Here is a 72,089-nt window from a genome sequence, read left to right on the forward strand (position 1 = left end):
CCACTCTATAGAGCATGAAAGGCATCATGAGATGGAGTGAGAATTCCTAGCATAGTTTGATAGTTTCCTCAAGGATCCCTTTATACATCATGGAGAGAGGGAAGGCTATATTTTAGGGGGGGAAGAGCAATATTCTAAAAGAGATCGACCTAGAGAGACATCAGCCACATAGCCATGATCAAAAGACGGAGGGATCGGGCAGGATGTACTTGCACGTGCAATGGGGCTCGAATCATTGAACATACTTGTAGAAGAGAAATGGTCACTTTGTGAGGGGGAAGCTCAGGTTGGTTACACACAGGCCCAGACAGCCAATTTGGCATGCAAAAGGAAGGGGTGTTTGCTTGACGTGTGGATAGGAGATTGGGCCCAACTTTTTCACACGATGGATAGTTTTGGATGGGGGATATCCCCCGCCCAAGGATAAAGTGCATGTCAAATTCACTAGATAACAACCACCTACATTTAAAAAAGTGAGCGATGGTTGACAGGAATTGAATCCTTGACCGGTTAGGTGGAAGTTTGAAGCCCTTACTAGTGGGCCAACCATAATTTAATGTCTTATTTGGCCGCACCCAGTGTGTAAGCAAAACACTAGACTGTATTCAGGGCGAGCAACACTTTTGGCCCAATGTGTAGGCCTCAAGGGAGATGCTGGGATTGGGGAGGAGAGTGCATGGTGAGAGGCCATGCGGTGGGGAATAGGGTTCCTACTGCCATATGGCAAGATCTGCCACCCAAACAGATAGTTGAGTGGTCACAAGGCTAGCCTTTATTTTCTTGATTTCCCTGGAGCCTCCTTTCCCACGACTCACCCTTATTACATTTTTCATTTATTCTAGGCTGTCAAAAAAAAACTAACAGCATTTTAGCCTCAATGATTTAAAGGCATTTTAGCCTCAAGGATTGAGGTGAAAATAGCTTCTTCTAGGGAACCTAGTGGCCCACCCACTTTAGTTTGGTCCTTTATTAGAGCACACTTTATTTGGTTTATTTGGTGTCAAAGAAATGATGTTAATTCCAAAGGTAACTTTGTTCAAATATCTGAGGCCTAGAATCTAAATTTCTTGTGTAGGATGGCGCTAGAGATCAAGAATTTATGATCAATCGGAGAGCTAGACAAGGAAGAGGAAGATGCTGCATGACCTTAAAGATGTAGAAAACAAACCTAAAATGGATGCTACTAACAAGGAATAGGGGTTGTCCAAAAAGCTTATCACTATCAAGGATGCTACCGCCCAAGTCCATGCTAATGGATCCTCGTTTAAGCCATTCGATCTTCATAGGTCAGTTCGCCAAGGTTATCTACTAGCCCCATTGCTATTTGCTATTGTCATTTACCCCCTACTTCACAAGTTAGATTGGTTGGTTTGAATGGGGACTCTCAAGCCATTGAAGCTACCTATGAATGATTATATTGTATCACTTTTTTTTGCCGATGATAATTCAAATATGGTTCTTGCAGAACAAGCGCAGATAGACACTCTAATGGAGGTATTCCACGACTTCTCTTACCTATCAGGATCCCTCATTAGTTGCCAGAAAACTGAGCCATTATATGTCGGGCCGGAAGATCCCCCGAATCGGCTTGGTGTTTATGGATTCAAGATATTAAAAAAAGGGGAGGTTTTCAAATATTTGGGCTGCCCCTTAGGTTTGGGGTTCACACAAGCCCAACGATTTCAATGAATTGCGAGCAAGTTTCAAACCAAACTACATAAGTGGTCTCATGAAGTCTATACGTTTGGAGGGAAGTTGATGATCATCAACTCAATGCTAGTTTCCATTATGTATTTATTGCAACCATACTAGCATTTTCAGCAACATGCTGGAACCAATTGGAGAGAGTGCTAAGATCGTTTCTGTGGATAACGGGTGAAACACAATAGCGGCATGCTATATCATGGGATCTCCTTACTACTAGCAAGAAGGAAGGTGAACTAGGCATTGAATCATTGAAGGATAAAGCTTGTCGATTGTCCATGAGACCACCCAGTAGAATATACTTTAAACAACCATGGACCATCATAGCAAGAGTTATGATCGAGTCATCTAGAGTTCCAGCTGGTATATGGGAAGACATGAGCTGGGAGCAATTTGTCTTTGCAACTGACCTAGAAATAAAGATAAGGGAATCAGAGAATCTGCAAATGCTAGTAGGAAGTTGGAAAAGCGTAATACGTGAGCTTAAATGGAGGGGTTGCCCTGATGGAAGGGGAGATCCAAGTCCATGCTACAGTCCCTCTGGTTTTCAGATGCTGCCTATCAAGATGAATTTACACCTATTTTAAACAATCCTAAGCTAGCAAAGAGTGTGCATGGAAAAGGGCTTAGAATGTGGCTGGATATATGGGAACAGAGAGAGCTCTGCTTCTTGTCACTGGAGGAGTGCAAGCACATATTTTAGTTGAATGAGAATGAAAAGAACCAGCTGGGGTTAGTTCTAATGAACAAGAGAGAAGAGTGGCCGACGACCTTCAGAACTAGACCAATGGCCCTAATGAAGTGCTATCAAACTGAGAAGGGGAAGTTGCTTTGTGAGACAGTCAAAATGTTAGATATGATCAATGCCCCACCCTCATTAGGTGCTACCAATGATCCATGGTGCTCAAAGTTGTAAGGCCCCCATTATGAGGAGAAGCCAAATGTGAGCCCGGACATTGGTTGAGTCCTGACTTGTATATCAGATGAGGTCTATGTGACCGAATGGCAAAAAGGTGACTGTTGTGGGTCTAATCTTTGGGTTAGACAGAGTGGTTAAGCTGGTAGCAACTCGAGGCACATTGCATTGAGTTGCGTGGTAAGGGAGTTAAAAGGGGCCCCTATTGTGGGGTCCGAGGGCTGCGGAAGCGGCCCCTGGCTGGAGCGGCCCCCCTAGCGGGGGTCCGGGGGCAGCGCCCCTGGCCCGATGGTAAAGGGAATATTCCCTGGCCGACTAGTGGAGGCTCATATGGTAGGTCGGTCAGCAGGCCGACCTAACGACCTTCGCGGGCTATAAAAGCTAAACCCCTTCGCAGCCATCTTACACTCATCTTTCACCCAATCAGAGTTGTTGTTCCAGCTAGCCTTAAGCTCTTCACCTATCTTCTGTCTAGATCGCCATCTAAGCTTCACACAGTGGAAGCGCACGGGTGGACAGAGCCATCTTTGTATCAGTTGTTTGGAGTTAAAGAATTTTACTGATTCTCCTCTTATCTGTTGTGTACTCTCTATCTCTTTCTCAGATTCTGTTCGCTGTGCCGTGTAATATTTTACATGGTATCAGAGCCCAGGGGGCTCTAGAGATCGGAGAGCGTGCAAGAGGCAAAGGCTTCAACAGCAAAGAGAAACGATGTCGACTCCGGGAAGCAGTTCTGGCGCATCAGGAAGTGGTGCAGGAGGTGGTGCTGCTGTACCGGCTATTCAAACACTGAGGATTCGTCCACCAACCTTCAGCGAAGGCAAGTTAGATGGTACAAACTACACCTTGTGGAAGTTCAAAATTACAACTATCCTTGATTCTTATGAGCTTCTGGAGACTGTGCTGGGGACTGACGCAGAACCACAGCCTATCCCCGACCCATCAAATCCTAGTGTGATGATTCCTCCGAATGCAGATCTTCTATGAGCTTGGAAACGAAGGAATGCAGATGCATTGTGTGCCTTAGTTACAAGCTGTTCTGACAGTGTTTTGACTCTGATTCAGCATACAACCAAAGCGTCAGAGGCTTGGAATGTACTAAGGAGTCATTATGAAACACGAAACCAAACAAGGATTCAAAACTTGGAGAATCAACTAGCAGCGGAGAAGTTTGCTGAAGGAGAGACGGTTGAAGCATTCATCACTCGGATTAAGAATCTGCGCGACCAGATGGCTGGCGCTGGGATACAAAAGACTAGCGAAGAGCTAGCTCGGAGGTGTCTTCGGATTTGTCCACAAAAGTTTGATGGACTAGTAACTGCCCTTAATACTCAGGTGAGACCTCAAGCTTTGACTTTTGAGGAGTTTTGTGCATTATTAATGGAGGAGGAGTTGAGGCTGAAAGCCCGAGAAGGAAGCAACAATGGAGATGCTACATTCTCTGCCAATGCAAAAGGCAAAGGTGTTTCCTCCACCAAAAATGATGGTGACAAAAAGAAAAAGGGCGGCAAGAAGAAGTTTCAAGGAGAGTGCTTCTACTGTAAGAAGAAAGGACATGCAATTGCAGATTGTCGTGTCAAGAAGGCAGATGAAAAGAATGGTACCCTTAAAACTAAAGGGAAAGAGACAGCCAATACGGCTGAAGCAGAGTTGGAATTATTCATGGCGACCATTGAGGAAGTGTGCTCCTCGGCGCAAGAAGAATCTACCACTGACTCTTGGGTGTTGGATAGTGGGGCCTCCCGTCACATGACCAACAAGAAAGGTCTATACAGTTCTATGCAGCCTCTACAAGAATCCATCACTGTGACGGTTGGAAATGATGCTAAATGCCCTGCTGCGGGCACAAGTACTATTTCTTTTGTTGCTACAAATGGTGAAGTCAAAAAGCTTTCAAATGTGTTGTATGTTCCCGAAATTAGGAGAAATCTCTTATCAGTTGCTGCCATAACTGATCTTGGTCATGAAGTGAGGTTCAAGAAGACAGGTGTAGAAATTATTGATAGTGCTGGCACAATTGTTGGCAAAGGAGAAAGAAGGAACAACCTGTATGAGCTAAGTGCTCTTACAGCCACCGCTGGAGTGGGCACAAGTAAGCTTTGGCATGAAAGGTTTGGACACATCGGATTTGCAGTATTGAAGGAGATGCAAAAGCAAGGTATGGTTGCTCACCTACCTACAATAACTGAATTGAAGGAACCATGTGAAGCTTGTATGATGGGCAAGCAACAGAGAAAGGCATTTCCACAAGAAAGCAAGAATAGAGCACATGCTCCTCTAGAGTTGGTGCATGCTGACTTGTGTGGTAAGATGCCTACACAGGCCTTGGGGGGATCTTCTTATTTTATGTTGATTGTCGACGACTACAGTAGGAAGATGTGGGTGTACTTTCTTCGTGATAAGGCTCAAGCTTTTGGTAAGTTTAAAGAATGGCTAATACTTGTTGAGAATGAAACAGGGAAAAGTGTGAAGAAATTTAGAACAGATGGTGGTGGTGAGTTCAACTCAAAGGAGTTTGAAGGCTTTTGCAAGAGCAAAGGGATCAAGCGTCAATTGACGACGCCTCACACACCTCAGCAGAATGGTGTTGTGGAACGCAGGAATCGTACCATTGTGGAGATGGCAAGATGCATGCTAAAGGGCAAGGGATTGCCTAACCATTTTTGGACTGAAGCTGTTAATACTGCAGTCTACATTCTAAATCGGAGCTACACAAAGGCTCTCAAGGGAAAAACACCTCATGATGCTTACACTGGTAAGAAACCATCTGTTTCACATTTCAGAATTTTTGGATGTGAATGTTATGCACATGTTCCAGATGAGAAGAGAAACAAGTTACAACCAAAAAGCAGAAAATGTATCTTCTTGGGTTATAGTGATGAGCAGAAGGCTTACAAGTTATATGACCAAGAGGCAAAGAAGATCATCGCGAGCCGTGATGTGGTGTTCAAGGAAGAGCCGCATACAGTGGAGGAGGAGAAGGCAAGGTCTTCCACTTTATCATCAAGCGAAGAAGTAGTCCACTATGAACATGTCCCGAGAGCTATCCCTATCCTTAAGGAGGAGGAAGCATCATCTTCAGATGATGAGGAAAAAGTTCACCAACCTGACATCACCCCACCGGAAAAGCCATTGCCGCGCTGGGTGAAGCAGCTCTATGACCACAATAATCCTATGCCTGCGTCTGTTGAGGAGAAGGCAGACGGACCAAGGAGGTCTCAGAGAATAGAGGAGCAAAGGAGGGCTTCTGCTCACATAGTCAACATGGCCTTGATGGTTGAGATTATGAGAGAAGTAAAGGAGCCAACTGACTTAGAAGAAGCACTTGCAGATCCATCATGGAAGGCTGCTATGCAGGCGGAGTATGACAGCATAATGAAGAATGACACTTGGGAGCTAGTGGATCGGCCAGCAAAGCGGAAGATTATTGGCACCAAGTGGATCTGGAAGGTAAAGTACAAGGCTGATGGTACCTTAGAAAAGTACAAAGCTAGACTGGTTGCCCAAGGATTTTCACAAGTTGAAGGGTTTGATTTTCAAGAGTCATTTGCCCCAACTGTCAGAATGACCACTATTCGCACGGTACTTGCAGTGGCTGCCCACAAGAAGTGGCCAGTGTACCAAATGGATGTTAAGTCAGCGTTCTTAAATGGTGACCTCAAGGAGGAGGTGTACGTGGCTCAGCCACCAGGGTTTGAGGCCCCCCATTCTGAGAACAAAGTGTGTAATCTGAAGAAGGCATTGTATGGGCTGAAACAAGCCCCCAGAGCATGGTACTAGCGGATAGATAGGTTCTTTTTAAACCTAAACTTCAAAAGATGTGCCTCAGATGCTAACTTGTATGTTTACAGGGATGGTAAAAAGTCTGTAGTGATTGTTCTATATGTGGACGACCTTCTTATTACAGGTGACTATGAAGATATGATCAACCAAACTCGAAAGGCTTTGAGTTCTGAGTTTGAAATGACAGACTTGGGCTTGCTGCACTACTGTTTGGGGATTGAAGTCTGGCAAGAGCCAGGAAAGATCTTCATCTCTCAGAAGAAGTATGCATGGGAGATCTTGAAGGCATTTGGCATGACCGAGTGCAAGGAGATAGCTACACCTATGGAGGTGAATGTAAAGTTATCCGTTGAGGATACATCAGCACTAGCAGACATTGGGAGGTATAGGAGGTTGGTCGGCAGTCTGATCTACTTGTGTAACACCAGACCAGATATCAGTTTTGCTGTTGGTGTTTTGAGCAGGTTCTCAAACAAACCTCATGAGAGTCATTGGAAGGCTGGGATGCGGGTGCTCAGATACTTGAAGAAAACTCTTGACTATGGTATCACATACAGTTTCGGAACCTCTCTTGTGGGAAACTGTGACTCAGATTGGGCAGGAGACATTGATTCCAGGAAGTCAGTTTCTGGTTATTGTTTCTCTTTGGGTTCAGGAATTTTCTCTTGGATTAGTAAGAAGCAACCAACAGTGGCATTGTCTTCTACCGAAGCAGAGTACAAGGCAGCTTGTTTTGCTGCATGTGAGGCCGTATGGTTGAGAAGGATTCTATGGCATATGGGAGTGCAGGATGAAGAACCAACTGTGCTGAGATGTGACAATCAGAGTTGCATCGCCATTGCCAAAAATCCAGTGTTTCATGCACGCACCAAACATATAGAGATCCAGTATCACTATGTGCGTGATTTGATGGAGGATGGGATAGTGGAATTGGTCTACTGTCCAACAGAGGAGAATGGAGCAGATATCTTCACCAAAGCACTTACGAAGGATCTGCTTCAAGTTCATCTTCAGAGACTCGGCATTGGGCCGAGGAGATAGTTCACCTATGGGTGGACATTGAGGGGGGGTGTTAGATATGATCAATGCCCCACCCTCATTAGGTGCTACAATGATCCATGGTGCTCAAAGTTGTAAGGCCCCCATTATGAGGAGAAGCCAAATGTGAGCCCGGACATTGGTTGAGTCCTGACTTGTATATCAGATGAGGTCTATGTGACCGAATGGCAAAAAGGTGACTGTTGTGGGTCTAATCTTTGGGTTAGACAGAGTGGTCAAGCTGGTAGCAACTCGAGGCACATTGCATTGAGTTGCGTGGTAAGGGAGTTAAAAGGGGCCCCTATTGTGGGGTCCGAGGGCTGCGGAAGCGGCCCCTGGCTGGAGCGGCCCCCCTGGCGGGGGTCCGGGGGCAGCGCCCCCGGCCCGATGGTAAAGGGAATATTCCCTGGAATATTCCCTGGCCGACTAGTGGAGGCTCATATGGTAGGTCGGTCAGCAGGCCGACCTAACGACCTTCGCGGGCTATAAAAGCTAAACCCCTTCGCAGCCATCTTACACTCATCTTTCACCCAGTCAGAGTTGTTGTTCCAGCTAGCCTTAAGCTCTTCACCTATCTTCTGTCTAGATCGCCATCTAAGCTTCATTTAGTGGAACCGCACGGGTGGACAGAGCCATCTTTGTATCAGTTGTTTGGAGTTAAAGAATTTTACTGATTCTCCTCTTATCTGTTGTGTACTCTCTATCTCTTTCTCAGATTCTGTTCGCTGCGTCGTGTAATATTTTACACAAAAGAGATTACTTCAATCATTATAATGTGAAACATGTGTTAAAGGTGTAGGAATGCTGGAAGAAGTATTACCCTAGAACAAAGCTAAGGAGATGGGAAAGAAGGGTAAGGGCTCGAAAGCTTAATCTAGTGCTTTGGAAAGTCCTAATGAATGAGTTTCCTACCCGGAACAGGACAACTAAGTTTGCCAAGGTTTCACCTATGTGTGTGATATGCAAAAAGGAGGAGGAATCTGCTCAACCTCTATTTTGGGACTGCATCGATGTCAAGTGGCTATGGAAGGCCTTAAGTAGATGGGTGGAGAGGGCACGATTGCAGGACTACATGCTAACATTGATGCAAGGGGAGCCCTTTTCGGTAACTTTGGGCCTCTTCAAGAAGCCAAAGCGCCTCTCTGGAATGTCATCAGGGCTACAGCCATTAGGAGCATTTGGAACCATAGGAACAAGAAGTTATTTGGAAGGGTCTCTTTCTTTTGTCCCTCTTAGTTTGCAACAATGTGAGTGTGATGTATTGATTGCATTGAAAGGTCTAGGAAAGAAGGCCTCTATTTATAGAGCCTGTTTCAAAGCTCTTAAGTGTTGTAACTGAGACTTCTCAATCAGACCCGTCTCCCCCTTTATTTGGAAGATGTAAACATTTTTTTGTTAATTCAATATAACACTGCATTATTTTTTAAAAAGGATGCTGCTAGGCGCCACTAATTCACCCCTCTCGTTCTTCTACATGAATTGCATCGGAAAGGGAAGGCCTTCTCTATCATCGCGTGTCCCTATAGCTACCGTATACCGGGTCTATGGTGTATACCTACTGCGTGTGCAAAATAAAGGAAAAGGCTTTTCACCAGTTTTTTCCTAATTTTAAAATGAAAATAATGAGGCCTTCCAAGGGAAAACTGGCATGGCCCTGCCAGCGTGAGGTGTGAAGGGCGAAAGTCTTTAAAAATGTTTCTTGTGAACAGAACTCTGATGAGCCTCTCTCTCTCTCTCTCTCTCTCTCTCGTGATTCGCGAATGAAACTTATATTAGTGAATGGAAAAGGTATAATCCCACCTGGAGAGCGTGCGACCCGGCACGAGAAGCCACTGACAGGGAAAAGAGCGGTGCATTTAATGCCCAGCAGGGCTGCAAATTTTCCAAAATCCAGAAAACAAACACCAATTTCCTTCCCCTTTTCATTTTTTTTGTTTTGCGGTGATCGCGATAATTGGAGGGCAGGGGCAATGACTCATGAGCATGCTTTGCATGAAAAGTTGCATGCACCCAAAGATTTTGTCAGACGCGCCCGATGTGAATATACTTTAAATTTGTGATTTTTCGGACATGTGCAGGGGAATAGAAGATAAAATAATGGGAGGGATGGCGTCCGTAAGTGAGATGAGGGAGGGGAGCGGGGGGGCCCCCACCGCCTGCTCGTATGAGCACGCGCCTTTAACGTCGAAAGCACACATCTGGCGAGCCCTTTGACTGATCGCTCGAGGCCTTTTGTGCGCGGGCCCCACCAATCATCATGCCTAAATTTTAAATCTGTCTATTATTGCTTTTTTTCATTTATTCAGGACCGTCAAAAAAAAAAAATTACCTTTCTTTTTAGGCTGGTTTCTTAGAGTGCTTGCACACAGCACCGGTCACCTGCCCCCCCCCATGCCACATAGAACTCTGCCTGCTGGACGCCACATTACCTTCCATAGAGTGTCATTAGCCCCATGGTTGTAGCCACAGACCTTTGCATTCATGGGGTACGCAATTCGCACATCTCTACTAGCTAACAAGAGACTCTTCACATGCAAACAGAGCCTAAGCATACACCCCCCACTCTCACTAGCTCAAAGGGCACAATTAAGCAAACTTTTCCAAAAGCGCTATAGTTTGCTATTCAAAGCTTCATTTCTACAAACACACTAAAATGCAAACTATGCCCATGTGCAAAGCCCCTCTAAGATAAACACTTTTTGGAAATAGGCATGGGATAACAAGTTGGGCAATCACATTCATATACTCTTAACTTCTCAAGGAGTGTAAAACGTGAGGTGAGTATTTTTTTTTAACGATGACATTAGAAATCCATGGCAAGTGTACACTTTTCAATGTGCAAGGGGCCTTATACAAGAAGAAGTGTCCAATCACCAAGCCATGGTCATCGTGATAGGGCCCCACCAAGAGACCTAACCACCTTGTCACACCATACACAAGTGGGGCAGTGGGTGCAAGTTAAATCCACATGCCTATGACCATCTCATGACCCTTGCCTTCTGTCATATTATGTTGATTAAGAATGTAGGTTTATATTTTGCAATCATAGCAATTATGTTACACTATAGAGCAGTAATATAGCACCACTTTTTAGTAAATCGCACAATGGCACCAAAGCAAGAATCTAGGTATATGCCTTGTGCTTGACATTTGAGGTGTGCACATGCCTGACTACAGTGAGTCCCACCTTGTTCTTGGCCCTTTACCATGTGTCATTGAAATTCTTTTTCACCCTTACTATCATTCAACAAAGACTTAAGGTTGCCTACAGTTATATTTTTAATAGCCCCAAGGATATGTACTAATGCAACCCCAAAATAAAGGCCATCCAACATCACCTAGATCATTGTGACCATTGTTTTTTTCCTTTTTGGCCTAGCAAGCTTTGCCATTGCACGCTTTGCTCTTTGTCTCCTTATGCGAGAATAACTTGTTCATTCGTCCTCTAATTGCAAAGAATACATGTGTTTGCTATGCAAGTTTTGCCCTATATATTTATGCATTTGCATATCAACCTTCTTATGGTGCTTATGATTCATCCCCTTGTTTAAAATGGATGCTCCTCTCTTAGCATGGAACAATCAACACCATTCTTGTTCCTGGCTTGTTTGGAGGACCAAATGGAGCCCCTTTAGATGAGTCGAAATGATTGATCCACGTGTACCTGCCATTTCTACGATTGATGCAAGTAACGGCTATAGCAAGGTGTTTGTATATCAACTGCTTATGCGATTAGACATGTGCTTATAAATTTCATCTAGTTTCAGAAATGTTATGGAGAAAATTTTATCAACAAAGAATTCTTCAAGTTCAATGTGAGAGCAATGTTCACATGATAGCACATTTTCAACGCAATGAGGTAAAAAAGCTCACAAGTTTCTTTTTCTCTCCATAGAGGTTAAGATGACCAACAAGTGCTCTAGTTGAGACATTAGCACAATGTGGAAATCTCAAATACTTTTCACGTATTGTTGCTCATTCGCAGCTTGTCATGTGGCTTTGCGATTAGTGCATGCTTAGGCTCTTGTGTGGCTTATTAAAGTTTCAATATGTAAATATTTGGAAAATTTTAAGAATTTGGTGCAAGTTGCTTGCACAACAATGTGCACCAATAATTTGTACGTTTGAAAAGTTGAGCATCTCTTACGTGTGGGAACACACCCTTATAGAATGGTTCACATCAAAACTGCCATGCTTCTTTCTTCAACTTTTGATACACCCAAGCTTCACCTTACATGATTTGAACACATCATTCCTCTCCAAGGGGACAAAGCTCTCTCATGATGAGAAATGACCTCGAAATTTGTTTTCAAGGGCCATGGCCCATCAGCCACCAAACTTTACACTCAAGGGGGATTTTAACATAAAGGGACCAATGTTTTTAAAGGTACAATCATTCTTAGCCTACACTTTGTATTGTACGTGTCATTTGCATATCATAGAACTTTCATAAACATTGTCTTCTTATAGAAGGATTACATATAATCATTGATTGCACATCTTTGTTTATTGCTCAAGTGAGCATGATGCATTTTTATTGGTCCATTAGTGGTAAAATGGCAACTTCTTGTGGGGGCCTAGTTGGGCTATACTCTACTTTCACCATTCACACTTAATGTACAATTTGCACAAGCTCCAAGAGCTCAAAGTTTATTACACCTTTAATAGATATGATATTTTGTGTTCATAACATCCACCATTCCCAATAATGCTCCCAATAATGCACATGCACATTGCATGTCTTTGTCTACTAAAGCGAGTAAACCTTGGAGCTAGCATCATGTTAGTTAAATCAATCATTTATTTATGGTTGTGAGATTTTGATCTAATGTGTAACTAGCCTTGGAATCTTTAGGAGAAAAAGTTTTAAAACTTAATAACCTCAAATTTAGGTGTGTGATAGTAGAACAATATCCTATCCATGTGTAATGGCCATCAAAGCATGAATACAAGAGTGAGATAAGCAACAAAGGTGAAAATAATGAGAAGCAAGAGCCATTACATTTTATGGAAGATTTAGCACACATTAACATTGGGGTGCATGCATGAGTTTTCAAAAATTTGTAGATTTCTTGCTCACTTCTATATGAGATTGTTAAGATGATTTATTGTGACATTTAACATAGAGTATTCTGTCCATATATATAGCTTGCATGCTGAGAGGCAAACCTTTAGTGAGGACTTTTGTGCACTTTCAACCCTTCGATTTCCAAAACAATCAAGATCTAGGAATTCAGTGTGCACCTTCTACAAGTGTGTGAACAATACATTTTGTTGTTAAGATTTTTTCTAGCTTGTATAAGCATGAAGAGCACGTCACATTTAAGCATGGATAACCATCCTAGAGAAGTGTATCAAATGAGAAAAAATTGTTTAGATTAGACTCTAAAAGGGGTGCCTAGTCAATGGACTAGATTGTAGGAGAAGACTCATTGTATTAGTTAGAAGGAAGTTATTATAAGGATCAAGATCCTCATTATAATTCCAAAAGCCTCATTAGAATATTCTCTCCCATTTCTTCATAAATGTAACCTAGCAAGTAATGGGTAGGTTAATTGGAAGGTGGGTAATGAGCGTAGTCAATGCAACCTTAACCATCCATGTGTCCTTGTGATGGCCTCATGATAGTGCACTTATCAAAGAACCTCTACATAGATCTGGACACAACTTGCTAGATTCATGGTGTGGATTTGAGATTTTAATTATTGTTTCTCGGTATTCTTGCAAGTGATTATTTCATCTCAAGTACAAATTGAGTAATCCAAGGGTTGCACTCTTATAAATCCATAAGCATCCAATCCAACCCTCATTTTTTAAATATTCAAACAAGCTAGGCTTAAGATTTTATAAGAAATAGTAAACCTTGATGCTATCAAGTTCCACTAAATTTCCATTACATTAAATGGGACAGGGGTCTTAGGATGCAATGTAAAGTGATAACTGTGCATCCAAAAGCCAAACAACATCAATCCACTACTCATACATCAATTTGGAGTGTGGACACCACTCATGCACGCTATACATATACTATACAATAGCGATGTAACAAGAAGGAAGTTTAAAGAGATGTTTGGTACATAATCTTAGGGATGTACTACATTGGGACTTTACTAGACTTTCAAGCAAGTAAAGTGAGGTTGGATTCTTAAAGGAAATGGAGATTGAGGCATGTGCCATATGAGGCTAACTTTACTCGCAAGGCTTCGGCAAAGGCAAGTAGATAAAAGAAGTGGCCCTACTCTAAGGGCAAGCATATGTACTTTGGTTTTTGATGATGATGCACAATTGATATTGAAATTATGTGTATGAGGCATCCCAAAGGCAAAGGCAAGTAGATACAAGAAGTGGCCCTACTCTAAGGGCAAGCATATGTACTTTGGTTTTTGATTATGATGCACAATTGATATTGAAATTATGTGTATGAGGCATCCCAAAGGCAGAGAGAAGTGCATGAAAAAGGATGCAAGTATGGTGTGTGTGTGTGGGGGGGGGGGGGGGGTGGTAGTAGACCCAACGATATGTACTTGTGCTAGACGTTCTTGAATAGGAGCAAGGTAGCCTGGGGTGACACCCTCTTTAGTCCTCAATAGTTTCTTTGAATTAAAGCCACTTTTTTTTTTCTTACTAGTAGTAGGACCCTCACAAGAAGGGAAGGTGGGTTTTTTATTTTTTTATTTTTTAAGTAGGAGGAGGATATGACTCGAAGGAGGGGGGGGGAAGGGAAGGAAGAATATACCATCGTGGAAACAGACTTTTGGAAGGAGGCTTTACTTTATATAATAATATAGAGGGGATTAAAATATTGGAAGGGTCTTTTGCATGATGAGACTTGTGTATGGCACGCCTGCCTTTGCAAGCTTGCAAATGTTGGCTGTCACCGCCACAAAATGACGAAAGACGAGGGGGGTGGGGGGGAAAACAAAACAAAAAGAACAAGGCACGCCGAGAGAGAGAGAGAGAGAGAGAGAGAGAGAGAGAGAGGAGATATGCGCTGGCCCCGTACAAACATAACGGAGACTATCCCCATCTACCCCGTTCTCTCTTCATCACGTGAGCATATCACGCATGTATGCATATCTATACCCGTATATATCCATGTATACTTTATATATACTGGCAATCAGTCCACACACATATGTATGTATGTATGTATGGATGTATGTATGTGTGTATTTATATGCGTGGCAATTGACCCCCATCCCTTCATAAAAGGATGGATTCATCCACTTCTCTTTAGTGGCACCACCCCCATTTTCTTCTTTGGAACGTTTCATAACTTATGTATAAGTCCAAAAGAGAGATTTACACAATATTAAGGTCAAAAAAGAGAGATTTCTCAAAATATCAAGGAAGAGATTTACACAATACCAATGTCAAAAGGCAAAGATCTCCACATTATCAAGGTCCTTAGAGGGATGCCTCTTTTTCTAACCATCTAGCTGTAAAAACCTCAAAGTTATTGTGTTTATAGTGGTTTGTATCGCTTGTTACTTGTTGCTGATAGCATATAGAACTAAATGCAAGAGGGCTTTCCCACACTAGTGAAAAGGGATGTGACACGTGCAAGAGAGTTCTCCATACATTGAAAACTCTAGAATCACCTTCCACGATGAGGCACTAACCTAACTCCGAGTCTGAAAAGGGAAATTATGGACAACCATGTTTTCAAACACACGTCATCCACCTTCCTAGGAGTGACTCATCCAAACGCTTTTCTTCCAAATCACACTACACAGTTACTTTTCCTATTTTGGTGAATGGTACTTTTGATGTTTCTTGTTACTTTGATAAGGATTCCCACACTTCTACTCTTAATATGGAGAAAATGTCCATATTTTCCTTAAGAATTAAACATTTTTCTAAGGTGTTAGATGCCTTGCACCTTTACACTACTTCCATAAAGATAAACATGTTAAAGTTAGATCCCAAACTAACAACCTAGAATAACTAACCCAATAAAGAGACACCCCCAAAAAATATACCTCCCCCCAATTTAGTGTAAGTTTTGCACAAAAGATGCATCATCTTAGGACATTGAAGCATGATGCAGAATTTGGTAGATTGAATTAGGTTTAATGTTAGCCAAACAGGGTAAGGGTATTGTAAAGCCTCAAAACAATACATCCTTGAAAAACATATCAAAATATATCCTAAACTACTTTACCTGGGTGGAGTATGGTGCACTCAATTTATGGAATTTTTATTTATATAGCTCACCTAGATGAAAGAGATTATGCATAGACTCTAAGAACTATATATTATATAACTTACCTTTATGAGAAGGATCCAAACTCTAAGAACTATATAATATATAACTTACCTCTATGAGAAGGATCGAAAGGAATACTATTTGAGTCACTCTATTGGCTCCTTTACCCTAGTTGTTTCACAACCTAGAGCACAAATCAATTGTTGATTGAAGCAAAAAAAAAAAAATATTCACAAAATGTTTCTCGCTGAAAATAGTGAGTATTATTTACATAGGTTGTTTTAAACTATCATCTTTTATACTTACATACACTCATCAATTGTCACACAGACTTCAGTTTAGAATCCAAGTTCCAAAACTTTACATAGGTTGTTTCAAATTATCACCTTTTGTACTTTACATACACTTATCAATTGCTCCCATACTTTGGCTCAAAGAGACCCAATTCCAATCCTTTTCTGCATACATTCGGTCATCAATTGTTACATACTTTGGTTTAAGAGTCCTAGTTCCAATTCTTTGGTGCATACATAAGGTCACCACTTGTTGCACACTCTGGCTTCCAGTCCCACTCTCAATTCTTTCGCCTCTTCAAAATCATAAAGCTTCATAAATTCTACAGACCATAGCTAGGTTAATGGCTCACATGTTTGGAAGTTAGTTCACATGAGAGCTATGCACACTTAGCGCATTGTACAGTCCCCAACATGCTGAGACATGGGAAGTTGGCACACAAGGCAGATTGTCAAAGAAGCTTCAAAAATCTCCCACAGCAAAGTAGCCATTGCAATTCACCACAAGCTCTCAGAACAAATCATTGGAGTTCCTGGTAAACATCCTCTTAGAAACGGAAAGATTGTCAATTCGATTGTATCAACTATTATTCTAGCTTCTAAATGTTCATTTCATAGCACGGATCAGACCCATCGCCTTTTCCTTTTCAATTTTCTAATCCACCTGTACATGCTTATAAATTACCAACTGCTTGGCAATCAACCTTACAACCTGGCATCAAACCACTTTTGAGTGGGTTTCCAACATGAAGAACCCACTCATTGCATCATATTTTGGCATTGCATCTGCCACGTTTGGCACCCATCTAAAGTGTGATTAGTTAACTCACATTCCTACTCGTAGGTTTAACTAGAACGCTTGTAAACAAAGCTAATAGATGTTTCAAGCTATGTCAATATAGGAAAGTGTCAGACAGTACACACATTAGTTGTGGGAATTCTTGATCGTTAACATGAATAGAAATACATTCTAATATGAACTGTCCTGCCGATCTTGAGACTTAAGGTGAATCGCTTGTTTAGACATGTTAACATGAGACTTCTCAAGATGTTGCCAATATAGAGGAAAATATCCAAGTTGTCATTGGAGAGAGGGGGTGGTATTTCACTGCTGCTACCAGGAGGACTGTTCTACTAGGGGATGTCTTCAAGTTGTCATTGGAGAGAGGGGGTGGTATTTCACTGATGATACCATGAGAACTGTTCAGCTTCAGTCACATCTGCTGAAGGGAATAGAACCCTCCAACTTTTTCCTTGCACCTCGCCTCAGCTTTGAAAGCTCCAGGCCAGGGACTTTTCTAGTAACTGTTCCATAGTTCATCTCCCTCCTGGATCGCTGCCACAGTACCAAACCCCTTACTGTACTAACATTATAAAGATGTTGATTCAAACAAATCAAGCTCTATTTTCTAATCTACTTGCACGAGAGACTCTTTCATTGTTTACTTCCACACACCAAGTATCCATTCAATTTTCACCTAGTTTGAACAAATGATTGATCCTACCAAGGATTTTCCCTAACATGTATGCACAGCCTGGTACCACAGCCTCAGTCTTTTACTTAAATAGATTTTTTGTTACACCAACTGAAAATCCATACATTCAGTCACCCCACTGACAAGTTCACGATGTACACATGATCTTCTCAAAGTAAACATTCCGAGACGAGTGTTTTTTGCTTTGTGCTTATAGGAAGAAGACTACCTTGTAGTGCAGCACGCATTCACAACGAGCCAACAGTAGCACATTATAAATAAGAGAATTTAGGCAACACTTACTACCCGCATTGCACAAGACTAAATTTTTTGAGATGATCAAACAAATCCCCTCCAGTAAAAAGGGGATCTGGGGCAGTTGACAGATTCAAATACAACAAAGAGTAGATTATATTAAGCTTCAAGTCATGAAAATATGAAAACCATAATGTAACAATAGTACAGCTGACAAATTCATAAATAGTACTGCTGCTCCAGCTACAAAAGCATACAAAGTCTCACAGTGGTAATAACATAGGTAAGAAACAGGCGGACTTTCAATCATTCCTGGGGATGAAAGCGAGTAGCCTCAAGGTGGTTTACTCGAGCTCGCAGAGCCTTCACGTAATGTATAGTTTCATCCAAGACCAATGCAGGATCTAAAAGAGCTCCACCTGGTATCATCTTCCTCAAAGCCTTCACTGTTTTTTTAATCTTGTTTCTCCTAGTACTTGTTGGCATGGTTTGGTGCAAAATCCCTGCAGCTTTTCCCATGACTTCTCCCTCTTTAGTCATCATTAAATTCTTGTTGAGCTCAACTGGCAGCTTCAAATCATCCGACTTTCTTCTCTTACTTGGCTTCTCCTCATTGATGTCACAACTTTCCTCTGCTGACAATTCATCAGGCGAGTGGCCAGTACTTCTCACATCATCATCATCATCCTCATCATCATAATCATCTGAACTCAGAAGGGCATCTAAATCCTCTGAATTCTCATGCATGCTACTGCTGACAGACAATTCTGAAGCCCTTTTGCTGCCACTCAACTGTGGCACATCGGCATCACGAGAAAAACTTGAGGTAGCACTGCAGACTCCTAGCTTCGAGTTGGGCAGCTGCCCCAAAGATACAGGATTGTTATTCCGCGCATTTCGAAGACTCTGCAAAGATGCAAAAGCTCCAGCAACCATCTCCCTATATGCAACAAGGTTACTTTCTGCACCACCCATACAAAATGACGGGACCTTAGCAGCATTCTCAATCTTGCTCTGTTGGCTCTGATGACCACTAGGGCCAAAGAGCTCCTGGGCTAGGGCGGGATGTAAGAACACCCTGCCTTTTCCTCCACTCTGATCAAACATGATAAACTTCTTAAGATGCGGCTGAGAAGATTGAAAACAGAAGGCCCCAGATACTGGACAAGCCGAGTATCCACTGCCAGCCTCTCGTGTGTCAGTTGAGTACATTGTGGTTGATGAATCTACCTAACCTACTCAGCCTTCCAAGTGAGTTATTAAAGTTCAAACCTTATTCGACTGCTCCAATGATCAAAAGTTACTGTTTCTTGGACCACCTTCAACTCAGAAGATCGTAGTGTCAAATGGCCCGTTCAAATTTACCCTTCATAATCTGGAAATTAACAGTCAGCAGTCCACAATCTTCGAACGAATAAACAGCAGTTATACAGAAAGGCTCTTACCTTAGCATCCGTATTGGCAACGCTTCAGAACAAAGGTAATCAGCGATTGGGTACAAGATACTTGCATTGATTTCAATCAAAGCCACAGAACTAAAGATTGATGGAGCACGGATCTTTATTGGACCTTCAGTCTACGTTATCGGCTTAAGGAGCTGTCGGAAGTATTCACCCTGTAAAGACGCAAACAACAACTGTCATGGACAAATGGCCAAACATAAATTTTCATAGAGGCCGGCATGAAGAAAAAACAAATCTGCTCCACAAGGTCCTTCCAGGCGTTTGTATTACACATGAGTATCTAACAGGGAAACTCCAAATCAAGGATGTCCCTGAAATGTCTTGTTGCATGCTTGAAGCTACAAAACTAAGCCGCAGTCCGAGGCCTCCAAATTTACGAGCGATAAGCCAATCAGATAATTTTCAACATCTCGCTAGGAGGGAGGTGAAATTCAAGGTAAACGAAATCCCAAAACTGAGCACAAGTCCAAGGCCCCCTAATTGTATACAATAGGCCGCTCCCATAATTTACGCCATCCTCGCTGAGAGGGCAGTGCATTTCCAGGTGAGCTAAATCCCCAAAATAGGGCTGCAATGAACACCTCATCTACGAATTTCGTGGGGTCGACCTGCAAGTAGTAAGCCAGCCAACTCCTCCTGCAGTAGACACCCATCTCATTCCCAAAACCAAGAAACAGCCATATCCTACTTGGAGGCTAGATGTCAAAGATGTTACACCACATGAGAGAGGGAAGCCAGTCCCCAACCGGTTTGCTTGAACACTCGACATCTACGACCATGACTATTTCACCTTAGGTCCCCAAGGAGAACCTCATCCAAAAAAAAACTGGAACACGGAGACATTGCAAAGAGATGCTGGCAAGCATGAGCACTTAACTAAGAAGCGTGAACATGAAAACCCGCTTCATTGTGACCAGCGATGTGCTACTGGAGCTTAAGTAATCCGAACCGCAGCCAAACGGAAGTGGCAGAGGGCTAAAGAAAACACATCAAGGAGGCCTTTGTTGCAGGCGTTGACAAAGCGATGAAGATGCTAAATTCTAAATCACAAGTAATCGGTGAAGTGAGAACACTTGGATGCACGAAAATGAAGTGAAACATTAGACCCTCGTAACTGCACTCAAACGAGACGATAGGGGGAGGGGGGAAGCTTGTACCTGACACCTATGAACCAAGACGGGTCTTGCAGAAATGCCGCTTCCATGCTTGGCTGTGCGAATTCTGGTAATGCGTGCTGATCCACACATCTCTAGATTATTGATGGTGTCGAGAATTGGTTTCCAGGGGCAGCCGGGGAGGACTGACGCTGATGGTAAGGAGCAAGCCTCTAGGGACGGAGGCGGAGCGGAGGAAGAGGAAGAAGAGGGGCTTGAAGAGGGGGAGGGGAGGGGAGGCGAGGCAGCGAGAGAGAGTCAGATGATGTTGTAGAGGAGAGAGAAGTCGAGGATCTGGTGCATATAGCGGGAAGGAAGGGCGACGAGCGTGGAAGGGATGCAGGCGAGGAGGCCCATAGTGTTAGCCGAGAGGGGAGGAAGGAGAAGACATAGCCAGGAAACGAGGCAGCGAGAGAGAGGAGGGGAAAACGGGCGGGGTTTGCTTGCAGGAGCAACAAAAACAGAGACAGAGAGGGCGAGAACAAGAAAGCCGAAGGAGAAAGGCTGCGGGGAGAGAGGGAGGGGCTATAGATAGGGAGGGAGGGGGGAAGAGACGCGCGCACACGCAGAGAGAGCCTGCTTCGAGAGACTGGAACTCGGGGTGCATACAATGAATTTTGTAGGGGGGGGGGTTGCAGATGTCAAGGGAAAAAGGCGCAGTTCAAGTACTGCATCATATATAATGCAATTATAATTGGGCTTTGCCTTTCCTCTTTCTTCCTCTGTCTTTTCTTATTCTCCTCTTCTTTTCCTCTCTTTTCCTTTGGTTGACGTAGGTTCTTGTGATGTTGCAGGTCGGTGTTTTTGACCCCAGCCTCCAGTCATGAATGCAAATGCAAGCTTGCACTTGTTCACCCGCATTTCCTGCCATCGTAAGGCTCTCATGATCGCACTAATGCATGCATATTTCTCATCACATCACTCCGCTTTTGCACTTGCTCACTTGGGTCTGGATTTTTTATCTTGAAAACATTGGTTACTAATGAAATTGAAAATGTGTCATGTGAGAACTTTCTCATAAACACAAAATAGATGGCATGCGTCATATCTCTCTCTACTCATGTGTGAACTATGATGGGACATTTTCCTTGAACGTTTGCTATACCAACCGTGGAACAAAATATCAAGGCTAACAAGGAGCTCCGCAGAACATAATCATAAGGACGCATACTCGAGTCTATATTCATATGCCTACACGATCTTTTAATTTTGGCTGTGTTTGCTCAAATTTACACTAATGAATCAAGCCTTAGCTCCTCCTGGAAGTAATTCAACTCTTAAGAAGCAACTCGAGTTGTGTAATGCGCTAATATAACAAGTTTGTGTCCATGCAAGTATGACAAAATTTTACAACGCTAAGGAAATGGGTTCAAATTAGTGCCACTCTTTTATGGCTAATGACAGTTACCACTCAGCAATAGGGGATGTCTTGTAAAGACTAAGTTGCAAAGGAATAGAATCGCAAACATTCCTATAATTATATGAACTCTTGGTGATACTATTGCGTGTCTTTATGAGGCTTAAAAGAGAGATAACAGAGATTCCAAAGCATATAGACATGATCAGCCTATAAATGATGGTGAGATGGAGGGAGATTCTTCACACATAGGTCTAGTGTATTTGTGCAATGAACTAATAGTGTGACTAGATATCTAGGTCCACAAAAAGTGGGTAAATTACACTAGGCACTACGTATCTAGGTTGATCCTTTGTACAAGGTGTTGCAAACATTTAAAGTGCACATTGTGCTACAAAAATAGAAAGTATTTTGCACCTTAAGCCACACTCAAGGTTGAGACAAGGATCAATGTATTGCTGGAGCCATAAGTGAAGGTGAAATATAAGATGTGAAGGTAGGCAATGGTGTTGAAGAAGACCAATCAACAACGCTAGTGCGTGAACCCACAAGGGCACCTATAGAAGCCCATTCCTGTTGGGGGTAAAGGCGCCTCTTCCTAGCCGCCCGTGTATTACTACACTGATAGTCACCGCCACTGCACACTGCAGGTGGCAGGCACCCGTCACCATCACTTTATTCTTTAATCTTTTAGTAATAGTTTGAAAAAAGGAAGTCCCGATCACACATTGTGACTGTTGGAGTTCCCATTTCTAGTCTCTCCCTTTCTTGCTCTTGCTCTCCCGCCATAGCTCTCGAGTCCAACCTTCGATCCATCGCTCCCTTTCAACTGGTATCAGAGCTTTGCTTTCCGACTCTTGAGCTTGGTTCGTGGCATTCTCAGCATCCCATCGACTCCCTACTTGCATTGGGTCTCCTTCCCGGTAGCCATATCCGACTCCTTCAAGCTCCCGTTACTCCCCGACTTCCCTAGCACCTTCCGGGCATTGTTGGGCACCTTCAGGGCATTACATCAAAGGTATTTGACCATTTTCTTCAGGGTTTACTTCAGTTCTCAGGTCTCATAGACTGAAAACAAGATTGGGGCAGCCACCATTGAAACTCCCTTGCTTCATATCTCACTTGCCTTTGAACAAGACTTGATGGAGCTTGTTTGAGGCCTTCCTTGGCTTTAACCGGACCCCTCCAAAGCTTGGCCACCATTTTTTGCAGGCCCAGGACCAGCACTTGCAGTTGGTAGAATCACGCAGCCCTCCCATATGTGTCTTCAGCATTGACAGTCACAACAACAGCTCTCCCCCTCCATTGGCACTTGGAAAGGCTCCATTTCGGGCATATGAACATGCTTTGATACTTGGTTTTGATGGTTGATGTGTTGGCATAGCATTTGGACTAATTTAACACTATTTTGGGATTGTCATAACAGTCCACAGGCAGTTTATGACAGTGTTACACTGACATTTGATGCTACAGCTTGTTTGGCATTGTCATTTGATGCCCGGTTGGTCCCGTTTGATGCCCAGATGTTAGGGGAATGTATGACTATTGTTTGGCAACCATTTGGAGCTGATTTTGGTGCTGAAATTCTCACTTTTGAACAATAAATCACTGTTGTACACAGTTGGGCTGAAGTCATTTTACTCATGTATACTTATGCCAATGCTTTTCAGGCTATGTTTCGAACATATATGGTGATATATTGACACTTGGGGCTCGACATAGAGCTTGGTTTTGATTCGGGATCGTTGGTTGAGCTTGAGCTTGCTTTGCAAAGCATTTGGATGCTCCATCTTGGATGTACTTATGTCATGTCTGTTGCTTCTGTCTGATCGATCTTGACACGCTTAGCTTATGCCATTACTACATACTAGTTACATTGTTTGGAGCCTATTGCTACTGGAGCTCGGTCTTGGCTTGACCTTGGATTCTCAGAGCTTACTTGAGCTATTTATTGGCTTGCCAGAGTTGTATCTTGGGATGAACTTGATATCTTGCATGCTTATGGATGCTACATACGGATGCTCTACCGCCTACATGTTTGGGATGTACTATTGATGTATTGTCTTGGATTTATGTCATTGGCACTGTGTCTTGGCTTGGCTTGAGCTCTTGAGCTCATACATACGGCTTTTGTGCTAGTGGGAGCATTCTTGAATGCTTATTAGACATTGAGCATGTGGTACTTTTATGCATTGAGCCGTTACATGCTATTGAGCAGTTTTTACAGACACTTGAGACTTTGGGACTTCTTACGTTTTGGGATGATACATCATATGTCTTGGTTCACTATATGCTTATGAGCTAAGTCTCAGTTTTGGATCCGTATCTTTGTGAACTGACACCTACTTGTGTCAAGTTTTGGTAGTGGCAGGAACAATTTGCCCTGTTGATTGGGGGGTGTGCCTACTCACTGGCAGATTTTCGTATGACATACTTGGGTGTTGGATTCATGCTTATCGACTGTCATATGCTTATGCTATGCCCGCATGATGCCCACTTTGGTCTTGGCAGTATCTGATTGCCTTGGCTTCCGATTTTGACACTGTTAGCTCTCTTTTACTGAAATCTGAAATTTATTACAGCAAGCATATATGTATGGACTGACATGGATTTTTCATGCTTAAACACTCTAAAATGATGTACTTTCACTAGTACTTGGTGGGCAACAGCTTTGGTTCCACTTTTCTCGCCATTTTCCCTCAATTTTGGTGACTTTTTGGTCATTTTTTGCAGTAAATAACAAGCAGTTTTGAATTATCTATAGTCTTCCAGCCTGCATTATGGCGAGTTCATCCATTGATCATGCTATTTTCAACATCACTAAGCTTGATGGTACGAATTACTCTTATTGGAAGAGCCAAATTTGGCAAGTGTTGGTGCAGAAATTGCAGATCAAACCTTTGAGGTTAAGCAGGCATTCGCTTGCAACTATGCCAGATGAGGAATGGCTTGAGCTTGATGAGTTATGCAAGTCCACAATTGTATTGTTTCTCATAGAACAGGTTCACTATAATGTCTTTGAGGAAGAACAGAGTGCATGGCAGTTGTGGGGAAAGATCAAAAATCTCTATGACAAGAAAAGTCTAATGAGTCATATGTATTGGCTGAAGCAGCTTATGGATCTGTGCATGAAGGAGAATGTGACTATGTCTGCTCACTTGAGCTAGTTCCATGCTATACTCAAGAACTTGACTTCGCAAGATATCACTTTTGCAGAGGATGTCACTCCTCTTTTCTTGCTTGGTACTCTTAATAAGTCATGGGATGTATTCCACACTGCATTATGTGCCTCTACTGCTACCTTGAAATTATCTGATGTTGAGAGTGTTCTTCTGCAGGAAGAGGTTAACCGTAAGAATTTGGATGCCTCTCGTGTGTCTCATGCTATGACAGTTAGAGGCAAGAATGATGGATATGGAAAGCATGGCAGTGGTTGTGGCCGTAAACGGGATTCTCAAAAATCTCAGTCCAAGTCTCGTGGGAAGTCACGTAGCAAATCTCGTGGTAGGAATGCAGATGTTACTTCTCATCATTGTGGGAAAAAGGGCCATATTAGGCCACAATGCCATGAATTGCGCAATGAAAGGCGTAAAGATAAGGGGAAAGACAAAGTGCAAGATAAGTCTTCTGATCGCAGCATAGTGCCTGCAAAGTCCAGTGTTAAAATTGAAGAGATCAATGTTATGCAGCCTCAGGATATTGATGATGATGATTATATCCTTGCAGCTTCTTCTAGTGCTTCGCAGATGACAGAGATACACTCTATGTATGCATAGTGTTGGCTCTTGGACTTAGGTGTGTCCTTTCATGTGCCACCTTGCTGTGAGTCGTTTCATTCATACCATACTGTTTCGGGTTCTGTGCGCTTGGGTGATGACAGCTCTCTTGATATTGTGGGCATTGGTGATGTTAGGCTGCAGTTTCCTTCTAGCATCAATTTTGTTATGTAGGATGTACATCATGTACCTACTTTGACACGCAGTCTCTTATCAACTAGATAGCTTGATGACGCAGGTTATCATGTATCTTTTGGAGACTCTGCATGGAAGATCACTCATGGTAGAGTTGTGATTGTGAGAGGTGCCATGGCTAGTAGCCTCTATCCCTTGATTGTATCGGCTTCTTCCCTTGATCATGTTTTGTCTGTGGGTTCTATCCCACATGTATCTCTTTGGCATGCCCGTTTGGGCCATATGTCTTTGAAGGGAATGAAGATGCTTTTTGATTCACAGTACTTACCACCCCTTAATTATGCATGTTTTGATTCATGTGAGCATTGTCTTTATGGCAGGCAGACTAGGTCTACACATAAAAAGTCTAGTAGGCCACGCATGAGTGAGCCCTTGGCATTGGTACATTCAGATGTCTGTGGGCCCATGCCTTGTCAGTCTATGGGTGGTGCAAAGTATTTTGTTACATTCATAGATGATTTTTCACGGAAAGTTTGGACTTATCCCATTAAGTTGAAATCCGATGTCTTGGCTGTGTTTCAGAGATGGCTTGCATTAGTTGAGAACCAGTTTGGGTATAGGCTAAAATGCCTAAGGACAGATAATGGGGGTGAGTGTCTCACGTGCTTTTGAGCAGTTATGTGATGAGAGGGGTATTAAGCGTCATTTGACCACCCCCTACACCCCCCCCAGAATGGTTTGACTGAGTAGGTGAATGGAACCATCTAGGAGCGTGTACGCAGTATGCTTAGCCATGCATGCCTACCACAGAGCTTTTGGGCTGAGGCAGTTAGTACAGATATGCATGTCATAAATAGATCACCTTCTAGTGGTTTGGATTTCTAGGTTGCAGAGGAGGTATGGACTAGAAAACCTCCCTCTTATGTGCATCTCCGTGTCTTTGGATATGAGGCATTTTGCCATGTGCCCAGGGACAAGATAAGTAAGCTGGATTCCAAGAGTATCAAATGCATTTTCCTTGGTTATGGGGATGCACACGAGATGAGTCATCTTCTCTGGGATCCGCAAGCGGGGAAAGTCATATGCAGTCATGATGTAGTCTTCCATGAAGACAAAATGCATAGGCAGCCAGAGAGAGTTGTTGAGATTTGCAGGGTCATATTTCAAGAGGAGTCGAGAGCTCCCGCACAGCCAGTTGGACAGTCTACAGCTGCAACAGATGCTCATCGTCAGGGTGTTGGACAAGTAGTTAGGTGGACAGGTAGCAGAGCCTGCCGTGAGATGGTCTACTAGAGACAGACGGCCACCTGATAGATTTTAGCCCTTGATGCATTATGTCTTGGTTACAGATGCAAGAGAGCCTTTCACCTATGATGAGGCTATGCACAGGGGTGACTGTCACTCTTGGGAGAGGGCTATGCAGTTTGAGATAGACTCCCTGCATAAGAATGACACTTGGGATTTGGTTTCCTTGCCTACGGACAAGAAAGCTTTGCCATGCAAGTGGGTGTATAAGCTAAAAAGTACCCTTGGACACCCCAAGCCAGCATACAAGGCTAGATTGGTAGCAAAGGGTTTTAAGCAGGAGCATGGTGTGGACTTTGAAGAGATCTTTTGTCCTTTGGTTAAGATGACCTAGTCTTGGCTTTGGTTGCTCAGCTTGACTTGGATTTATACCAGATGGATGTTGAGACGGCTTTCTTACATGGGGACTTGCATGATGAGATTTATATGGAGCAGCCTAAGGGCTTTGCAAAACCTGGTAGGTAGCACCTAGTGTGCAAATTAAAGAAAAGTCTTTATGGTTTGAAACAGGCACCTAGGGAGTGGTATCATAAGTTTGATGCATTTATGCAGTCACAGGGCTACACTCGGAGTGCTATGGATCCATGTCTTTACATGAAGAAAGCCCGTGATGGTTCTTTATTGATTTTGGTACTCTATGTGGATGATATGCTGATAGCAGGGAAAGCTCATGATGAGCTCGATGCTCTTAAGGCTCAACTCAAGAAGAGCATTGAGATGAAAGATCTGGGACAGGCCACTCACATACTGGGTATGCGCATTAGACGCGACAGGCATCAGGGACTCCTCTACTTGTCACAGAGAGAGTACATTCATAAAGTCCTTGAGCGCTTTCGCATGCAGGATGTAAAGCCTATTGGCTGTCCATTGCCTTCTTATGTGAAGGTATCACAGGCTGATTGTCTGCAGATAGATGAACAAAGGGCCGAGATGGCCAAGATTCCCTATGCATTCGCAGTGGGCAATCTTATGTATGCCATAATAGCCACTCGTCCAGTTATTGCCTTTGCAGTTGGTGTTGTGGCACGCTATATGGCTACACCTGGAAATAAGCATTGGGATGCCATGAAGGGTATCATGAGGTACCTGAAGGACACTGCAGATATGTGCATATGCTATGGCAGCCAAGATACAGGAGTCGTGGGGTACACTAACTCTGATTATGTAGGACATGCAGATAGTAGGAAGTCCATTTCTGGCTATGTATTCACCTATGCTGGAGGTGCTGTTTCTTGGATGTCCAGGGTGCAAAAATGCACGACCCTTTCTACTACAGAGGCCGAGTATGTTGCAGCCCCACTGAGGCTTGCAAGGAAGCCATTTGGTTGGGTCGTTTAGTTGTTGACCTTGGTATTGATGCTATCTCTACACTGCATTCGGATTCTATGAGTGCTATTCAATTAGCCAAGAATCCAGTCTTCCATGCGAAGACGAAACACATTGAGGTGAGGTATCACTTCATACGTGGGGCTGTTGAGGACAAGTCTATTGATCTTGTCAAGATCTCGACTAGAATCCTACAGATCTGCTCACGAAAAGCCTCTCTACAGAGCGCTTTGCCTTCCTTAGGAGGTTGATGGGCGTGGGATGAGATGACATCTTTCCTTATCCTGTTGTACATGTGTACATGTTGTACTGTCTTTTTTCTTTTTCTTTTCACTCCTCACTGGGGCAGATTCGCCTTTAAGTGGGAGGTTGTTGGGGGTAAATGTTAACCCTCAAACGAACGAAGGTGGAAAATCCGAAAAAGCTAAAGCAGAGGACAAAGACAAAGGCCAAGGCAAAGAGAAACGGAAGACAAAGACGCACAAGGAGAAGAGTCCTAAATAAGGGAGAAAGGCGCACAAGGAAAAGCACAAGTCAAAACTTTTGTAGAAGAGCGCAAGCGCATCATAGTTTAATTCAAGGAGCGCCGGGCTCTCACCTGTGCAATTTGTAAATGTAGACGGGCAGTGGAAAGGAAGCTAGGAAGATAGAAGGACAATGGGAAAAAGGGCCTAGGCTACGGCCGGTCATGTAAAAAAGGGGAAAAGGGGATGACCGCCCAAAAGGGATTTAGGGTTTTGTATATAAAGTTGAAAAGTGAATGAGAAGCTCATTCTTGTGTGTGGCCAAAAGTAGCTCTCCTCTTCTTCTTCTTCTTGCTTGCTTGAGCTTGTGCTTGAGAGAGGGAGTGTGAGAGTGTGAGGGAGTGAGTGTGTGAGGGTGAGGGACCGAGGAGGAGAAGGTCTCCATCTTCTCCTCTCTTCTTCTCTTCTCTTCTCTTCTCTTCTCTTCTCTTGCTCGCGGCAATGGAGCTTGGAGCTTGGAGCGGGAGGATCAAGCTTGCTTGAAGCTTGCACTTGGATCGTGGAGCTATCGGAGTGCGCGGGAGAGGAGATAGCTCGAGCGGCACGGGGTAAGCTCACTACACCCGTAGGTATGGATGGCGCGTCGGTTATGTGAGAGGTAGCCATTAGTGCTCAGCTTGGAACGCTTGAAACAATAAGCGGTCTGTGGGTCTTAGCGGTTGAGTGAAATCTCCCACATTTTGGTTCCGTTGTGTCGGGATCAACGGATTCAAGCCTTGAGCACTTGCGCGCTTCGAATCAAGCATCAAAGTAAGGGTTTCCCCGAACCGGTGCTTCAGATAGGTAAGAAGTGAGGGGGTTGAAGATGGTATTTGATCTCCTTGACAAGTAGGTTTTTTGTTTTGTTTGAGGTTTATGTTGTGAGATGGAGTAGTGTAGGTATTTACTTTGTGATTTGGATGCATTAGAGTAGGAGAAAACAAAGAAAATTAGCATTAGGGTTTCTGCTATCAAAACAGGGAAAGAGGGTTTGATTCACTTGTCGATTTGTACTTTGGAGGTTATTTGCTATTCCAGGGGTATACAATCCTTAATTCATGTCTATTCTTGCATTCTGGAAGTTTGTGTGACTCCTTAAGACCAAAATCATTAAAAACGAAGCATTATTTGTCAAGTCTGCCAAAACTGCGCCACACTCGGCGTGTCCGAGTGACGACGATTCTGGGCCGAGTCCCAGAATCGGCCCTCGGTCCACTACCACTCGGACCACTTGACTCGGCTTGGCCAACTCGGCCCTCGGACATCCAGATTCGGACTGGCTGAATTTGACATTCGGACTTCCTACTCGGCCCTCGGATGGTTCGAATCGAGCATTCGACCCCTGCAATTCGGACCTGTTGGGCCGAATTTGGATTTTCTCAAATTTTAACCTAAAGACAGTGAAATTAATCGAGAAACCATATAGAGCCGAAACCATATCATAGATCGATCAACTGGGCTGAAACTTAGAGCAAGTACTTCAAAATTTGGCTATAAACGGTCCTCCAAAATGCACATTGTGTTTACCGTAACGGCCCTGCGGGCCGAGGGGGACTGTCCCCCCGAACCCCCGTGAAGGGGGCTCTGGCTCTGCCCCCTTCGCACCTCCCCCAAGTAGGTTGGAGAGAAAACGCGCACCGTGACAGGTCTTCCAAATTGGACCCTAGTGAAATAATGGCTCTACACGAGCATGAATTCTCACTTGCAAAAGAGCAACCAAAAGTCCATACCCGAACAGAGATCCTAGAACCTCAATGGGCCCATCTAGCCAACAAGGGCAAAAAGGCCACACTGCAAAAACACATATGTGTTGCATTCGGATTGCATCTAGTCAAAGCGGAAAGCAACAACATCAAGCTACCATAGCGAGAATGACTAGATATGACAGTCCTGACGATAAATGCTCCTTGAATAGCACTACACTGACGATCCAAGGCACCAATGGAGAATCCACATTTGGTTGTACAGTTGGGGACTCAAGGGCATTTGTCAGAAGGCTTAAATTTACAAGCCAAGACCCGGAAGATGAAGACATAGTACCATCTGCTTATCTTAGGGTCAAACTCACCGCAGAAAGAGAGCATACTGTTGATGCTCTCATTGATGAAGGAGCAGATTTCAATATCTTGACTTACGAAGCATGGACTCTGCTAGGTCAACCAGAGCTCAAACCGATTGATGCAACTCTTAACCCTTACGGGGAACACCCACAAGCACTTCTAGGAAAGTGCAGAATCCTTGTAATTATTGAAATAGAAAGCTTGCCATTCCTGTTCTATGTTCCTCCAAATAGCGAGATTTGTGGAAAGGAAATCCTCCTAGGAAGGCCCTTCAAAAAGGCAATGAAGTGTGAAGCCGACTATATAGCACAGAGGATACACCTAACACTACCAGGTGTGAGGATAATCACGACTTTTAGCAAGGGTGACCTCACCAAACCTTGAGGGAAGGGAAAGGAGCATTCTGACATACCAAGCAAGCCTAGTAATGAGAGCAAGGAGTTGTTGAAAGAGTTGATGCAAGAGCAGATTGAACGAAGAGAACCAGTGAGTGAGACCATACTTGAAACAAAAAGGTTAGGAGACAAGGCCAGGGATGGGGTTTGGACTTACAAATATTGTAGAAGACCACGAAAGAAGCCCAAGCCTTATAGACGAAGGCATCGATGGAGAGCTAGCACAACGCCACGATGGATATCCAAGGTGTTGCTTCGTGCTCAAGGGTATTATGCAGGCAACCGATGGATTTGGGTTCCAAAACCCCCTGCTAAACTACCTCTATTAGAAGCCCAAATTATGTCAAAAGTAAAGAGGTGTAGGGGGAAACCTAAACGAAAATCCACGTCTCGAACCAAAAATATTGGAGTGATTGAGCCCCTCACGACTGAAATCAAGAAGCCAAACATGACCTATCAAAAAGTAGATCCTCAGTCTAGCGGGCTTAGCAAGCAGATATTAGAGGTAACTGTCGAGCGTGCACAAGGTCCACTAGTGCCCAAGGAGCCTTTGACTTCCCAAGAGGATAATGAGCACCACAAGCACAACATTGCTCATGATAAGGCTGATTGCTCAACAAAGCTAATGACAAAATCATCTAACAATCACGAGCAAATTCTCCAGTCAGTTCCAAGCCCACGTAGGAGTCCCAAATCTCCTACATCCTCTTCACCTAAATGGACACGGGAAGCAGCAGCCTCGTGTCGCTGCTCAACTTACACAAGTGAATGTGCAAAGGGCAAAAAAAGACACGACCACTTCCGATCACCCTAGGGACTTGACACCACAATCCACCAAGGGTAGCCAGTCCACTAAACTAGTTGCTACTACTTCCAATCAGGGATCACAGCAGTCATAGCCCTTGGCCGTGATAATGCTCCTTCTGGAACGTGTCCTTACTAGTTTACCTGTGGAGGAGGTGTCGCAACCAACTTCCTCGACAACTCCAGTAATTTCAAAGTGCCTAAAGCCTAGGCTGGAGGAGTTAAACTCAAGGGAGTTGACTGAAGAGCTAGACTCTCCGAAAAGGGAGGTAGTTGTGCTCTCACAACCTAGCGAGGCTATTCAGCAAGCCACGGCCATGTCCCATAAGGACACACTAGAGAAAGAGAATGTTGAGGCCCAACCAAGCACATCAACAGTTGACCTAGTCCATGGTCCTGAGTCGTTGAGAGATGCACCTTCACTGACCAGGAAAAAGAGGAGAAAACAACGAAGACAACAACAATCACAGGTGGTTGTGGACCCCAAGAGCATTGAGACCAAGAGCGCGCAAGAGCTGGGGAATAAAGCATCAAGTCCATCCACCAATGAGCCCATTGATGTCTCTCCTAATAGCGGTGAAACCTCAGTCACATTTGTGTGCTCTGAAAAATCAAAGCAGTCGTTGCCATCAACAGTTGCTTTCAACACTCAATCCACCGACAATATAACTCACATTGACCAATCAAGAGTGGATACAACGTCGTCACAACAGGGTGACAAATCTATACCAGTCACATCCGAGAAGAACCATGACAAAATAGTAGCAAAACCTCAAGAAAAACACACAATCCCTGAGAGCATAAGTAATCCTAGCGTTGACCAATCTTGCTCATCTAGGCCTGAGCCCCCAGCTATACTAAAGCCTAAGGAAACTCTTAGAACTTTGCATGAGATAGCAACCGAGCAAGCCTTCATTGAATATAGAAGTGTCACAGAATGCTTAACTGAGTTGGATGCTAAGCTCAAAGTGTTCCCACGTGTCTACGTCCTTGCGGACATGGGCGCATTCCCTAAGGAGCAGCTCAAAGAATACTTACCATTCCCCTTATCTTGGGAAGAGCAAGAACATCTTGATGAGCACTATAACAAGCTCTTACATGAACGCATGCGACTCATCTCTGGTGAGGAGGTTGACAAACTACGCTTAACCGTCACGTTCAATGAAGTGCTCTGCCGATTGAATCTCGTAGACATAGAGCAACTAAAGCGATTGTCAGCATGCCAGAGTCAACTTGAGCAGCGTTGGTGTGAATGCCGCGTTGTAATGGCCAAACTAGGGGCTCAGATCATGACAGTCTCTGAGGAGCGATTAGCCAAATGGCGATCCCAAAGAGACCCAACCTATGTGGCACCAACTTCCCTTCGAGTGCTAACAAGAAAACTCTCTGTTTGATAAGGTTCTCACTGAGGAGGAGTTACATGTTGCCAGTAGACTCAGACAAGGGTCCATGCTGCTCGATGTGGCAAAATATCTATCGGTACTAAGTAAGCTGCCACGAGTGCTGGATGCGTGTGCCACGCTCCAGTACAATCCTGAGTTCTACAATTGGTTTTTATCCTCACACGGAGTGACATGGTTTCATGAACATGTACATAAATAAACAACGTGTTTTGTGACTGTGTAAATAATACCAAAAGAAGCAAAGGCCAACACATCCCATGAGCAATGATGACCAAGTGCAGGTGATACGCATCAAGTCAAAACTAAGGGATTCAGGTTGGCGATGTCTTGTTTAGCTGGACATTTTCATTATGGTTGAAGCATGTGACTTGCATGTACTCTCACGCCTTTCCAAGTGAATGCAGGATGACACAGTTCAATGTCTAGAAGCGTTTAAGATCAAGGTCACCACAAGACCACCAACCCCATAAAGAACCATTATGGAGGAAGTGACAGGAATACCAAAAAAACAAAAGCCATGACGGAAATGCCACTGGATGAGAACCCAAGGACACCTCTACAGAAAGCACATATTGCAATTGAGCATGGCCGAAGCATAATCATCGATTATCTCCTCCTTCTTGGCCAAACTCTATGTTCGGGCACGAGCCACGCTCTCAACAAGGGCGAACGTCTCTTCATCATCCAGGATTCAATTCGCAAGATGCTCTGTCCTTGTCCATGTGCAGCTCACTCCAAGTGCTACCTCAGTTGTTCGAAGTCTCACATGTTACAAAGAGGATTGCAAATCTCTAGTGTATCTCTTCATCTCGACAATAGTTCCTCTAGCATCAAGGCTGGTGACACAATCATCTCTGTAATATCCATTCTTCATAGCCTTTGGATCCCAACATTTCTCAATCCAAATGAAAGGCTAACAGCCTCAATGTATGGCATTGATTGTATTCATTTTTTTCCACCAATTTTTTTTTAAAAAAAAAAGAGAAAGAAAGAAAGAAAAGGAAAAAAAAGAAAAGAAAAAAAAAGCACACACGATCACAGCACCGCACCTAGGGGTCCTCAAATTAGGTACATCCAGTGACCTTGGTCGGTTGGCTCCGTCCCTAATCCCCTAGCCTTTTGTACATCTCCCACAAATTTTTAGGGCACATTAAGGGCAGGACATACTTAGGGAGCTCGCCTCGCCTATGGTTAGTAGACCTGTCACCCTGAACCACTTGCACAATTCTTTTGCACTCCATCTCAATGCCATTACAATCAACAGTGTTAAGCAAGGCATGAAAGACAATGGAAAAGTACACCATACTTTTCAAGCACTACAAGTAGCCACTAGCTGCCAAAAGCTAAGACATCAAGGAGCTCAATTATGCTACATTGCCTTGACACGACCATAATGATGTCTCAAGCAATCTTCCAGTGTACTCTCCATCTTCATCGATAAATTTTTCCATCAACTTAGCCCCTTGCTTCACTGACCCATTGCTATACAAGGAACCAAGCCGACAGTCTTCTAACTAAGTAATATCTAAGTATGCACAAGCACTCACATAATATCCGCACCGAAGTATATACACAGTTTGGCTCCTCAAGTGCAAGACAATACTCCCAGCTTGCTTAGAGTTCGACGTGTCTCCCAAACTAATTGCACTATGTCTTGTGCACAATAGAGAAGACTAGCACTACCCTTAGGGAGAGACCACAGGAGAGGTTTTCAATTGCAGGAGTTGAAGACTCCAATGAAAGTGTCGTTCGCTCTTCATCAACACCCAACTCTGAATGCTTATCCCTTACCATCCGACAAGCCCGCAAAGAATCTTCATGTGCAGAATCCCCAACAAACCAACACTTATGCTGGCCATCAATGCAATCCCCAACACAGAATAGCCCTACCACCAACTCCAACAACCTTCCACCAGCCACCTTAGCCACCAACCGGCCCCCAGGACCTTTTGCCACACCACCACCAACACTCCTCCACGGAAACCACTAGTGTCCTTGTCACCCATGTCTGCGGTGCATGCTACAACTTGCTACCTATGACGATGAGTGCCATGGGATTGCCACTCGTCTAGGAGGGGGGTTAATGTTAACCCTCAAATGAACGAAGGTGGAAAATCCAGAAAAGCTAAAGCAAAGGACAAAGACAAAGGCCAAGGCAAAGAGAAACGGAAGACAAAGACACACAAGGAGAAGAGTCCTAAATAAGGGAGAAAAGCGCAAGTCAAAACTTTTGTAGAAGAGCGCAAGCACATCATGGTTTAATTCAAGGAGAGCCGGGCTCTCACCCGCCGTGCAATTTGTAAATGTAGACGGGCGGTGGAAAGGAAGCTAGGAAGATAGGAGGACAATGGGAAAAAGGGCCTAGCGGCCATGTAAAAAAGGGGAAAAGGGAATGACCGCCCAAAAGGGATTTAGGGTTTTGTATATAAAGTTGAAAAGTGAATGAGAAGCTCATTCTTGTGTGTGGCCAAAAGTAGCTCTCTTCTTCTTCTTCTTCTTCTTCTTCTTCTTCTTGCTTGCTTGAGCTTGTGCTTGAGAGAGGGAGTGTGAGAGTGTGAGGGTGAGGGACTGAGAAGGAGAAGCTCTCCATCTTCTCCTCTCTTCTTCTCTTCTCTTCTCTTCTCTTCTCTTGCTCGTGGCAATGGAGCTTGGAGCTTGGAGCGGGAGGATTGAGCTTGCTTGAAGCTTGCACTTGGATCGTGGAGCTATTGGAGTGCGCGGGAGAGGAGGTAACTCGAGCGGCACGGAGGTAAGCTCACTACACCCGTAGGTATGGATGGCGCGTCGGTTATGTGAGAGGTAGCCATTAGTGCTCAGCTTGGAACACTTGAAACAATAAGCAGTCCGTGGGTCTTGGTGGTTGAGTAAAAGCTCCCACAGTAAAGGTGACTCTGCCTAGCCGCCCGTGTATTACTACACTGACAGTCACCGCCACTGCACACTGCAGGTGGTGGGCGCCCGTCACCATCACTTTATTCTTTATTCTTTTAGTGACAGTTTGAATAAAGGAAGGCTTGGTCACACATTGTGACTGTCGGAGTTCCCATTTCTAGTCTCTCCCTTTCTTGCTCTTGCTCTCCCGCCATAGCTCTCGAGTCCAACCTTTGATCCGTCGCTCCCTTTTAATTCCTTATGCACTATTGTCCCCCCTACTTTTTTGAAGCCACATGTCTTTCTTTGGCATTGGTCACATTGCCACCCTCATAAAGAGACTCAACCCATTTGGATTGCCCCACAAGCCCATTAGATGGCCCCCAACATGCCTGATTTGATCATCCTGTTTGTGCATAGAATGATGTGGTGTTTATCAAACAAGGTTTCCCTTTTTTATTCTACCAACACATTAGCCACCACTCAGTCACCTTCTAGCTCTAGGATAAGGGCTTGTCATATACATGCCATGATCAAGTGTATGGACTAATTCTTGCTCATGCCATATGAATCTACACCCATGCGAATGCACCCTTAATAGGACATCCTTGAGCCAACCATGTGAACTCACCCTTGCCATGTCATCATAGAACCTTCTAGAAGATATGTCATGTCATCGATTGCATCATCGATGATGTCATCATGGAACATTCTAGAATATCTTTAGCTGCCCTCCAACATCTATAAAAGGAGGGGCTTGCCATAGGGCTCCTCAATGTCTTGCCAATGCCGGTCTTGGGAGCTCAAGGAGTCAAGACCTTCAAGTAAGTAACTTTGAGTTCCAATTCTAATTCTTGTCTAGTCATGGTATCTAGTCTTGTATCTTGTCTTCCATTATACTCTTGTTGTATTGTCACCTTATAATCCTGTAGTACGAGATCTTATCTAGTATTGTCTTGTATCTTGTTCATCCCGTAAAGGGAGATCTTGTAATTTTGATATCTTGTATCCGTACCTATGATCTCGGGTTGTGGGATCCTTTATATCCTATCGAGTCTTGTTGTCTATATCTACAGTCTTGGGTTGTGGGATTTTCTGTATCTTGTTAAGTTATCATTACACCTTGTGCCCCTACATGGGAATATCTTGTAATTGGAGTTCTTGTAACAAATCTTACATCTAGTCTAGTCTCTCTCTCAAGCACAGTCCAATGCTCCCATAACAAGGCTCATCTACTATTGCCATTGATTTGGGACACCTCATCACCACCCTTATTCCACCACTACTATGGCCTTTATAGGACACAATCTTTCTATCGAAATTGTTGTATCCAACATAGCAGAATTTACTACCTAATAAGAGAAAGGCATTTGATCGTATATTAATAAGATTAATATATAACTTAGCTTAAGTTGAGGCCTACCACAAAACATTGAAAGCAAGTCTACATGCCAACCTGGAGTGAGTAGGATGAAACTTTGTACAAAAATATTATACAAAAGCTCTTTCTCCACCATCCCTAGCCATCCAATTACTATGCACTGAAGGAGCAAGGCTAAGAGACTTAAGAGCCTATGACTTGGGAGGTGTCTTAGCTTCATCTAAAATCTCATTCTATTAGAACCTTGTGGAAACAATCCACATGAATCTAAGGTTGTGCATGAAAAGCATCAATTAAGAAGCCTACCTTTGAGTTGAACAAAAGTCTAGGAAGGATAACCAAGAAATTAAGGAGCTAATCAAGGCACAATAGGAGAAAATAAAACCCCTTAGTCACAATTCTCCTTCTAGAGAAACAAAGATGCTAGCTACTAAGAGCCACACCACAACTTTTAAAGCTATCAAGAAAAAACCACCACAAATAAGGAAGCAAAGATCTTGAGAGTATCATCACAAATGTTGACAAAGAGTAAGCATGATATCACAATGTGTCTCCAAAGGGCTACTACATGCTCAAGGTACTATATGGGGAATCGATTAATCTAGTTGCCTAAACCACGTGCACAACCACCTTCACTGACCGCGGTCCAAGTGTCATGCATGCGTAGATGCCTTGCCTTCAACGATCACAGAAGTTAGGGAAAGCTCAATTCACCTCCTAACAAACACTCAAGATGATAGCCTCTTTTAACATCGCTTTGGTATCTTTAGGCAGATCCATGAACTATTTTTTGTATGTTCATTCACCTTGTCTTGACATTACTCCCCCCTTTTGGAAGAGTTTTCGTCCTTGAAAACAAAACTAGAAAATCGCTTCTTGAGGACAATAATGCTCTCCCAAGTAGAAGCTTCTTCAAATCTATCGTTCCACTTGACTAAGACTTGTTTGTATGATGCTCATGGAAATCCAAGATCCATCCTGGTTCATGAGGTTGAACTGATGGTTCAATAATTTCTACTAACATTCTTCGGTCCAATAAACTATTATCATTACCAAGTTACCTTCATAATTGGCTAACACAAAAGATTGGATGGACTCTACTAAAGGATGGTAGATCTAATTTGTATGCAACTTTATCAACACATTTAAGGATTGAAAATGGACCATAATACCATGGAGACAACTTAGAAATTTGTCCAGACTTCGAACTTCTTGAATGTTCTAGAATATGTAAGTAGACCTTATCACCTTTTTTAAAAGTGATCGTATGTATATGTTCATCTGCATATTCCTTATAATGGTCTCGAGATTACTTAACATTCAAGTGTGCTACTTTTAGCATATCAAAATGATTTTGGAGAAAGTCCTTGATGTGTTGGACTCTCTCATTAATCCCAATATAACTGGTGACTGAGGTACATAAGCATGAACAAATTGAACCATGTAGTCATATGCTTAGGGCATTGTTGTAAGCAAACTCTAATATGGGTAAATAATCTTCCCAATTAGATTTCTTTTGCTTACATATGCCCATAGAATAACTTCTAGAACTTGGTTTATCTAATTGGTTTAAGTACCTTGCCTTCAATGAATATAAAAGTTAGAAAAAGCTTGAGATCCACCTCCTAGCTACTTATCAAGATGATAGCCTCTTTTATCACCGCAATGGTATCTTTAAGCAAATCCATGGACTATTTTTAGAGTGAATTTTAGTAAGTCCATTCATACTGATTGCCTATCCTTTGTCCCTCTAGTCCATATACACTTGTGCCCCTATCCTTTGTCCTTTTGGTCCATGTATCCTTGTACGCTAATGTAGACTCTCTTGACCCCTGAACCCCATCAACGAAGTTAGTAGTCCATGGATCTACCTAAAGATGTCAGTGCCATACTAAAAGAGGCTATTGTCTTGAGTGGCTAGGAGGTGAACCTTTTTTTAAAACTTTTGTGTTCATTGAAGGCAAGGCACCTAGGCATGCATGAGACTGGTGTTTGATATAAAAGCCCAGCTACATTCAAGTGCTTGGCTTTGTTCTCTTGAAAATTTTGGCATTGAATAATATATTGCTCCATATCCTTATGCATTTCAAACTAATAAAAGTGTCTACAAACATGTGGATAGGTTTTTCTTATCCCAGAATGACTTGCACTAGGACTATCATGACACTCAGAAATAATTTGGCACCATGTGTCTAAGTCCAAGGGTATACATATTCAACCTTTCTCAAGTAAGTACCCATTATCAATGGTAAAGTTATTCCATTGATTGAGCTCATCACTTGTTAGAGAGATGCCTTGTGTAGAATTCATAGCTTGTGCATGAGTGGGTGAGGGATCCCTTCTTTTAACCACATTCCACACCTTTTCATAAGATGGATCATGTTCTCATTTACCTTGTAGAGATTCGAATCGATCACTATTCAATCTTGTAAATGAGGGAGTATCAATCTCAAGCATTTTACTTAAAGCATTAGCTACAACATTATATTGACCTTTGTGATACCATAATGTGCAATCAAACTCCTGAAGAAATTCAGCCCATCATGCCTTTCTTCCTTTCAAATCATTTTGGATAGTAAACCATTTGATACTCTCTTGATTGAATATCACCTCAAATGTAGCATCATACAAATAATGGCACCAAGTTTTTTGCTTTCAAAGCCCACAAGTCTTGGAGTAGCATTGATCAAATGGTTGTGGCACTAGCATCAGTTTCTACCACAAATGGTTTGTGTAAATCCACTATAGCTAGGGATTGGAGCAGTAGCAATAGCTATTTTTTATTCATCAAGACCGCATTGTTGTTCCTCACCCCAAGAGAAAGTGCAACCTTGAGCTTTCAATTGGTTTGTTATAGGAACAATGATCTTAGCATGATTTTTTATAAACTTACGATAAAATCTTGCTAAACTAAGAAATATTTATAACTTATCTAGATTTGTAGGATGAGGCCATTATAAGATAGTTTGGACATTTTTTAGATCCATTCTAATACCTTCATCAAGTATCATATGGCCAAAGTAGTGAACTTGTATCTTTAAAAATTCACATTTACTTTCCTTAGCATAAAGTTTGTGCCTCTTAAGCAACTCATAGACTAAGCAAAAATGTTCCCAATGTTCTTCTTCACAAGAATAACTATATATAAGGACATCATCAAGGAAAACAACAATAATTTTCTGAGATATGGATGTAAGACACTATCCATAAGGGTCATGAATGTGGCATGAGCATTAGTTACCAAATGGCATAACCAAAACCTTATAATGGCCAAAATAAGTTCAAAAGGTAGTTTCACATACATTCTTTGTGCGTATTGGTGCACAGATCGGATGCTGTATGCTCACGTAGTGAACGCCGGAAGGTCCCCAAGAACAAAAGAACTCTACTTTTTGCACAAAACTCAAGGTAGAAAGCATGCACGACATGAACAAGAGACCAATTGGGTGCAATCTCTCCCCATGCCTTGTGTGAGCGCTCCACAAAGCATGTATTTTATGTATTAATCATCTTCAAGCTCAAATAATAGCCCAAATTACAAAATAGCACGCTTTTGGCTTTTGAGTTTGCTTTAGCACAAAATAGAAATAAAGCTAATGGGCGGGCGTCCAAAGAGTCAGGCATACCCAATACAATGTCTAAATACAAATATCATAATCATGCGCCCATGCACATACAAAATAATAAATAAATATCCAACACCTTAATAAATAGGCACAATAAAATATAGGCGCCATGCCTAAGGTATGCACCCATCAAAATATAAGTGATAACTCGAATACACGCTATCCTCCAATGCTTTCCTCTGCCGCTGCTACTATCTCTACACATCAACTGAAGCATTCACAATCGTTAGTAAAATAATACAATTAAACCGACAAAAGTAAATACCTAGCAGTCTTCAGCTACATAAATAAATCAACTAGTTAGAAATCAATCCTAACCTTAATTTATCACGAGTGCGCACTCTAAACTCATAAATATTTATTAATTTAATATGTATTTTGCGGAATCACCTGCTATGGAATCACCCATGTACACACTAAATTAATGAAACGCCCGAAAAGGATAGGTGTCCCCATCAACTTCTCGCACAAAGAATCCACTTTGTGTATGAGCACCGGTCAACAAAGTTTACGGAATCCATCGTAAAACCTCACAGAATCCACCGTGAAATATGCCTCCTGGAATCATACTCCCGGGGTGGGATAGCAATTGTCCTCAATTGCTATTAGCTCAATGTGGAGCTAACAGAGTGGGGAAAGCATTTAAGTCTCTAGCGTGCATCCAATGGGCCTCTTCAACAGGATGGTTTTTAAACTTGACCAAATATCTAGAATATCTACGGCCAGTTCTAGTGGTCATAAAGTCAGTATCTATGATAGCTTCAGGTTCAAGTATTTCAGTCTCTTCATCTAACAAAGGTGGGTTTTCATAAACGGGGTGTATAGGTAATTGGCCTCTAAAGGGTTGTAATAAACTAATGTGAAATGTGTTGTGAATTTTTCAGTGAGGTGGTAGTTCTAACTTGAATGCATTGTCATTGATTTTATGAATGATCTTAAATGGTCCATAGAATCTAGGTGCCAATTTCACAACTGGGTGTTTGTCTACACTTTGTAATCTACGCTTTTCTATTCTCAGCCAAACATAGTCATCAACTTTGAAATTCATGGCCTGTCTTTTCTTATTGGCTTGTTTTGTATATGATTGTTGGGCTTTGGCAATCATGTCTTTAACCTCATCAAAAATAGTAGCGTGCATGTTAGCAATATCATCAGCACTCTGAATTCTATTTGATAAAGATGCAATAGGTGTAGACAATCTATAACCATAAATCACTTCAAACACTGCTTTCTTTGTAGCTGTGTGTGGTGTATTGTTATATGCAAATTGCAGTAAATGCAAATGTGTGTCCCATGTCTGTGGTTTAGAAATAGTGTAAGCACGTAAAAGATCTAAAATAGTATTGTTAGTGGCTTCTGTTTGTCCATTAGTTTCAGGATGAAATGTAGATGAAAAATCAATCTTTGTTCCTAGGTTAGCAAACAAAGTAATCCAAAAGTTATTACAAAATCTAGAATCACGGTCAGAAATAATAACTTTTGGTAATCCATGATTAGTGAAAACAGTTTTCAAAAACAATTGTGCTGCTTGAGATGCTGTTAAAGTTTTCTTACATGGAGTGGAATATGCTTGTTTACTAAACTTGTCTACAATAGTCCAAATCATATTATGGTTAGCTTTAGTATTAGGTAAACCAGTAATAAAATCCATAGAAATCTGTTTCCATGGTCTTAATGGAATAGATAAAGGCATAAGTACACCATACTATTTACCATGATGTCTCTTAACTCTTTGACAAACTAAACATTCAGAAACAAAGTTAGATACATCAGTGTCCATATGTGGCCAATAAAAATCTTCAGTCAATGCACATAAAGTAGATATAATACCTCTATGACCTTGATATGGAGGACAATGAATCTCATTCAAAACAAAAGATCTAAATGGAACTGTAACACATAATCTCTTTTCATAAAACATGAATCCATCATTGTAAGACAGTGAATCAATAGGAATCCAGTTATTTCCAACTAATTTATTCCAATCAGCATGAAAAGTAATGTCCTGATGATAAGTATCTTTCATAGGAGTTAGAGAATCAAATGATATAACAGAGATATTATGAATAGTCGGTCTTCTACTTAATGCATCAGCTACTACATTTTCTTTACCTGGTTGATATTGGATAAGAGGATGAAAACTCTGAATAAAAGCTACCCATTTGATATGTTGGTCAGATATTTGGGGTTGACAAAGGAGATGTCTAATACTTTGTTGATCAGTCTTAATCATAAACTCAGAACCCATTAAGTAATGTTTCCATTGTCTTAAAGCTTGTACAATAGCTAACAATTCTTTATCATATGTGGAATATTTAAGTTCGGATGGTTTCAATTTACAGCTAGAATAGGCTATGGGATGATTATCTTGCATAAGTACGGCTCCTATTCCAGATCCACTAGCATCAGTAACTACTAAAAAGAATGGTCTATTGAAATCAAGTAATTGTAATACATGAGCATGGGTTAATGCATGTTTCAATAAATCAAAAGATTTCTGTTGATTATCAGACCAATGATAAACAATACCTTTCTTTAAAAGTTTAGTCAAAGGCAAAGCAAGTAATGAAAAATTTCGCACAAACTTCCTATAAAAACTAGCAAGACCTAGAAAAGAACGTAACTCATGCACATTTTTAGGTATAGGCCAGTTTAATATTGCTTCTATCTTCTTAGGGTCAACCTTAATACCTTCTGATGACACAATATGACCTAGATATTCAATTTCTGTTTGAAAGAACTCGCTCTTTTCCGGATTAGCATACAATTGATTATCTTTTAACAACTTGAAAACCAAAGACAGATGTTCATAATGTTCTTTCTCATTTTTATTGAATACCAAGATATCATCAAAGAATACTATAACACAATGCTGATATTTCAAAAATATGCGGTTCATCATTCTACTAAATGTAGCAGGTGCGTTAGTCAATCCAAAAGGCATCACTAGAAATTCATAATGACCAAATTGTGTTCTAAGTGCAGTCTTGAATATGTCAGATTTATCTAATCTCACCTGATGATAACCAGATTTAAGATCTATTTTACTAAATATGGTAGAACCTTGTAGTTTATCCATAAGATCATCTATCCTAGGAATTGGATATCTATTCTTTACAGTAATCTTATTTAGGGCACGATAATCAATGCACATACGATAAGTACTATTCTTCTTCTTTACCAACAAAACAGGTGCGCCAAATTGAGAACTACTAGGTCTAATTAATCCTTTGTTTAATAATTCCTCAACTTGATTTTGAATTTCTTTCTGCTCTATCTGGTTATGCTTATATGGTGCTTTACAAAGTGGATATGTACCAGGAATTAAATCTATTTTGTGGTCTTTAGGACGTGAAGAAGGTAGACCAGGTGGTAGATCTTCAGCAAAACAATCTTTAAATTGTGCAAGAAATTCGTTATGCCTAGGGTGCATATGTTTTTCTTTAGCTTGAAGTTCATTCACCCAAATTAGATAAGATTTACTACTTTTGCGTAATGCACGTTTAGCTTGAGTATGAGTAAGCAGTGGAAAATTATTGGATGCGTGCATACCATACAATGTAATGTATTTTCCTTGAAAATGAATTTTAATTGAATGTGTGGAATAATCTATGTCACGATTATGCTGATGACGCCAAGGCATACCTAGGATAATATCACTCGACTGTAATGGTACAACTAGACAATTCCTTCTTTCAGTATATTCACCAATTTGAATTTCTAAATCATGCACCTCTTATGTTTCATTATACCTTGTGCCTAAGAATGCTGCTTTAATGCGATAATGGGTAGGAACAGTTTGTAATTTCAATTTTTTCACTAACTTTGCAGAAATAAAATCATGTGTACTACCATCATCATGCAAAATAATCTTTTCTTTTCCATGTACTAAACATTTCATTGTCAACAAAGAATGTGGAGTTGGCATACTTGGCAAAGTATCCGAAGGAGTAGTAATGTTGTCCTCATCTTCCATAAAGTCAGGCATTTCCTCATGTTCTTCATCTTCCATTGCTCCAAGATAGTTGATATGGACAGGTGGCTTCTTCTATTGGCAATTAACTGCTAGATGTCCAGGTTGATGGCATTTGTAATACACTATAGGTTTGGCTTTAGATACATTGTTTGCAATGGCAGGAAGTCTAGGAATATTAGGATTTGGCTGTGAAGATGGCTTAGGGTTTTGATTGGTCTTTGATGGTAAAGGAGGTAGTTTTGTCCAAGACTTACGGAAAGATGATGAAGGAAATTGACCTTGATTGAATCTTCTAAAATTTGAATTGAATTGCTTAGAACCATAGTTACCATTTGCTTGAAATTGTTGTGGACGCTTGTCTCTTCCTCGGAGCTTTTCTTCAGTGTCATGAGCTAAAGAAATTGCATCTTCAAGAGTTACAGGCTTGAACATATTGACTTCAGTGTAGTAATGCCCAAGTAATCCAGACATATACTTGCGCTTGTGAGTCACTTTAGGTACGCCTTCAAGCATGCGTAGTTGGAGTAAGGCATTTCAAAAGCGTTCGGTGTACTGAGAAATAGGCTCACGATCTCTTTGCTGAAGAAGGTCCCATTGCTTTATGGCTTTTTCATGGAATTGTGGAGGAAGGAATTTCTGCATAAACTTCTTTTTTGAAACTCTTCCAGGTAGTGGGACAATCTATGCTCTTACGAACCACGGTCCACCAAAGAGATGCTCTATCCACTAAATGATTAGTGACACACTTGATTTTATCTTTTTTAGCGTATGTCTCTTTATGAAAGTAATCATCAAACTGACTGATGAATGCAAGAATAGTTTTTCCATCTCGAGTGCCATTGAAAGTACGGAATTTGAAATTTCTTTTACTTATCTTTGTTTCTTTGCGGATGGATTGAGCTTCGAGAGTCACATTGATGGTTCGTCGGATAAGATCTTCAGGTTGTGGTCCATCTTTGTCGGTAGTCATTCTTTGTAAATTGGCCAATTGAACTTGGAAGGCTTGCCGGACTCTTCGTTCTTCGTCCAACGCATCATAATTAAATCCAACTTTTGTTCCACCGTAGGTTTAGGAAGATCGCCTTCAGCCATTAAATCATCCATATTTGGTTCCGTCATCATGCAAAACTTCAAAAGACCTCACACTCTCAAAATCCAATTAGCGGGATGAGCGTAGCTCAAAGTCAGGTGTATAAGGCTTATAGATTTTTGTTTTGCTTTCATGGTATTCAACTTTGGCAATTGTGGGGTTTGAAATCTTTTTAAATTATGTGTATGTCCTTCTGCGTGTGCTGAAACTAGTTCAGCAAGTCTACGTATGCGAACAGAGTCTTCCAGGGAACAACTTTGCAGTTCAGTGCGTCTGCGCAGGAACAACCCTTAAGCTTTTTTTTAAAAATAAGCTTATTAAGCTTACTTAAGCTTTTGACTTAAGCTTGAACTTTTTAAAGATATGGAGGCTTATCTGTTTGAGTGTGGAAAAACGACTTGGAGAGGGAGATGTAGGAGTGGTCCTCCGCCGTTACTGGCCGGTCCTTCGTGATCAAAGGCTGTAAACAGAGGTTCTTAACCGCCAGGAATCCACTCGTATCGACAGTTCGCGATGAGACTGGCTGTAGAGCTCGATCATTCCAGGAGCTCCGCCTTCGCATAAGATGGGTAGAGATTGGAAGCTCTCGATCTCAGCTTTGCTCTGATACCATTGGTGCACAGATCGGATGTTGTATGCTCGCATAGTGAACGCCGGAAGGTCCCCAAGAACAAAAGAACTCTACTTTTTGCACAAAACTCAAGGTAGAAAGCATGCACGACATGAACAAGAGACCAATTGGGTGCAATCTCCCCCCATGCCTTGTGTGAGTACTCCACAAAGCATGTAGTTTATGTATTAATCATCTTCAAGCTCAAATAATAGCCCAAATTACAAAATAGCATGCTTTTGGCTTTTGAGTTTGCTTTAGCACAAAATAGAAATAAAGCTAATGGGCGAGCGCCCAAAGAGTCAGGCATACCCAATACAATGTCCAAATACAAATATCATAATTGTGCGCCCATGTGCATATAAAATAATAAATAAATATCCAATGCCTTAATAAATAGGCATGACAAAATATAGGCGCCATGCCTAAGGTATGCGCCCATCAAAATATAAGTGATAACTCGAATACACGCTATCCTCCAATGCTTTCCTCCGCTACTGCTACTATCTCTACACATCAACTGAAGCATTCACAATCATTAGTAAAATAATATAATTAAACCGACAAAAGTGAATACCTAGCAGTCTTCAACTACATAAATAAATCAACTGGTTAGAAATCAATCCTAACCTTAATTTATCACGAGTGCGTACTCTAAACTCATAAACATTTGTTAATTTAATATGTATTTTGCAGAATCGCCTGCTATGGAATCACCCATGTACACACTAAATTAATGAAACACCCGAAAAGGATAGGCGTCCCCATCAACTTCTCGCACAAAGAATCCACTTTGTGTATGAGCCCCAGTCAACAAAGTTTACGGAATCCACCGTAAAACCTCACGGAATCCACCGTGGCACGGAATCCACCGTGAAATATGCCTCATGGCATCACGTATTCACACTTGATGGTACCCTAACCTCAAGTCAATCTTTGTAAAGTGTCGTGCTCCTTTAAGTTGATCAAACAACTCATCCACATGAGGAAGCTGATACTTATTTTCTATTGTGACCGCATTTAGACTATGGTAGTCAATGCATATACACACAAACCCATCTTTTTCTTCACCAAAAATATTTGAGAAGCCTATGGAGAAGAACTAGGTTGAATAAATCCTCATTGGAGATAATCAATTAGTTGCTTCTCCATTTTGCTAGCTTCACTAGCAATAAGTCAATAAGGTGATCGATTAATGGGTTTAATTCCCAATAAAACATAAAATACTATGCATTACGTTATGTTCAAGATGTAAACCTAGAGGCAAATTAGGAGGAAATACATCTTAATGCATATTATTATACAAGAGGTAGAGAATGAAATGAAGAATTTGTAAGATAATGTTCAAGTGAGAAATTTTCCTTTAAAGGAGAGAGAGAGAGAGAGAGAGAGAGAGAGAGAGAGAGAGAGAGAGAGAGAGAGAGAGAGAGAGAGAGAGAGAGAGAGAGAGAGAGAGAGAGAGAGAGAGAGAGAGAGAGAGAGAGAGAGGGCATGTACTTGATCTATCATTAGATTCTAGTAAAAAATATCCACAATACCATTAATAGAAGACAAAGACTTATGCAAATAAATAAAGGAAGATGATACATTTAAAAATAGATATCTTCTATTTCATTCTATTTAGCCAAATAATAAATTTTGGATGTACATATAAGAGGAGATAACAAAAAATTCTCCTCACCCTGTAACAAAACATGTACACCATTGTCCTCAAATGCAATAGTGTTATGTTGATAGCTACATGTTAATGAGTTGCCCAAATTGTACGACCATTCTCAGCCCACAACACCACATCTATCCTAGTCATGTTCATAACTTGAATATTTACTTTTATAGTATGCCTTTGCGCTTCTAATGTAACATTACATATTTTTGTATCCCACATATTCTTGTTATCTCCATTCATGAGAGATAATATTCTTCTTATCCCACACATTCTTGTTATTTCCATTCATGAGAGAGACAACATAACTATGAGCACTAGGAGCTTGGGGAAAACCTAGCTTCTTAACCAACGTACGTTAGTCAAATTGTGAGTCAACCCATCAACCACGAGAATATGAACTCGTTGTCTATTGATCATGCCATGCATGTAGACCAAGCCATGGGGGTCAAACATGAGTTGCCATGATGTAACAATCAAGCAAGACTTATGCTCATGAGTTTGAAGTCTAATGTGTATAGTTGAATATTTAGAACAAGCTTCCAAAGGAAGCATCTGCACCATATGCACTGCTTTTCTTTATTCTTGTTCTTATCAAGCTCGTTGCCTTTGAGTTTTGGAAAATCCTTTTTTTCATGATGAGGACCTAAGCAAATTGAAGCATAACTTCTCTTTACATGCTCTCATAAGCTCTTTGCTTAAGAGTGGCTCTCTTGCCCTTTGGGCTTCTTAGTGTTCTCCTCTTTGGATATAGTATTGAACATTCTCTTCTCTACTAATGCTGATGTATTTTTCGAATGTGCAAATGCATATATAAATGTTTTTCTATCTAACGTATCATAAAAAATCCATGCACTCTTGATGGCTTCTTCTAGTATTTTAGGATATTGAGTTTTCACCTTGGCCTTGTACTCATCATCCAAGCCTCAAATGTATCCTCTAATCTTTTGAAAATCATCTAAGCCATTAAGTTCTAGAATGATTTTTCTATGTTTTCTATATTTGGAGATGTATTGGGTTACCCTCTATTCGACATTTATCCCAAGCAGTCTAATGTTGATCCTTTTCATTCTCAGAAAGAAATTCCTTTCAAAACATTTCCTTGAACTTGGCCCACATCAGAGGACAAGTAGTGGCATCAACACTCATCCACTACTTGTAGACCTTGCCCTCAATTGTGAGGCTTGCCTCAAGGGCTCTAAGGGAATCTAGTGTATGACGTAATTGATACAAGTCTCTCCACTTTTGTAAAAAAGTGTTGATTGCATCTTTTTGATGATCTCATTTCTCTCCTCGAAACATAGGCAGCTTTGTGTTCTTAAACGTATTATTAACCTCATGAACCAGAGGCCTTGGCACCTTGAGGTAGCCCTATTGATGAAGTAGCTTCAAGAGCAACGCCATCTTCAAGAGGCATACTTGAGATGCCCAAAGCTTGTTGTTGTACTAATTGCTTTAAAAGCTCCGAGATATGTGTAACATTTTCATTGAGAGTAGCAAAACTTTTCTTTGGTGCTATTGTGCAAGCCACAAAGCACCAATTTCTTCATTGTGCATTAGTTCAGATGCATTTAAATCATTCATGGTTTCATCCTTATGCATACTTACAGGCTTATCATGCTACAAATGCAAAGGTGAGGACATGAATTGATGCTTGAAATTGAGAGAGAAAAAATACTACTAACCCTTGATGTCTTCACAGTGAAACATTTCACAAAACTACAAGTGCGATGTAGTAGAACTCTAGAGGTATTGTATGCCAAGAGGTAGTTAAAAGGTCCTTAAAAAGCTCTTTATCTCCTCCTAAATAGGCTTTTAAAGACTTTATTTCCTATTTGAACCAACTTTGAGGCTTAACTTGATGGTTAGTTGCATTGTAGTTATGCATGCTTGGGTGCAAACAATAGTGGGATGGGCGACTTCTCAAGAAGTTTGTTTTTAAAGTGAACACTTCCACCTTGCACACGACCAATTGTGCCAATGAAGCCTTTGTAGCCTTGTTGTTGATTCCAAGGTCTATGTAGTGGTTGTCACTTTGGTTGCCCCCATAGAAGGATGTTGTAGCATGGTGCATAGTGCAACAAGCATGTAGTTATAGGGCTAGTGCAACCTATTGTCAAATGGTGGTGCACACTTCCAAATCTATTGTTGTAGCCTCACTCTAATACTAGTGTCATGCACGCCTAGGTGCCTTGCCTTCAATGAACACAGAAGTCAGTAAAAGCTCAACTCACCTCCCAACACTTAAGATGATAGCCTCTTTTAGCACTACATTGGTATCTTCAAGCAAAGCCATGAACTATTTTTTAATCGACTCTTAGTAAGTCCATTCGCACTAATTGCGTATCCTTTGTCCCTTTGGTCCTTATACCCTTGTTCCCTAATGTAGACTATCTCTTAATCCCTTAATCTCATCAACACCTTAGCATAATAGTTCATTATTAATGTTATGGGCAAGCTATCCTATGGACCATCTCTGTTCAAAGCCCTTGTCTTGACACCAGGTTCCACCTAAAGTAAGGAATATGAGAAAAATATTGAAATGTAGATTAGAGTCAAGGACCAAGACAACTGAGAGACTAATGCAAACAGATTAGAAACCAAAGATGAATCTTATTTATCAACACACAAGAGAAGTTGATGGTTTTAGAAAAGCCAATGGGAAGCATGAGGATACTTCCTCCTAATGATGCTACTCAAACTAAATAAGCAAGACCCCAAAAAAAGATGAAAGCCCCACCTACAATTGCCAAATAGCAACCTAAGTCAATTGCTTGATCTAAGAGCTTGGAATCTCTTAAGTCCAAGAAACCTTTGTCACCTGAAAAAAAACAAGAAATCTAGTAGTAGTAGCCTAGTACAGGTGCTCAATCTAAGGAGAAGAAACCATAAGGGGCAACCAAGGATACCTTCACTTCCCATTAATTCAAGAATTGATATAAGTAGTCATCCTTGATTGCCAAAAGTTACCAATTCATCGAGTCAAACATTTCTACTTTCAATTCTAAAGTAAAACCTTAATAGCCACAACCTTTGACTATGACAAAACCTATCATTATAGTTGAAGAACAAGCCTCCACTATTTCAATGCTCCAAGGGAATATAAGCTCTACAGCTTGGAGCACACTTAAAGTCAATGCTTCACAAGATGTTGAGGTGGACTTTTCTATCAGGGGGAACAAGCACCCAACAAGCCACCAAAAGACAAAGGAAGGCTAAGGATCTTGGTGCTCAATGATGCCTTGGCCACTTGGAACAAACTTCCTTGTTACATGATCAAGGTCTACAACCCCATCTCGACAAAAAAATCACCCCTAATGCAACTATCATATCATTTAAACTTTACAAGGATCCAAATCTTCCATATGCAATAACCAATTCAATTTATTCTTTTGCTCCTTTTTTACTAAACCCATCTATAAGATATTCAAAGGTAACACACATGCTCAAACCAACTATCTATTCATTATGTTAGTTTAGATTATACTTGCCTAGGTTCCAACTTTTTGTTTTGTCCTTAATGAGGGGCATTAATATACATTCACCTTTTTCCAAAGTCCCTAACTACTTGACATTTAAAACATGTCCCAAATAACTTATGGTTGTCTAAATGTATTATAGGCTTCCCCATGGTCCTTCCAAGACTCTTGTATCTTTAATGCTTCTTCAAATTTCCTACTTTACTCTAGGTTAGTCAATAATATTTTAGGATTTGTCAAACTAACTCAAAAATATTTACTTTTTTATGTGTATACACTTTAGGGCTCATTAACTTTAACCTCTTTTCTCACGCATGCTAAGAACGTCCCACACGTTTCCCTATCTTGTTGCATGTAAGTTTATAAACACTTTTAAAATGAGAGGTGGTAAAAGGATATGTGCTTACTTCAATGAATTGATATGTTTAGCCTTTATTTATTGATTGGTTTTTTATGTGCTCTATTAGTACTACATTGTCTCCCACACCTCTTGCATCCCTCAATGAAAATGATCATTTCACTTGTTGCAAAACCAGCTCTATGATCAATCTTTTATCATGGAAAAGTCTACTACATTTTGATCTAACTTCTCTTTTCGCTAACTTTACATTATGCTACAAGATCATCAATACATGACTATGATGTACCCTTCTACTACTATACTTTTAGCATATACACAAACCTTTATTGGAATAAACATTTACATGAATTTCCATCAATCATGGCTCCAAATTTCTATAGAGACAATATACAAGCCTATTGTCTACCTTTAGCAAAGATCCTCTCTCCTCTCTTACTTGGAAGCATTGAGAACATATCACTTACCATAGAAAATCAGAGCAAACATGATGATGCTAATAGATGCTAGGTAGTTAAGATGGTGCAAATGAGCTCATTCTTCCCCACATGGCATGGTTGTAATTGATGAGGAAGGGGTATATGAGGCCCTAATGTGGTGCAAAGAAATAGTGAAGTGTAGTGCACAGTGACAATGACAATGGTTGCAATAGTTAGAGTTTAGAAAATCAAATCTTTAACGGAAACCTTTTGCTTGACTTCTCCCATTGTCCTCCTCCAATCCTAAAAGAACTAATACAACACAAAATCTATTTGCAATAGTTAGAGTTTAGAAAATCAAATATTTAGTGGCAACCTTTTGCTTGACTTCTTCTCCCATTGTTCTCCTCCAATCCTAAAAGAACTAATACAACACAAACTCTATTTGCAAAGAACCTCTCCTCCCTTCCATAAAGTTCTTTAAGGGTTTTTCCTTCTTTTATATGCTCTCCATGATGTTCTATCCACCCCATACTAGTTTTTAATGCCTAATTTGATCATTTTAAAAAAAATCCCTCAATGTCCTCTTCACCATGAAACCTCCAATATATTTAAAGCTTAGGCAAATCAAGAGATCACTCATGGAAATGGTATAAGAGATAGTGTAGCATGGAACAAAAATGAAGTGCCTCATAGAATTGGAAAACATGTTGATATCATTGGCATGCACTTACATCCATACTGACATTGGAAATCTGATTGAAGAGCATATGAAGTTCTTAGAAAAGCCATTGACATGGGATGAGCAACAACACATTTGCTCCAGTGTTAGTGAAGTTAAGAAGCACATGCCAAAAGGTAAATCTACAAATCTACAGTCAATGCCTTCATTTTATACTACATATTATAAGATAAGCACACTGAAAGTAGAAACACAAAATGGAAGGAAAGAGATCAAGGTGTGCTCGGAAAGAACTAATATTCTAGTCAAAGTTTGGTAGCCCAAATTGGCAATCAACTAATGACCATGGCTAAGCAAAGACAAACTCTATAGACTTCATTGCATGATCCCATGTATGTAGCCCCTACATCTGTAAGAGTACTTTTGACTGTTTGTGGTACCAAACTTGTTGCACCTACCTAATAGCATCCCTTGTATGATAAAATCCTTACATAGGAAGAGCTACATGTGGCTAGTAGGTTGGGACAAGAAAGCATAGTACTTGGTGTTAGTGCCTATATTTTTTTCCTTACCCAAGACTTGTGAATTCTTGATAGTTATGCTCTACTTCAATATAGTCAGGCGGACTTATTTAAGTGGTTTAGTCTAAGGCTAAGTGACATTAGACATAATCCATCTTCTACTTCCACTCTTGTACAATTCACATCCTCATCCAATGATGCAAAATAAAGTGATTTAGCCCAAATCTCACCTAATGAGGTAAGAAAAAAGAGTAGTGGGCTTGAGCATCTAGATCTTAAGCCAACATCTATTGAAGGAAGTACTCTAACCACTAGAACATACCCTAAAGGAAAAAGAAACGAGCCTTTGAGTACATACCAAAAGTCTTGACAAGGGCACACTCGAACCTCTTAATTCCAATAATATTTCCAAGTTGTTCCAAGATCTAATCCAATAGTTTCCCTCAAATGTTTGTCAGGATCGTACCTTTGGCTGGTTAGAGCTCATACCTATGGGAATGGCTGCATGTGTTCAATTCCTAGTGCCTATGAAAATATCTGACTATCCTCATTTGCCAAAAGGCATATTAAAAACATGAAAAAAAAAGTTTCCCTCAAATGATACCACAACCAAATCCATTGATCTTGTAGTTACTACTTACCAACATGAAGTGGAACCACAATAGTTGATGAACTCTCTATCTATGACGAAAATAGTCTACTTTTCCAACGAGCACACCCCTAATATTTCAACAAAGGGGAATATCTACTCTAGAACAACAAGCACAATCAAATCAACAACTATTAAGTCCTATTGAATTGGATCAAAACTCTAGCTAAATTGAAACCTAACTTAATAGTCAAAACTCTCAAAAAAATGGCAAAAGAAAAAGCTTGAAATGGAAAATAGAACAATAGCTCAATGCATCAAAGAAAAGTCAAAACTCTTGAAAAAATGGCATGAGAAAAGGTTTGAATGAAAAATAGAACAACATCTAAACTAATCAAAGAACTATACAATAAATTAATATCACTTGCATGCATCTACACCCAAGCCAATGTCAAAATCCTAGTTATGGAACACATGGCATTCCTAGAGTAAGAATACATTGGCAAATAATCCAATGAACTCCTAGAAAATGTTGTAAAATGTATAATTGAGGAGGAAATTGAGGAATGCCATTTGATTCCAACATTCACAATGCGCTTTGCCAAAAGACCATTGAGGAAGTGCAATAACTTGAACAAAAAGTAGAGGGATGAATCTTGTATAAAAAATAGTTTTTTAAAAAAGCTTCAACGACTACAATTTGGAAGTTGGCTAATGACTCTTTTAGAGAAAGATGAGCTATATGAAAGTCCAAGCATGACCCAATGTATACAGCTTCAACTTCCTTATGAGGACTTGCCATTATACAAGGTATTGAGCTACCTAGACTAGTCTTACACCATCCCTTACTTGATAAAATCCTCAAAGAGGAAGAGCTACACCCATGATACATTTGAATATAATCCCAACTTTTATAAATGGCTTGTTCCATAGCCGATTAAGGCTATATCATAGCTCATTCATTTATATATAAATAATCAATTTGATGTATATAAGTATTTTAAACATAGTTGAAAAAATCCATGCATGCCACAAGAGCTATACCTCTGTAATGCTTAGAAGCATGGAAATACTTCTAATCATGGGAGGGAAGAAGCTACAAATCATGGCACATATAATCTTGTGAAACTTTAATTTATAGTTAGGATTCTTCTATTTTTGGAACTAGAATCAAATGTATATTCTCTCAAGTTTTATCAAGTGAATGCAAACATAACAAGTGACAACTGGTGTGTCCAACCCAAAGAAGATGCCAAAGAAGTAGCAAAGTAAACAATTCCCAAGAAGAGATCAGGAATGCAAAAAATGTTAAAGATACAAGGATGTGTAGGATCATTAACCAACCCCAAGGAAATGCAAAAAGACAATCAACATCAAGGAGTTGACTTCATCCACTTTGACTACTATCTCATGCCATGTACCATGTTAAAAGGATGTGCAATGACCCCTTCAAAAGTTCAATCTTCATCGAACTATGGCTCTTCATCAACAATAATTTCTTCAACATAGAGGCTAGTGCATCAATCAATTTTACTCAATATTTGCCCAATGAATAGTCAATGCACCAAATCTCCACCATGATTAGCTTTCCAATCTTTAAAATATTTTGGTGACTTTTACAAGGCTAAAAGTCTCATTCTATGGCACGTGTGTGTGTGTGTGTGTTTTTTTTTTTCCAAAACAAAGGAAAAACATAATCATTGCACCACATGTAGGGGTCCTCAAGTTAGGAATGCTCGATGGCCTTAGGAGGTTGGTAGCTCCATTCCTAACCTCGTAGCCCTCTCTTCAAATTCTCCCATACTTACTCAAGGCTCTCTAGGGCAAGACATACCTAGGGAGTTCAACTTGCATATGGTTTGACTTGTCTCCTTGAGTCACTTGAATCTTCTCGCTTTACTTCTCATTCACTTTAGTGCCATCACAACAATAATGGAAGCAATATAAAAAGACACTTGAGAAAGAATTTGATTTCTCCAACTACCACAAGAAGTTGCAACATGGGACCACTGGACACACTCTTATTATTTTGGGAGTTTCAATCTACAAGTACTTAGGTTAGCTCTCACTAGCCATTCACATGATCTACAAATATAATGATTCACTTGTAGTGAGCTTGTTAGGCATTCCATTAAGCATGATAGAAGCACATGGCAAAGCTCCACAACCCAAGTGAGTGCCCTTCGGTTCTCAACCCTCTATGACCTCCACATGCATGAGAGAAAGCATGGAAATAGTAAGAGAGATCTTAGAGAGAAGATAAAGAGCTTCACTCACTTTGTTCCTTGTTCTCTCTCTCTCTCTCTCTCTCTCTCAAAATATCTTATTCTCTCTCACACACACAATGGTGAAAGGTGAGAAGGATCGAAGCTTGCACTCGAGAGCTATGGCGGAGAGCAAGAGCAAGAAAGAGAGAGACAAGAAATGGGAACTCCAACAGTCACAATGTGTGATCGGGCTTTCTTTTATTCAAACTGTCACTAAAAGAATAAAAAATAAAGTGCTGGTGACGGGCGCCTGCCACCTGCAGTGTGCAGTGGCGGTGATTGTCAGTGTAGTAATACACGGGCGGCTAGGTGGAGTCGCCTTTACCCCCAACAACCTCCCACTTAAAGGTGAATGTGCCCTAGTGAGGAGTGAAAAGAAAAAAGAATTGATAGTACAACATGTACACATGTACAATAGGATGAGAAAAGACATCATCTCTGTCACCCCTGCGCATAGCCTCATCATAGGTGAAAGGCTCTCTTGCATCTGTAACCAAGACATAATGCATCGAGGGCTGAAATCTATCAGGTGGACGTCTGTCTCTAGTAGACTGTCTCATGGCAGGCTCTGCTGCCTACCCAACTGCTTGTCCAATACCTTGACCATGAGCATCTATTGCAGCTGTAGGTTGTCCAACTGGCTGTGCGGGAGCCCTCGGCTCCTCTTGAAATATAACCCTGCGGATCTCAACAACTCTTTGCCTATGCATCGTGTCTTCATGGAACACCATATTAGAGATTTTGGGAATTTCCCAAGTCCCACTTTGAATGAATGTCTTACTTTTGTGAATGAAAGAGAGCACTATGTTTATGTTTATCTTTAAAGGGCACTTTGTATGTTACAAATATGAGATCACACATCTTGAGAGCTTAAATGATGAATGTAAGCTATGTGGCTATTACGAGATTTGGATTTTACCTCTATCTTTTCTAGCATACTAACAAAATATGATGTTGTATGGTGGTGGAAACATCAAGGAGGCTTAACTAGTACATACCTAGGAAATTTCCAAGTTTAATGTAAGAATACAAAGGTTTGATTGAGTGGAGAGAGAATTTAGAATACAAGAGCCTTAAACATTGTATGAAAATCTGTTATCATGGCCAAAATTTATAATGTTATGGATTTGAAGATATTATAATATGAGTTTTTTCTTTTAGATATACCATCATTTAAAGTGACATGTATAAGTTTCATGAACTATGACCTTAAAAGAGTCACCACTAACTAGGTGTGGTTTAATAACTTGATCTAATACCATATTGTAATAAGTTTGGATAACCTATGATGTGATAGTTCTTTTTTTGTGTAAACCAATAGACACAAGTATGCCAAATAATTGCTCACCCCATTTATATTTTTTGTATGTATATGCATGATATATAAATATCTTTTATTCAAAATTTCTATCTATCTTGACAATATATAGACAAGATGGATATTGACTTTGGCCAAAATTAACTAGCTTCACACTTTGACTAGCTAAATGAATTTTCATATCATAAAATAAATATTTATACACCAAGCTAGAAGGTTATGATTTTTCTAAGACTAAAGATTTAACCTTTGCCAATGGTTTGTGTTTCCAAAGAAATAGACATAAATTTTATTATCAATCAAGACTTATTTGTTAGCTAAGACATAAAGTACAAAATTGGACTTAAACCACTTTATAAGAAATTTCAATACAATTAACTAATGTTATTGAAAGAATAAAAAACATTAAGTAGATTCTCTCATTAATATTGGTGGCATTTAAAAACATTAAGGTAACTACACAAAACACTTTAAATTTTTAACAAGAATATAGTTTATAGCCATGCAAAAGCCCTTAATGTAAGGGATATATTTACTATGGAAGTCAAAATTAGTCCATATAGAGTCACTGTCTTGTTGCATCATATATATTGGAAAAATACAACTTTTGTAGATAACTACACTACCATTTATGAAATGTTTGTGATATCCTAACTCATGAGCAAGTTGCATTGCTTCCATATCTTTCAAAGTAGAGACTAAAGGAGTCTGCTTCAACATGGATAATTGTGAGTTGTTCAATGTAAGTGATAGACAATGTGAGGCATTTGTTGAGTATGCTTGTATAGTAGATGGTTATAAAGCACAAAATAGGATTTAAACCACTTTATAAGAAATTTCAACACAATTACCTAATGTTATTGAAAGAATAAAAAACATCGAGTAGATTCTCTCATTGATATTGATGGTGTTTAGAAACACAAAGGTAAGTACATAAAACACTTTAAATTTCTAACAAGCATATATTTCATAGCCGTACAAAATCCTTTAATGTAAGGGATATATTTATTATGAAAGTCAAAATTAGTCCATATAGAGTCAGCGCCTTCTTGTTACATCATATATATTGGAAAAACATAAATTTTGTAGATTTTGTATAAAACATTTAGCTACACTACCATTTATGAAATGTTTGTAATATCCTAACTCATGAGCAAGTTGCATTGTTTCCATATCTTTCAAAGTAGAGACTAAAGGAGTTTACTTCAAAATGGATAATTGTGAGTTGTTCAATATAAGTGATAGACGATGCGAGACATTTGTTGAGTATGTTTGTATAGTAGACTATCATAAAGTAAAAAATAGGATTTAAACCACTTTATAAGAAATTTCAACACAATTACCTAATGTTATTGAAACAATAAAAAACATCAAGTAGATTCTCTCATTGATATTGGTGGTGTTTAAAAACACCAAGGTAATTACATAAAACACTTTAAATTTTTAACAAGCATATATTTCATAGCCGTGCAAAAGCCTTCAATGTAAGGGATATATCTATTATGAAAGTCAAAATTAGTCCATATAGAGTCAGCGACTTCTTGTTACATCATGTATATTGGAAAAATATAAATTTTATAGATTTTGTATAAAACGTTTAACTGCACTACCATTTATGAAATGTTTGTGATATCCTAACTCATGAGCAAGTTGCATTGCTTTCATATCTTTCAAAGTAGAGACTAAAGGAGTCTGCTTCAACATGGATAATTGTGAGCTGTTCAATGTAAGAGACGGATGACGTGAGGCATTTATTGAGGATGTTTGTATAATAGATGGTCTCTTGAAGCAAGAAGTAATTGAAGGTTGAACATATATACCATCTTTATCAATCATAGTCTCGTATAGTGCTGCTGATGAATATGAAATACCATCATTCTCTGCTCTAGTCCATTCATCAATGACAACCTTGAATTGAGCATACAATTCATGTCCATATTGAACTGGATCCTGTCCATATCGATCAAACTTGATGACTTCACGTGCATCATGGTATTTTCTTAAGCGAGTCAAGTATGGTAGAAGTTCTTTGATCAAGATAGAGTCTTCACGATCAATATCAAATGTTTTTGGATAAATGTAATTCTCAACAGGATTTGGACATCCTTTGTAAGGACTATCATCTATGAGAATAGTCTTGGTATGCTGACAAACATCTCCATATTGATCCCATATATACTTCAGAGGCTTGAACATTGCTTCTACTCCCATCTTATTTGGCCTATATATGATTTTGAGTCGATGTCTATGACATTGTTCTTGGCCCCAAATCATGAAGAAATGATACTTCCTTTTTGCATGGATCTCCAAGCACTTAATAACTGCCATGACATTCTTATGTAAAGCTGTTGACCAAACTCCCACTTGGAATCTTGCAAATAAGGCTTCAGGAAACTCCATACATCCTGGTTGAAGAACAAGCCATTGCTTTCCCATTTAAAAGCTTTGAAACCTTTTAGACTTAGCAAAGCATCGTTGTAAAAGAAGACCATTGAGATCAAGTATTACACATAATTGTGTTGCATTTCTTATCAAGGAAACATCAATCACATCATCGTGCTCTACTGTTGTTGAATCTGTTAGATATCTAACCATAGATGTTTTAGTTGAAGTTACAAAGAAGAAAAAGAAGCACATTAGATTCATTTACTTCCTCATCATTCTACCTAATGTTTGAGCTATAAACTGGCATAGAACACTAAAGCAATTTAACTTCACATTGATAAATACATAAATAGGTACCACTTAAAAAATGATGTCTTAAGAAAAGAGACATTTGACCATGTGATCAAATCTAATCAAAAGTAATATCATGAGGTGAAAAAAATATATATGACGATTTTTTTGAAGTAAAATCTATTCTAATAAAGTCATTTTTTCATACCTACTTTTTATCGCTAGTTATAAGTATACTTGAGATACTAACAATAGATTCTTGTAATTAGTTGCACAAATTATATTATCATTATAATATTTAACATACTCAGTTTTTAAAAAGGCCTTCAAAATGGCATGTACAAAGAAGATGTTTATTAGTCCTAATTATTAAAAGAAAATTTAAACATGATACTTTTGACCATGTGACCAAAACTATGTCACATATAAGTGACACATGATAATTTAATTGAGATAAGTTATACTCTATTTGAATATGTTTTCATAGTTTCTTCTTAAGGACTAACCATTCTATTTTTGAACTAGTTATATCCCATAGATGTAACAAGGATTTTACCTTAATATTTCATATACACATCTCAAAAGATACATTGGAGAGAAATATTTGTTACAATATTTATTGCTGAGGTAAAACTCCTTTGGGAGGTGCAATGAATCTTTTTTGGGGTGTGCAATATATTGTTGGCTTTCTTATCCTAAGGTACATGCATAGACATACACTAGTGATGTAGTAAAAGAGGCTATAAGAGATAAGAGATTTGACCATGTGGACAAATATAACAAAAACTTACATGACAAGATCATAACACAACACATATAAGAGTTTAATTGAAATAAGATCTAAAATAGACTTAAGTAAATTTTGCATAGCTAGCTCAAACTTTTCATTATGATAAGTATTCTTACACACTAGATTACAATTAAATAGTTATCCTTACAAAGGATGATAAATTTTAATGAGCTCTTTAATACCGATTTGGTAAAATATTTACTTAAATAAATTTTTTAAACCAAACATGCTTGGTACATTTTATAAAAAATTAAAAAACCAAAGACATAGTTTTTTTAATTAATATCATCAAAGAAAGAAAATATTGCAAATGCTAATGGAAGTAACTTCTCAAGAAAAAAATTAAAATTACATCAATGTGTCTTCCTTGATGAAAGGAGAAGGAAACATTTGAAGTAGCCCTTAATTTCTCTTTCATAATTAGACTTGCTATATCTTGGCTTGATTTTTCTATGCCCTCGGGTGGTACTTCAAGAACTTGAACTTCAGTAGGAGGAACCTCTTGGAAGTTTGAATTTTGTTTGGCACTCTCATGGACCCTCCACAATTGTGCTTCAACCTCTCTTTGCTCTTGAGTGTTGCAAACCACTGCAATAGTCTTCATATGATTTATCAATGCCACCTTAGATGCAAGTCCACTTGCATATACATCAAGTACAACCTCATGAGCAACATTGAATGCTTTGATTGTAGTTTCCATAACTTTCATTTTCTTTCTCAAAACGGCCTTTGCAATCCTTTCTTCTTCTTCAAGAACTTCATCATTGCACTCCTTATCCAAGCCTTCAAAGTCCAAAATGGAAGGCTTGTTGACATTGTTTATATATTGCTCAAAATTGATGAAGCTTTTCTCCATGGTCACTAATGTCAAAACCATAAAAGAATCTATAGATCCAAAAGCAAATGTTCTATCCATTGGTAGGAAGTCAACACTACCAACTAGCATGCGATACTTGCAAGAAATGCTTTCAAGAGCATTTTCCAAAGCTTCCATTTTCTTTCGATCAAGAAATGATAACAACATGAATTGTTTAGATTCACATGTCATTTGTAGTAGAGTGGATACAACCTTTCCAAACTTTATAGAGTCCCATTTCATTCCCTTAACCCCATGTGCTGCATCTAGAACAACAACCCCAATGGTAATTGGATCTCTGTAAATATTATGTATAAGATCAAAGGTTTCTAGATTGCATCCAAAAACATATACACACCAAGGGGAAGTAGTGGAGGATTGAAGAGGATTTTGCTTTTTTCCAATTAGAAAGTTCACAATATCTTTTGCTCCATTTGGTAGGGACCCTGCATCAGCTCCACGTGTGAGCTTCTTTGATACCCAATCATTGCAAATGCCTAAAATCTTTGTGTAGACTTCATCATTGATATCATAATCATCAACAAGCTCTTCCCAAGTCTTTATCACAGCGCTACTTTCTAGAACTGAAGCATTGAAAAGAGTGACTAATTCCTTCTTTAGGACCCTATCTTGCTTGATTTACTTAGCCCTTGTTTCCATGCCAATCATATCTTCCTTATCCCATTTGTTTCTAAGAAAAAGGATATGACCTTCATTGATCTCCTCTTGTAGTGTAAGGATGTCTCTATCCTTTAAACCCATAAGGCAATGAAATGCAGCAGGAGAAGGTTGCCTTCCCTTTTTACTTCAACTCTCCTCTTGGGATATAAGTTCACCTCCAGAGTATCTCTTCATGATTTTGATCCAACTATCAAATATTTCTTGGGAGCTAACAATCATATGGCAATCTCTAGATGCAAAATTTTCTCCAATGTATGCCACAAATCTCTACAAAAAAAAGATCAAAATAGTGAGCATAGAACAAAAGAAAGAGCATCACACTAATCTTCACAAAAAAAGAACGTAAGCTTATATGTGATTACCTGCCATGGTACTCTTTGAGAGCTTGTCTTAGAAAGCCCTTGTTGGGGTTTTGGTGGAGAACCAAATGCTAGCCATTGATCCCTTAATTGTTGAAGTTGCTCAACATAAGGGGCATTCTTCATAACATTATGTGATTCCATATTTGTCATTCGTGAAAGCTCAATGCACATTTTTGTAGGACAATCAATTAATATTCTAACATTTCTTGTGGTGTATAAATGCTTGGTTGCTAGACAACGTGTAGTATTACTCTGAATATATAACTTTGCTGCATGAATTGAGTGAAGCCCTGATATAATCCAATTACTATAAGTGTCCAACTTATTAGCATCCACCTCATCATGATGCATGGGTCTCTTCTCATTGTTATCTTGTACAAAAGGCATAAGATATACTGCTGTTGCTGGGTTCATGGGAGTCTTTATGAAAGACGTGGTTAGCTTCTCTACATAATCCCAACATAGTGACCTATAAGCATACAAAGGAGGTGCCTCATAACACCTATTAATGAGAATAGGAAATTGTGTTGTTGGACCAAATGGAAAGAATTTCAAACATGTGAAATCCTGATTCTTCCCTATTTTCCTTCTTCTTAACTATTTCAGGAAAATCGAATGTTCTTTCTACTCGCTTGACCTCAAGAGAAATTATTGGCTTTGCAGGTGTAACTTCTAACATGGAAGGTAAAGTGGCATCATTCTTAGTAGTATTAGCAACCATACTAACAACAAGAGCTTGTGACAAGGAACTTTGTTGAGGTAATTTTGACTTTGAGCTTGTGGGATTCCATGAATTATTTTCGTCTTGAGGAGAAGGTGAAGATCTCAAGTCTATTTGTTTATCTTGGAGCTTCATTCTTTTGTTGGGGCGATCACATTTTCTTGATAGGGAAAGTAGCTCACTATTTTGAACAGCTTGGAATGCTAATATAATGTCTTATGTGCCCTTTACCTCCTCAAATAAGGTCCATCCCATTGTTTTCAAATAGTATTCTTCATCCTCTTTAATACGGGCAAAGTGAAATGACAAAGGATCGTTTGTATACTACATTTTTCCCCTTGATCTTAACAAGATTACATGGTATTCCCTCTTTCCCAGCACATCCATCTATTATCTTCTCTATGACACCATCTTGTTGAAAAAATGCAATATCACTCTTCAAAGTGAATAAGAGAACATTGTCAGCCCTTTTTCCTTGACTATCATAAACATCCACATACCATGGATACACAAAACCACCACTAACTCCATCAATGGTTTGGGTCTCCTTTTTGGATGTGCTATCTTTCTTTGCCATTGAATAGTTCTACAAAGAGAAAAAGTTGTTAGACAAAAGTGGATTTTAAGATATTCAAAATTCACAAAACCCAAATAAATGTATAAGATTTCTAAGTTGAAAATTGAAAACACGACACAAGATTTTATGAAATACAAGACAAATGTACTCCAAAGGGTCTCTTCCATAAAATGAAATATTGAAATTTGAGATTAAGTGTGGGATGAGATTCAACAATAAATATGTGTTCTTATGTATCAAATCTCATGGATTATCCTGGCCCTAAGTTAGCATTAATTATGTTTCTCTTGCAAGAATCATATAGTAAAAACTTTGCCATGGACTTCAGTGAGAAGATCAAATTCTATTAATAGTGAGACTTGACCATGGGCTTAACCAAATGGTCAAGTGATAATGAAATGTTGAGTGTGAGTGTGGTATGAGATATAGTGAAAAATCTTTGTGGTTATGTAAAAAATGTCATGGATGATTTTGTCCCTAAGTTAATATTGGATTTCTTCTCCATGTAAGTTTCCTATGCAAGGATCATACTCTAGGAACTTTGCCAAGATTTTTGGCTATGTGGTCAAATCCTATTTAATCAAAGAATGAGATTTAGTCCAATATGAGATCCACCTATATATCAATGTGGTTATGTAGCAATCTCACAATTCCATTGGGCCCAAAGTTAACATTTTAATTATTGCACATATAAGTTTTCCTTGAAATGAGCTATATTGTAGAAACATCGTCATTGGTTTTAGCCATGTGGTCAAATCCTATTTAGCCATAAGACTTATCTATCAGATTAGAAACTTTGCCATGGTTTTTTACCATAGGGTTCTTAAAGGCTAGTTAAAGAGAGGATGCGGGTTATTGTGATATGAGATTCACATATAAACAAATATAGCTATGTAGCAAATCCCATAGATATCAATATAAGATAAAGTGAAAAACACTTGAAAGGTGGAGATTTGACCTCATGGCAAAACCTACAAGATAATACGATTTCTATAAACTCGTTTTAACCATATGGCCAAATCTAGTTTCATAACCATATGAAGAAAGTGATTCATTTGTTGTAACATGCTATGAAATTGGATTTGACTATATAGCCAAATATTGTTTTATAATGGAATGAAAAAGTGGTCTCATGGTTTGCAAGATTTATGAGATTAGATTTGATCATATGGCTGAACAAAACAAGAATGGGGAATTCTTGGATGCTAGCATTGATAACAAAATGAAAGATTTGACCATATGGCCAATTTTTATTTTGTAGTGGAATGGAAAAAGTGACTAATTTGTGGTAAAATGATATGATATTTATAGGAAGTTATGAAAAATTGAAATGAAAGAAATGGTTTATGGAAACAAAGTGGTTTGTTTGTTGCACAACAAGTTTTGACCACATGGCGAGACTTCCTATAAATCTAGTAGGTAATCAAGGAGTTCCAAGTAGAACATGCTCTTTCTTTTTTGGAGATAATATAGAAGTTTTTTTTTCTTAGAACATTTTTCCATACAACCAAATCTAGCATACCCAAAATTTGTGTGATTGAACCCACCATAGATTTAGTCTTAATTTTTTAGGATCAAATTCCAAAAAAGTGGTTTGTTTGTTGCAAGACAAGATTTGACCACATGGCCAAATTATAGAAAGTAAGGAATTCTAAGTTGAAACTAGCCTTTCCTTTTGGAAGTAAGCAAGGGTTGATAATATAAGAAAGCATTTGACCAAATGGAAAAATGTAATTCTTGTAGTAAAATGAACAAAGTGCTTGATTGGTTGCAAGATATTGTGATACTACAAGAGTCCTTATTTTGGCCAAGAGATAGCTTAAGGAGAAGATTTGGCCACATGGCAAAATCTCACAATATATTGCAAAAAAGAACATAAATTACTTCTTATAGAAAAGATTTGCCCTCATGGCCAAATCTCAGATTGTATTGAATAAAATAACAAAAAGTACTTCTTATATTGCAAGAAATTTTTTGACCATATGGTCTAATCTATAAATTGATAAAAGACCATGATATGTGTTGTTAGAAATCAAATTACATCCTATGGCAAAATCATATTGAGTATTTGTAAGTATTGTATAGCCATATGCTTATTGCAAAATTATAAAGAGTGTAACCATAAAATCTGATGGTAATGCTTTTACTATGAAAATACAGTATAATGGAAAGTTCTATATAGTAAAGTATAATACAATGTATAAGAACTTGATAAAATGCTCTAATATTATGGAATGATACAACAAATATAAGGCTAGGTTTAGCCTTGAGGCAAAATCTTGAGGTATATAGCATCATAGAATAGAAAGAAATGCTAGCATTTTGAAAGCACTCATCATTGATAAAAGCATTGCACAAACCATTTATTCCATATTCACATCTAAGAGATTTTTTTCAACATTACACAAATCATATATTTCATATTCACAACAAAAAAAGTATTTTCAACAGTGCAAGAAGTCATGTTTTCAATATTGACGTAGAGTGAAGCTATCACTTGCAAGGTAGTGGTTGGAAAACAAAAAACACAAGCGCTCCAGGAGATCAATCAAGCAATCGAGAAGAAGAAGAAGACATTGAATTCTCAAGAGTGAGTGCCTAATCTCATTGCTACAGAAATACATATACAGAAATACATATTGCATTTAGTTTTCACACATGATTCTTATTTAGAAAATGCTTTTGGTGTTTGATCTTAATATTATTCAATACTAATCATACAAAAGAGTAGTAGTGTGATTTGTAGTAATTGTATGGATTGAAATGGTAATAATCAATGTAGTTTAACTCAAAATCAGAAATAAAGCAGGGAAAAGTTGAAAACCTGTTGTAATTAGTAGGTCAGTAATGTGTGCCAATGTAATAGAAATCACTCGTGAAGTAGGAGCAGGCACGGTGTAGACTGGCGATCATTCACTACCTTGTTGAATTGCTGAAGCCTTGGAGCAAGATTTCTGATTTGAAGACGCACGTAGTTTTGGTCATAATACCCTAATTCAAACCAAAAATTGCACTGCACAATCTGTTTCAGTTTGAGAAAATAAAACAGTGGAGAGTAGTCAAAGAAGAGGGGGGGGGGGGATAGAACCGCCAAAGATTAGGGCTGCAACACCTGTAGTAAGAGAGGGGGGACATGAGCAGAGATAAAAATGCAGAGGATCAGAGATGTGAAACTTGCAACTGTAAAAACACAATAGAGAAAATGCTCAGGTTAAAGGGTTACGTGGAAGAGAGAGGGAGGGGAAGAGAAACTCATTTTGAAAAACGTCATGATTAGTTGTAAAGACGGACTCATGAAACAAATCATTTAATGTATTACGCTATTCGAATAACCATAACTTGTTACGGAATACGAGTAGATTTAGATCTTATTTTTGTGTCTATTTTTTAATTTTATTAAAGATTTCAAGTTGCGATTTTTTCAAAAATCACGTAATGGCTATACCGTCGGCTGGCCGGGGTCTACCGGCAGCCCCCAAACCCCGCCATTGGGGGCGTTGCCCCCAAACCCCCCATTGGGGGCGCTTCCCCCGAACCCGCGCTGGGAGTGTTGCTCCCAGACCCCCACAGGAAGGCGCTGCCCCCGAACCCCCCGTTGGGGGCGTTGCCCCCAAACCCCCATCGAGGATGTTGCCCCCGAACCCTCGCTGGGGGCGTTTCCCCCAGACCCCACAAGGGGGCGCTGCCCCCCGGACCCCCCGTTGGGGACATTGCCCCCAAACCCCCACACCGGGGGCACTACCCTTCGACCCCCGCTAGGGGCGTTGCCCCAAAACCCCCATTAGGGACACTACCCCTAACCCCCTACTAGGGGTGTTGCCCGCATACCCCTACCAAGGGCCCTACCACTTAAACCCCCCATTGGGAGTTTTGCCCCCAAATCCCTACAACGAGTGCTATCTCGAAACCCCAACTGGGGGCATTGCTTCCAAACCTCCATGAGGAAGACATTGCCCTCAAACTCTTACTAGGGGCATTTCTCCTAGACTAGCTCCTTCCCCCTCGCCCCTCCTTAAGAACCCACCATTGGGATATTGCCCCTATTTCCACAGCTAGAGATTTTTCCTACATACTCTCTATCCTACCCTATTAGAGATTCTACTCTCAATCTACTAAGGTGGGTTCAAAATCCTCAATGATATTACACATTACATATTAGATACATTTAATATACATAATCTTACAAAATATGATTTAATATATTTAAATTATATTTATTAACTATTAATAAATTATATATATATATATATATAGATAATATATTCCATAATATGCACATAGTACGATATACTAATATAATATAATTTAGACTAAAATAGTATAACTTAAAAATAAAATATAATATGATACATTTTACTATTATCAACAAGTAGGTAGTATAAGATTTATAAATATTTAACCATGATAAAAATTATCTTTCCTTCTCAAATAGCTTCTAATTGATGCTAAAATTTCCTCAATATTTATAACTTTGTGTCATAGTGAATGAAATCTCCTATTCTTTAGAGGTCATTGTGATTTCAACATTTAAGCACAAGGTCAAAGTTTCTCAAAAATATCTTTATCCTTGTTGTCATGTGGAATACATGAAATAAAGGTTTTGATCATTTGATCAAATATTTTCCAATGGAGATCACATAAATTATTTATTCTTGTTGACATACAAAAAAGGCTTTGAACATTTGGCTAAATCTTGTTCTATGGACATCACAAAAAATTATTATTATTCCTATCATCTAGGTTAAATACATGTTTTGACCATAAGGCTAAATCTTTTCTTGTGGATATCACAAAGAATTTTAATCCTAAGTCTTGTGTAAAATAATAGCAATAGAGGTTTTGACCATTTGGCTAAATCTTTTTCCATAAAGATCACAATGAACTTTTATCATTGTTATATCTATTTGGCTTGAGTTTTGACCATTTGGCTAAATATTTTTCTATGGAGACCACAATGAGCTTTTATCCTTTTTGTCATGTGAAATACATACAACAAAGGTTTCAATCATTTGACTATGTTTTCCCCTATGGGAATCACAAATAATTTTTATATTTGCTATGGTATGGAATACATACAATAGATTTTTGACCATGTGGCTAAATCTTTTCCTATACACATTATAAATAATTTTAATCATTGTTCTCGTGCTGAATAGATATAGTACAAGTTTTGAACATCTGCTATATCTTTTCCCAATGAGAACACACAAGGAAGTTTTTGCTTACTCAAAGAGTAGCTAATAAAATAAAGTAAAATCAAGGCGACTAAAAATAATAGAAGAAACTTTTCTTATTTACTTTAGGGTGGCACAGTTCATGAGAAAGTTTGTTTTTGGCCATATGGTCAAATCTATCCCCTTCTTTCTATACGATGTTTCCATTGATACTTTCTATTATGGAAGTTGGACTCATTCTATCTAATGTTTAAGTACTTTTTTTATTTCAATGAAATTTGATACTTCATTGTATTTAGCAATTTCATCACTATTTTCTTCTTTTTGAGAGGTGAGAACATACAAATGATAAAATCTCCATTTTCTCACTTGTACATGTATCATGAATAATGAATTTTATTTTGGAGAAACTGTGAATTTGCTAGTTGATCATGAGATTGTTGCACTTGGTAGAGTGCATGCAATACATCCAAATGAGACATGCCATGGAGAAACACTTGAAGATTGATATATTTCAGTGGCTATTGATAAATGTTTAAATGTAGTAGCATATTTGCCATTCCCAACAATTGATGTAATGAAGGTTCATGAAGCTGTAGGTGGTTTTGCAAAATGGGGAAAGAAAGATGTGGTGGTTGTTTCAAACTCAATAACAATTCATGACAAAGGAGATGATTATGAATTAGACCATGTCCTACCTTCTGAGGATATCGATGTGCTTAGCATTCATGAAAGTTGGAGAGAACGTAGAGTGATGCTATGGACAGAAGGCAACACTGTGTGTGTTGGGACAGGGATTATATTATTGGCTTTTCCATATGATGTGATAAACTTTGAATTGCTAGGAGAAGAGGATGTTGGTGTGGTGGTAGATAAAGCCCTTGATCAAACCACAGGAACATACATAGATGACAACCTCCACTGTGTCACTTTGGAAAGATGGCCTATTAAACAAGTCACCTTTGATGATGTAACATCATTGCTACAACAACAATCATACATGCAATTTGTCTCTACAAATGCTTGTGCCAAAAACATGGAAGATACCAATGAAGATTATGTTTTTGCAAAATAATCAATTTTTGTTCAGAAGAGATCATATTGTATGGTCAATAGAAAGCCTTGAATTATTGCCCCTAAAGGTGCAAACTTGAGGACTTCTATGGACTCCATTTCACAGGTTTCTATGACTGATTGTTGCCAAGAAAAGTGTTGTCAGTTTGCTGATAGAGAAGCAATGCAACAATTATGTAAATACTTTTGGGGATTGCAATTTGAAGACCGCACAAACTATGTTTATGACAAGTTTGAATCATCATGCAGGATTGATTACCTGGGAACAAGGAAGTACAACTTTATCTTCAATGGACAAGTGGTATGTGGAAGGGCATGGTATGAGATTAATGGAATCCCAAAGACATCTTTTTACAAGTACAAAACACAATTTGAGCATGGCGTGAGGAGGGCAATGCATGGAAACAAGGGGGTAATAAGAGCAGCTTGGGATCACACAGAGATGGGAAGAGCCATCCTTAGAGACTTTGTTAAGAAGAATGCAGAGCAAATGCCACACAAGAGTAGAACAATGCAAGATGGATCAAGGGAGACACAATTGGTCATCCCAGATGTTTACAAGTAGGTAGATATATGGGCAGAAGTAAATACAACATTGAGTGGTATTGGATGTAAGCAAATGTCCTTGTCCACCTTCAATCTTATTTGGAACACAGAGTTCAAGCATGTAACCTTAGCAAAGACAAGTGAGTTCTCCAAATGTAGTATTTGCTCAGAGATCAAAGAGCAACTTGCAGCAACAAAGTGTCTTCAAGAGCGAAATTTGCTTCTAAAGAAGCGTCAATGTCACATGCTACAGCAACAAAGTTGTCGGAACATATACTACAGTTGGCGCTTGGTCTCAGCATTAGATCCATATAAAAACTTGTGCATCATACATGATAAAATGGACCAGCAAAAGACAGTTATCCCCAGGTTAAGGCTTCGATCAAAAGAGACTGAAAGATCTACTCAACTACCAGTTTCTTTAACAG

The 72,089-nt window shown here is 39.8% G+C and overlaps 1 protein-coding gene across 1 annotated transcript; it reads right to left on the reverse strand.

The window, feature by feature from the left end:
* Nucleotides 1–17,811: 17,811 nt before the first annotated feature.
* Nucleotides 17,812–20,897, reverse strand: LOC148036499 (uncharacterized). Its single transcript, XM_087678490.1, has 3 exons — nucleotides 20,294–20,897; nucleotides 19,119–19,288; nucleotides 17,812–19,048 (listed from the first exon to the last, which is right to left on the reverse strand). The coding sequence occupies exon 3, from the start codon at nucleotides 18,883–18,885 to the stop codon at nucleotides 17,980–17,982; it is 906 nt and encodes a 301-aa protein (XP_087534616.1). The 5' UTR covers nucleotides 18,886–19,048; nucleotides 19,119–19,288; nucleotides 20,294–20,897; the 3' UTR covers nucleotides 17,812–17,979.
* Between the last annotated feature and the right edge of the window lie 51,192 nt (nucleotides 20,898–72,089).

This window comes from Lygodium microphyllum, chromosome 5 (assembly GCF_053477565.2).
Source record: "Lygodium microphyllum isolate KBCC chromosome 5, Lygodium_microphyllum_v1.1.10, whole genome shotgun sequence".
Lineage (NCBI taxonomy): Eukaryota > Viridiplantae > Streptophyta > Polypodiopsida > Schizaeales > Lygodiaceae > Lygodium > Lygodium microphyllum.

Bases quoted from the DNA above. Each gene is read 5' to 3' on its own strand.
- LOC148036499 (XM_087678490.1), bottom strand. From the start codon at position 18,885: ATGTACTCAACTGACACACGAGAGGCTGGCAGTGGATACTCGGCTTGT.